This window comes from Theobroma cacao, chromosome 4, assembly GCF_053813885.1.
Source record: "Theobroma cacao isolate CCN51 chromosome 4, ASM5381388v1, whole genome shotgun sequence".
NCBI classification, from domain to species: domain Eukaryota; kingdom Viridiplantae; phylum Streptophyta; class Magnoliopsida; order Malvales; family Malvaceae; genus Theobroma; species Theobroma cacao.
In genome coordinates this window covers 27,744,582-27,810,497 of record NC_142642.1, presented here as the reverse complement: position 1 = coordinate 27,810,497, position 65,916 = coordinate 27,744,582, and the positions used below count along the sequence as shown (strand labels likewise).

Here is a 65,916-nt window from a genome sequence, read left to right as displayed (position 1 = left end):
TCTACAATGATAAAATTATGAAGTTCCAAGAAAATGCTTAATGGAACTAGGTCCATTATTTGTACTCAATGCTGGTTTGCATTAAAAAATTTTCAAAGTCCAAACTCTCAAAGATTGGGGAGAAAGGAAAAGCCTGCTTTTTTGATAATTAATGTCTTGGAAATCATTTCGAAACATGGAGTTGGTTCAAAGGAAACCACCACCAAGTAATAATGTCTTTAGTAATGACATGAGTTCAAATCAGAGCCAGAATCCGCAGCCCAAAGCAGAGGAAATGGTGAGTTAAAAAAAGAAAAAGAAAAATAAATGCAGAAAGATCGAAGATGGGGAACCTGTTGCCAAGTTGAGCATGCAGATCAATGACCATTTGCTCTTCATATTCAGATAAAAGGCCTCTTTTCAGGTCTGGCCTAAGATAGTTTGTCCATCTCAGTCTGCAACTCTTACCACACCTCAATAATCCTGCAATGACATATCCAACAAATTCATTTTCCAGTGAAAAGATTAATTCTTACTAATTTTAAAGGAATTTATACGTTTTCTTAGTGGTCAGCTTTTCTGACTCTTGCCTTCTTAATCATTATGCCAACCCCCACCATTTCCCTTTTTTTTTTTTTTTTTTTTTTATATCCACCACGAAGTAAAAGAAATATAAAGCTAAATAAATCACATAAACAAGCAAATGTCAAAACCAGCTTGAAAAAAATCCTTTTTGCTTCATCAAAAACTGAGAAAAGGAAGTAAGAAAGATATAGAATTCCATTTGAGAGGCAAAAAGATTCCCAAGACTATATAAAAAATTTTTCCAAATTCAAGTAAAAACAGAAGATACCCTTCTTCCTATCCAAAAACTAAAAAAAAGAAAAATCCAAATTGATATCCAAAGTTGTTATGATTCTCTCTTTCTCTGTTAAAATGTGGTGAGAGAAAGAAGCTGAAAACTGAAAAGAATGGGAGAGAGACCTGCAAGCTTAGGAACAGCTCTCCAACAGCATTGGCCATTGGTGAGGATGAAGTTGATAAGCTTCTTATCCTCCTCTGCAGTCCATGGCCCTTTCTTCAACCCGACTTTGTCACAGCATGGTTGCCGTCCCATCTTTCCAAAAACCCTCTCCCTCTCCTTCAAAAACTGAGTTCCAAGGCTCCACCAAAGATAATTATACGATCAACTCAAAATTATACCAAGCTCTGCCAGAGAAGAGAAGAGAAAAAATAACTTTAACAAATGAGACAGAGAGAGGGAAGGAGGAAAGCAACCGTGTCCAAATTTTTATGCACTGATAACAAGGCTCAACTAGGCACACAAACAAGTCTCCACCTTCTTATATAAATAAATCAACCCAAGGCCAGCCTTAATTTTTATTTTATAGAAACTTTTTAATATGACAAATATAAATATTATATATTTTTTCTTGTGTATTAGTCTGGGTTTGCAGTTGACACGTGTATATAATGATGCAACGCGTAACACACGTGCGATGTCACTTTCAGAAAGCTCTACTCCATCAAACTTCTCCTTTTTTGCTTCAGTTTCAAGCGTGAGATACTCTTAACACACACCTCAGCACAAAGAAAAGTAAAAGTAAAACAAAAACCAACATCTCTCCCCACGAGGATAGTTAATTTGTAAGTTCTTTTTATTTATGAGATTTCATTTACATTTATATATATATATTTTTTACATTTTCATTGCTTGTATACTAATATTTAAACATACAGGATTTGTATACTTTTGTCTGATGGTTCCATAGTCTTATGTACTAAGTAAAATGGTCCGGTTTCTACTCTTCCAAAAGTATTTTGTCTAATTTCTAAGGCTCTCCATTTTCTCTTCTGCCCCCTTCCTCATCAAGGAGAATCCAACAGGAGGGAGAAAATTTTTATTATGCTATAAACCAAATGGAGTTCTAATGGTTGTATACATAAAAGATTAGGTATACAATCCCAATTTACACTGGGACATTGTATCTAAACTAATTTATGCCGAAATACATGACTTTTATATTGTATGAATACTGGTCGAACTATCTTATTTTCAAAGCAAAATGAGCCAGAATATTCTAACTTGTATATACAATAATAAAAGGGGGAAAGTAGCTTCATTGAGCATGGGGGTCAAAATAATGGTGTAAATTATCCATGCCTATTCAAGGCTCATCAGCTTGCGACCCAGCTAAGGAGCTATCACTGTACAGGAGAGACTTGCCACCGTCTTCAAACTCATCTTTTTAGTTTTTTTTTTTTAATAATAATTGAGAAAAGGGAGATTCGAATCTTACTTTTTATGCAAGGGATTTATGCACCAATTAACGAGCCAAATGCTCGGATACTAAAAATAAAAATATTTTTTGAAAGTGTTAATTTAATTAAACTCATCTATTAGATTATTAATTTGAAAGGGCAAAAAAGAGGTCTCTGCTAATTAAAGGTGTCCCCCTTCCTTTCTGTTGCAATGTTACAACTGTTGGGGTCTTCTTAACCAGTACTCTAATTAATAACCCTGCCATGGTCTTAAAATCGATTTTAAAAGACATCTTTGATTCAAGCATCGATCGTCAAGCAACTTTTCAGATAATCCAACTATTCTGAAAGTTACCAAATATATGTGTATGGTTTCTTAAGATTTGGAAATGGATGCTTTCTCTGGCATGCATGCTGTAGTGGGATTGGTGAAACAGCATAACTAAAGAGCAAAAGGTAATTTGGTATAAATTTGTCAAAAGGCGAGATGGATCATCTGACATTTTAGATTGTCCACCAGACCAAATTTGTTCATCTAATTGTCTCTCCCCTTTTACTATTTTTGTTCTCAAATGATTTACATGTGTCGTGCGTGTACACATGTAGGTTTCTGAGCTCAAATTCTTTATAAAGAGAAAGAAACATTATTTATGAGATTTGATTTTGGTTTAAAAGATTGATGCCATTGTATTTATCTAAACAAAATTTCAGGTTGATTGGATCACCTGGAATTGCTTCGGCTGATAATGAATTCCTTTAAATTCTGCACAATGATATGAGACAACTAATTAAATCGTTTACCGAGATGTTGCCTCTGTCAACATCCTCAATACATTATATAAAATTCCAATTGCTTAGTGAAAGACCTTTCAAATCTATATTCTTAAGCACAAAAGGGCAAATGAAAGATATTCTACCCTTTTTTGGGAACTATAAGTGACCCTTTTATTTCTCGATATATATATATATTTGATTGTTCAACTGTTGACATCAAGCTTCCTGGAAGTGCAGTCTTTTGCTGTTATCAGAAAAAAGTTTAGTCAGCGTTCTCTATATATGTTTGAATTGAAGCTAAGTAAGCTACATGGCTTTAGTCAAAAAATTTTAAAACAATATGTAAAATGTCAAGTTCCTTTATGTTTTATGACTTTTTAAAAAGGGTGTATAAGAACTTGAATTGACCATGGAACAATTTATTTGTCCTAATGTCTCACGGAAATTATAATAATTATTTTTTTAATAGAGAAAAATGAATTCAAACTCGATTCTTTTTTTTTTTAATAACTAAGAAGATAAATATATATTTACTATTCATGAACTAAATACTTCGATACTTCATGAGAATTATTTATGAGAATATTGATACACTCTGAATGTATGATTTAACCATTGACAAAAATAAATACACATAAAATTATTACTAGTTATTATTTTTAAACCAATTATATATTCACTTTTTTGTGTCAACAATGTAAGGCTCCTCTTCTATTAGACTGGTCAACGGTTTGATACTTCTTATTTGTAACGTCAGGGCCCAAAAGGAAAAGTTGGGCCATGGTACACGATGGCCCGATGATGGGGTTTAATTGGACATTAGATTTACTTTAATAAATATAATATATTGTGCATAAACTTTTGACAGTACTTGCATACAAAGACGTACACAAGGGAGGGTCTCAAGATTGAAATCCTGACCTCTAACTCTCTTTTGACTGTTTAATTAAAAAAAAGAATACAGAGTAATTTTAGAAAACGAAAGATAAGATTTATGAGATAAAAGAAGATATCTTTTATTGTGTAACTCATTATCATATCTCAAAAGAAATGACAATGGAAATGCAAGTAAAATTCTTCACAGGACTTTCTTCCAAAATGGTGTCAAGAGCAAGGACATTTAAAGAGTGGGGGGCTATTTTATGTACTTGATCCTATTAGACGAAGAAAGTAAGTAGCTATATACATATATAGGAAAGGTCTTCGAAACTTATTAAATGATTCTGTTCAAACTAGAAAAAGAAAACGAAAAGCCAATGACTAGAATGCGAAAGGTGGGCTTGATTCGGTAAACCTGCCCAAGTTATACGAAAACATTATTGCAATGGTATCAAAAGTGATATCCGAATTATTGAAGCGGAAAAAGAAGAAATTTCGAAACACGGTTTCGCATTTTGTTTCTTTGATTTTCAAGCCATTATACATGAAAAGGAACAGCAGCTGATATTCCATATATAAAGAACGAAAAAATCGATGCATATAAAACAACGTTTGATCATATTAATTGTGAAAAATTCATACGTGGGGGCATTATTTGGTCGAACCCGTTGCACCATTGTCCTTATCAATTTAAATTTTTTCGCCATATCCGATTTTATTGACTAGATTTCATGTTTTTCATGTAAAATGTTGAATTACATAATGGAAATCCGAAACATATTTATAGAAACAAAAATTGAAGGATTAAAATTAAGAATAGAAAACCCAAAGCAAAATCCAAAATCTAGAAGGCAAAAAGAGAAAACAAAAACGCGGTATCTGACGTAGCAAAGGAAGAAAAATGGATTAATTAGTCGTACGAGAGAATCTTGTGATGATCACTTTATTTTTATTTCTAAAAATTTGCATGCAAATTGCACATGGCTGGCTTAGTGGGGTTTCCATGTCACAGCACCTTGTTCTAAATAAAACGACTTTTTCATTGATTTTAAGTGTTCATGACAGTTTATGTTTTGGCTTCTTCTTGCTTATATTCTGTCAAGGTAAACTCGATAAGTCTCAAGTCTTTCACTTTGTCTTTTCCCTGGGATTTTATCTGTCCCTACATTTTAAAGAATGGATGATTTTAAACGTCTAAGTCTACTCCTTCAGACTCTGCATTTCTACTTCTAGATGAACCAAATTTGGGTCCTTTGGCTTTTTGCTTCTACACTTGCTGACCTTTGACCAGTGTAATATAGCTACCTATTATTATTGCATTGATGGGGATTTCTACGGGTATCATGTTGGTGCAAATGGGGTTTCTATGGGATTCAAGGAACTGGTAAAATTGACTTCAAAGTGAGCCTTTCAATAAACTCTATTTTTAAAACTTATTTTGTCTTCACCACTCGATATGTAAAGGAGAATAATACGAATAGTTTTAGAAATACAATGAAACCAATGTCTAACTTCGTATTACACTTTATGAAAATAGATTGCTAGATACATCTAAGGGTTTATAAAGTTATTCGACTTTAGAGCTTACTTTTTACATCAAGTAGATTATAAAAAATTTGAAAGTTTTTGTGATTGATGGGAACTTAAGTGTTTATCTTAAAAGAACACACAACACTTTTCTTGCTCTTGATATATCTGCTCTTGTTGTGTGTTTAATTTTATTTGATATCTCAAAATGGTTAGTAACAAGCTCTTTATATAAACATGCAAGTGTCTCTTCTTCAAGAACACAACCCTTTCATTATGACACCATTTTGTCTAAAAGACATCTTTAGGTTTTACCAAACACAATTTTTGGATAAAGGTATTGTTTCAATAATCATCTTATGAAAAGACAATTATTCATTTAATAAGATATAATTTTTGAGTTATAATTTAAAACAATAATTTTTCATATTTAACTTTTGAACTATGGTGTCTTTTCAATTTGTCTCATAACATTTGGATGTAATTTTTTCAAGAGATATAACTATTTACGTGAAAACCTACCTATAATCTAATAGACACATTATATCACTTTATGTGATATAACCCTTTGAATTAAGATAGTTTTTCATCATGTGACATAACTTTTGATTTTGAAAATACACCAACATATCAGTTATTTAAACCTTTTAAAGAGTTTTTTTTTCTTTCCTTATATATGTTCACGTTTTTTATTTTTCAGTAAAATACCTTAAACTTTTCAATTTTTAATCATAATTTTTACATAGATATATTAGTTTTTAGCATGAACAATTCGTCTCAAATGCATAAATGACGTTAACAAATGAGTGTGAAAGGTCAAAAAGATCTTTCTTTTTTTACCTCTTTTTCAGGCTAATTGACGGTGCTCCTCACCGGCCACCCCCCGAACCTAAACAGAGGGAAGGAAGATCTAGCACTTCGGCCGCCGAAAAAGGTAAGAGATAAAATTTTTAAATAAGAAAAAAATTAAAAATAAAATTTATAATTTACATGGTACGATCATTTTAAAAATTAATGAAGAATAAAATTGTCCTTTCAATATTATTACATTATCAAATTAATGAAAACATTGATAGTTGACTAACATTTGAATTTATATATTTAGTAAAATATATTCTTTTGAGACGAATTGTCTATTTTAAAAATTAATAGATCCGTGTAAAATTATAGTTAAAATTAATTAAGGGATGAAGGTATTTTTCTTTTATTTTTGAATAATTGTATGTAGATTTTTGATGTCATTCAATCGTGGGCATGAAAGGAGAGAGAGAAGGTTTGGTAATGGGAGGGCGAATGGCCCCTGGGGACTAATGATTTTGGTTGAAAACAAAAGACTGTCGTCAAAGAAAGATGAATGGAATCAATTATTACATTGCACAATCATATTTAATTAATAATAGTAACAAGAATATGCAGATTTAGTACCCCTACTATTTGTTAAATTTTTTTTCTGCTTACTTGCCTATTTAAATCCCTAAGTTTGATTGATTTTACTTGTAATGATTACTTATGTGTAACCTTATAAAAAAGATAGTAAGAAGTAGATGAACAAGTACCATTTAGATTAGGTCATTATCTATTAGATCGTCGTTATGGTATTACTTACTAAAATATACTGTTCAATCCGTCTCATATATATTGTCTTATTTTGATTTATGTCAATTTTTTAATTTAATTTAATTTTTAATTGATTATTTATTAAAATTTTAAAAAATGTTGATTAAAAATTTTGAACAAATTAATTATCAAATGTATATTTTTTAAAATTTAAGGTTTTTTTAAATATACATTTAAAAATTAATTTGTTCGGTAGATAATCTTGACCAGAGTTGAAACTTTGGAACCTCATTCTGAGTTAAACTTGGATTGTCAAAACTAAAATGAGCCAAATAATATTGGTGGAGTAATGCAAAATTACCAAGAAAAAGTTGAGTATCTCAAGAGCTGGGAGCTGAGAAGGAATGGGCAACAATCTGAGGACACCATGCTTCGCTGAACTTGATAAATCAGACATGGAACGTCCGGAGTCCCCAAGCTGATAGTAAAACTTACCAAATTTAGATTATTTTCAATGCTGATATTTTCCAACCCCGTACCAACTTCTAGGTATTTAAGATTTGGTCCATGAGTTTTAAGATGCCTCAACTGGGCCAGTCTCTCAAGAGAAGGGCAGCTCAGAATGAAATTTTTGCTTTTATCTTCATTAACATGGTCGGCCATGAGGTAGGGGCAGGCATTGGCAAGGTGCCGAGACCTTTCAGAGCTGTTGTTTGTAGGCATGGAATCAGGTTCCACGGACTTGAGATTTGGCGCATCAATTTTAAGAAGATGCCCCAATAAGTTCCAAATTCGTAACAAGGGTAGTCTCTTAAGAGCAGCGGGACACTCGAGGATAAATGTTTGAAGTTTGTTTACATCAATCTCAAGTCTCAACATCCTTGAGGTGGAGGCTGGCAAGATCCCAAGTACTTTCTGCATGGATATTTGCACAAACAGAAGTAAGTTCCATGAGCTTAAGATTTTTTCCATGAATTTTGAGATGCTTCAACTTGATAATTCTGGACAAGGTCAATGTCTCAAGAGTAGCTAGGGCACGTGAAAATTAACTCTTCGAGCTCCTTAATTACAAATTTTAACAACAATGAGGTGGATGTTGAAGTTGAAATTACTTCAAGGACTCTTGGAGCGGAAACCAGAAACCAATTGAATACTGATAGCTACTGTTTGTTTTTGCTTGCGGCAGTGCTGAAAAATGGTGTTAGAAGGCCCATTGTGTAGTCATGCTTTCTTGTTTGATTTAAACCCTAGTTTATGTATTTATAGGGTTACAAGTTGTACTAAAGTATTTAGTTGTTTACCTTCCACTGGACATTGAACAAGAGTCCTTAACCTTTGTTTTTGGTATAAAATCCTTCTGTCTCACAATTGAAAATTTGACAAGCCGAGGATTGGTACACAATCATTGTTTTAGAGGATATTCTCCCACATGCGTCTTCAACATATATACACTTAAAGAGAGCTTCAAAGAAGATGGGCAAAATTCAGGAGAGACGAGATCTCTCTAGGTCTAGTTACTAAAAATTTTTAAAACGTGGAGTATTTTCAAGACCGAATCCACTTTTTGAAGAGGAACTAAACTTGAGGTATTTAAGGTTTGGTGCATGAATTTTAAGATGCCCCAACTTAGGAATGCTTAGCAGGGTCAATCTCTCAAGAGCAGCGCAGTCAAGGATTACCCTTTCAAGATCATTTTGAGATATTCGAACAGGATGGAGGTTGAGGGAGGCAAGAAACTTGAATCCTTGGAACATTTCAGGAAGCTTGATTTCACAATTGAAGAGCTGCAAGTGATTCAATTGTTGACAGGCAAACAGTGAACAAATCAACGTGAGAGTACAGAGACTGTACTGCATCTCAAAAACCAACTCCCTAACACCTTTCCTTGATAGAACGTCAATCCAATAAAAATATGTTCGATCCGAGTAGATATATCTGCTTCTGAAACTCAACTTGTCAATGTTCCCATCGTGGTTAAGTAGGTATTGATTGATAGTTGAGCTAATCAGATACCATATGCCTTTTCTACCATCCCAGTCAATTGTTAGCTGTGAAACTGAACACCAATTATATCTCCACTCTTTCGATAAGATGCTTGTCTTAATTGCATCCTTCATCGGTAATTTCTCAAGGATGAAGTCTAAAATCTCCGCTGAAAGATAGCTGAGTCTGTCCAAGTTTGTTTCTTGTAAATTTTCAGTATTTTGAGGCTGCTTCTCCTTCACTCGAATGTAATCCATAGAGCAAGAAAACCAATTCATCCTACATTAATTTCTCTAATAAAATTAAATAAATATTCTCATTCTCTCACCCATGCGTATGACTGTAACCAAACCACCTGTTTGTTTACTCCCTGGTTACCTGCAGTGGCCAAAATATTAAAAAAAAAAAAGAAAATAATTGTATTTGAGAACTGCTGGGAGAAGTAAACCTAATATTCCTTTCCATCAAACAATATTATTATTAAGACCTACGAATATAAAATCTTCTTTCATCTTATTATTTAGGAATAATAAATCTCTCCCCTGAGTTAAATCAGAAATTGTTTCTCTTCTCTCGACATAAAGGCATAACATGAACCTAATACGAAAACTGAAATCAACGAAAAGGAAAAAAAGTATAATTAATTTAATTACCAGAGTGATGGGCTATACAGAAATCAAGAAGCAGTAGTGGTAATTGATAGGGGGTTTCACGGAAGTCGACGTGGTCCTGGCATTGGCCAGCTAGGCTTCTTTTTCCTTGTGTACACAAAATTGCCCTTCGAAAACCCAACATAAATATATTATTGAATTTCTCACATTAGGCAATATATGCACCATATTTGATAAAAGCCATGTATTCAAAGTGAAAGTCTATTCCTTCTTTTACTATTATAGTCCCTTTATAAGTGAGGTTTAAAAATGATCAAAAGACTTTTCAGTTCATGTATTCTTTAATTTTGTTCAATTTAATTAATATACTAAAAATCGAAGTAATTTAATATCTTAATTTTAAAAATTACGTCAATTTAATCACTCTTTCCTAACGACATCTAATTTTACTGTTAAAAGATGACGTCAGTACTGATGTGTCACATTTTGATGACATGACGTGAGATGATGACATGCCATACCACGTGACACAAGAGTTATGACGTGACAATGCCATGTGGTACTATACGATGACGTGATAATATTGCCGTGACATTTACATGCTGACATGTTAGCAGATATCCTAAACATTATAGCCCCCATCTTGAATAAGACATTCACTCAATGCTTCCAACATAATCTCCATCTCTTATTAAGGAAAAAATATCATTTACACTGCAATGCCATTCATGTTCTTCTAGTTTTCTACAAAACAAGAAATACTCTATAGTAAAGAATGCTGAGATATAGGTCAACGCTTGACAGTTACAAGGTGCGCTAAAAGTCGCACCTGTTACATGTTGAACCCTTCTCACTTTGCAGTAACAACCATTGAGGATCCCTTTCACCTGCATGTCATAGCTGGCCTACAAAGATAAGCTCGTAATCTTCAACTTTTCAGAAGCTCTCTCAACATGCAGCAACAATGATTCAGGAACTCTCTCACTTCCATATTTTACTACAGTCAATGCCTCAAGGACAGGAGAATGAGCAAGTATGAGCTTTAAAAATTCCAATTCAGGTCTGGTGCCACAGAGGCCTCTGATCCTCACCACTTTAAGTTGGCTGAAGAAGAAATTATACAGGCACTGATCTTTCAGAAAATCAACAACAGGTCTGATGACCTCATTTGAATGGCCAACCTAAAAGGGCAACAACACATTAAGTCAATAAGTACAAATAATTTATCAAAAAAGAAAGAACAATGTAGTAAATTGAACTGGGGTATAATATACTCATATCAAATACTAGAGGATATTGGGAAATGACTAACCGATATAATGAGTTCCTCTAAATTTGGGGAGCTTCTAAGTATGGAAAAGAAAGCTGCAACATCCTTAAAACTATTAAATCTTACTTCTTTAAGGTCAAGAACCAAAAGATTAAGGAGTGGTCTTGGAAGTCTCACTGGTAAAATGCCATTAGCAAGAAACTGGAAACAAATGCAAAATTTCTATTACCTCAGTAACAGAAATATACCGGTAAGCTGCAAAAGGATGAAACGGAAAAGAAATATTTTACCTTAATAAAATAAGAGGACAAAGTGAGCTTCTTGATACCATATAGACAGCCCAAAACTCTGATTAGGTTGGAAGGATCCCTTTCCTCTGACCAAGGCATAGATCTTCCATCCACAGGGATCATGCGAATATCAACACTGGCCAAAAGTGGACTGCTTTGAAGAAAGATATCTTCAAATTCAGAATCTATTTTCAAGTACTTCAAGTTCTGATTGCGGATTCTAAGAATTGCTAAATGATCAATGTTCAATAGGGTCAGTCTCTCAAGAGCAGGGCAGCTAGTAATCAAATATTCTAGGGTCTCGCTAATAATGGAAACCTGAGCGAGCTGAAGACTTTTGAGACAATTAAAACCTCTGAATGTGGGTGGGAGCTTCAAAATGCAGCCATGAAGCTCTAAGCAGATTAGTCGAGGACAAGAAAAAAGGCACGAAGGCAATTTAAAACGCCTAATAAAACTGAAGTCCTGAAGAATTAATTCCTTGATACCTTTCACCGTCAAATAATTTATCCACTCATTTAAATCAGAATGGTCTGGATAGCAATAAGCAGCAAGCTTAAACTTCTCTATTGGGCCATTGTGATTTGATTGAACCAGGTGAAAGATTCTCCTAATCTCTCCCCACCTGGTTTTGTCTGGCAAAGAATAGGGGAAGCATTTATCGTCAATAACAAACTGCGAGAGGCTAGTCCACTTATATCTCCACTTTCTTGATAAGAGACTAGTCCTAGCCACATCTCTTAGTGGCAGGTGCACGAGGATGCTGTTCAATACATCCCATGGTAGATTGCTAATCCTATCTGACTTCACTGGCTTTTCCATTTCATTCCCTTTAAATTTCTGAAGCTAACTAATCTGCTTGCTTAATAATTCTTCAACTGAAATAAATTCGTTCAAAGTATTAACTATAAATTCAATGTGGAGGTAAAATGAAAACAAAGCTTTCAATTGACATGTCTCTAAGGTGACACCGAATAATAGATAAACAGATATGCTTATCAAAAAAAAAAAAAAAAGATAAACATATACATCATCAGATGGACAAACAAGCTCCAAACGATAACAAAACTAAAATGCATGTGTGTAGATTCATTATCACATATCACGAAGCATTTCTTCAGAACTTAAAGCATGAACTACATCCCCTTTGCCCATGAGTTGGCCAAGGATAAAAAACACACTCTTACAAAAACTTCCTCCCAGAGGAACATAACATACCCTTGAAACCTTAAACAATTACTTCTTTAGAATCAACAAGATGCCCAAGCTTAAATCCCAAATCATCAATTATCCAATACATGCTAACTTCCCAATGAAACAGAGCATAATATAACAATCTAGTCCAACTTACAGAACACATTATATGACTTGTTTACAACTAATTAACAAAATGTGCACAACAATTAGACTCCCCTAAAACTGGATGAAACTAATCACCTTATATGTCATAATAAATCCTGACTGAGATTTCTGATTGGAGTTCACCTAGGAGAGATTATCCGTACCGAGAATCAACATACTTGACCAATCTTTCTTATTCATTTCAACTAAAACTGTTTGTTATAAACTCCATCTTCTCTAATAAAGTATGTCTTCTTATACACAAAGTCATTAAATTGAATATACATACATTTCATCAAAGACAACAAACCAAAAAAGAATGACAATAAATGATGACGCACTAGCCAGATACAACCCTAAAATTCCACCGGGTCAAATGGAGAACCATCTAAGGACTCACCAATGCCTTTATGTTCCTCAATTCTAATCCTACAAAATTTCAAATGATGCAGTATTAGTATTTTTTTTTTCCTTTCATTTTTTGAGCACCAAAATCCTTAAAAAATTAATGCCCATAGCTTTGCTTGTCATCATGGTTTTACAAATTGCAGCCAGATGTAGATATCCTTAGTCATGGTTCTCTAGCTCCAACTAAGCTCATTTATGCCATCAAACTTAACAATATGCTAACTTACCATCTACCAATCCATTCTTCCTAGCCAAAATCTTACAAGAAAATGTCATGCCTCAACCTTGTGAGAAAAATACTCTGATTCATACTGTCATGGCATGATCCAAGAGGCGGGCACACACATGCACACACACAAACACGTATAAATATTCACAACCAATCAACTATATATCCCAACCATCCCTCTATAGCACAAGTTGCTTCCAGACATAATCGCCCCTACTTCCCAGTTAATTAGCACGGTTGTAACATTATCGAAGAGTTTTTTGCACAATCCACATATCTTCTACATTTCTATCACAATTTAAAAAAAAAAAAAAACACAAAAACAAAGATCTAGTAAGATTACTTCTTTTACAGGTATCTACACAAAAATAACCTTGACTTCATCTTTAAAGAGCATCATTATTTTTTTTTTAAAAAAACGTTGAATAATGAATGAAAATCTTCCCTTAAACTAAAATTTCATGAACTTTCTACCACTCCACTGCTAAATTCGTTAAATTTTGCAATCTCAGGGAAAACCAAATTTTTTCTAATTCCATTTACTGAAAGAAAAGAAAAAAAAACAAATTTTAACAAAATTCTCTACACCAATTTTTTTCCCATACACTTTCTCAGCAACCAAACAGAGATAAAACCTCATATGGAATATAAACACAATATAATTGATGAATAAAAAAAACAATCTCACCCGAAAATAGATGAAAAAAAAGAGACCCATTAATGGAGATAGATATAAATTGTTAAAGAGTGCGGCAGAAGTCTGAGAACAGTTACCAGAGCATCAGAGATCAACCACTGGACCCGCCTTGGGAGTAAATACTGAAAAACAGTTCAGTTCTTACTTTTTATAGATGGAAAACTTGGAAAGCTTCTCCCTTCCAGAAAGGAAAGCCCATGACCCTGACTCCCTGAGCCGTAAAGTTAGTTTAGGCCTTGCCCCGTGCCCGAAAACAAAGCATAGTTAGTTTCGTGATATGAATTGTTCCTTTCTCCTCCTTTTCGTCTATTGGGCTGCAAACATCGAAACTTCGAGCTTTCATGCCATTGCAATTGTCAGAGCCCAATAACAAAAATAAAATACCACTATTCGGAATCGAATTATGCAATTATCACCCATAAATGACATTGATCCAACTGACAATAATATATACAAATATGACACTTACAAACGTGACCAAAAATCAAGATGCAATGTACCGTTGATCACTGGCTTTTTTTTTTTTTAAATACCCTTATTTTTTTAAGTTTTAGTCGAGATTACAAAGAGATCTATTAGTTTTTAAAATAAATATTCCACTTAAAATTTTTTTTTCTCATTGAACACTTAAGTCTAGTTGTTAGTCAATTGTTAATGTTTTTATCAATTGGATGACGTGACAAAGATAAAAAGATAATTTTACCATTGATTAATTTTTAAAATTACTATTATATAATTTTATTAATTTAAAAAAACCTCCCCAGACGAGGAGCATTGAAGCTCCTTTGGAGAGCCCCAATCGAGCTCTTTAAGGAAGCACCGGTGCTACTCTCGGGTGCACATTGAGACTCCCAAGGGAACACCAGATCTAGTAAAACTTAGAGAGTGTGAGTATTTTACTTTTTTTTTAATATTTGTTTTATTTTTGTTTAAAAAATTTAATTTGAATTTATATACGAAATTTAGAGTTAATTTTTTTAAAAAAAGAAATAAACAAATAAGGTAGTCTGGCCTTTCCATTCATATTCCTACTTGCTATGGAAACAAAATCAAAGATTTGTAAGTATTTCCATATCTACACACATCTGGGTGCATTGTATGGTTTGACTAAAACAAACTAATTACTATCTATTTTCATCTTCTAAATTTTCATTATTTTATCAAACTCAATTCTAATAATTCAAAATTTTATTTTTATATTATTTTCATAATTATTTTATTTTTATATTCATTTTGAAAAATCGTGAGATAAATATTATAATTATTTTTTTTTATTTTTTATTTTATTTGTTCATATGATCATCCATTAATAGTCATGTCAACAAATGTCATGTTAATAGTTTTTGGCCTCGTTAATAAGTGTCATGTCAACATAAATTGTTACTAATCCAATCAATGCCATGTTAGTATGATAAATGCTATTTTAACACATAATCAATGCCATATCAGTAAAAAAATGTCACATCATAACTTGTGAGTCATGAAATTCAACTGTTTGACTTAAGAATTGTTGTCATTAATGTTTTTGGTTTAGGTGCGATTAACCACTAAGATATATCTGTCTTTTTGCTAATGAGGTCTTACATTTGATTTAAGTTCATTAAAAAGAATAGGTTCAATATATGGAAACATATTTAGATCCAGAAGTTCATTTATGTGTGAGGAAACACCCATTTGGTTGTTACCTAATTAGTTATGCGTCATCTTTTAACCTTACTAAATATATTTAGCTCAATATTCAATTTTATTTCCTTGACCTGTTTTCTACTTTATTATTTTATTGACTTTGTTAATTTATTTTACTTTGAAACAAATAAAAATTCTTTGGTAACCAAAATTTTCCAAAACCTCCAACTCTTATGACATAATTTTGAAAGATTTTCTCACCTATAAATTCCAAGAAGTCATCACTTTTGGCATCATTGATATTCTATCATTGAAATTTATTTATTTATTTGTGTCTTATATTTTTATCCATTTATTTAATTATCTCTGCTATTAATATTTATGTAAATCTTTTGTATGGAAAATTTCCAAAATCTCTAATCTTTTAGCATAATTTTGGAAAATTTCCTCACTTAGAAATTCCCAATGAGCCATCCCTTTTGGCATGATGATTTGCACAAATTAAATAGATATTTTATGACATAAACACATTTAGGTTGGCTTATTTACCATTATTATTAATTACAATTTATGTCTTCTATAATCCTAGAACAAAGATATTTAAAAATCTCTATAAATTAATACTCTTGAGATTATGAAATTTATTAATTAATCGAGAGATTATTTGATCAATAAATTAATAATTTATTAATTTATATATTAGTTAATAAAAAAATTAATTTATCAAGATATTTTTTATTTTTTTCAAAACATTGAACTTAATACATGTATTGTATATTATGATTATACGAATGTTACCAAATTATTGAATTACGAATTATTATTATTCGTGACGAGAAATTTATTGAAAACATTATAAGAAAAGAAGATGAAGTTGAAAATGATAGTTTTGTACTAGAGCTTGTCTCACGCAAAGATGCACTTAAAGCAATAATCATATTACATAATTTTCTCTTATAATACGAGAACACTACATCAGAACTTCTTAATGCATTAAGAAAAGTTATAGATGAGGTCCAATGAGACATCAATTTTAAGAAAAAACAAGTAACATTATAATCATATTGAGTCATACATATATATATATATATATATATATATATATATATATATATATATATAATTTTGATGTATAAGGAGATTATTAATTTATATATTAAGTGTTTTTTTAAATATATTCTCTTATAATTTAGCGAAATATTAATTTACTATGTTGATCCCTAGGCAGGACCAATTAAAAATATTATTTAATTGAAATTATTAATTTATCAAATGTTAAATCATAAATGTTTTACTATATATGACAAAGAAACTAAAATAATCTAAAATATAGAACAATAAAGATATCGTAACCAAAGAAATTATCAATTTATCATTAAGTTGATTAAAATATCAGAAGAAAACAAGTAAGTATCAAAAGGAAAACTAAAAAAAGGAAACTAAAGCTTACCTTAGGCTTAAAGATCCAAAAGAAAACAAAAAAAAAAAAAAAACTTTCTTTCACCTTGCCGATTGCTCTCTCTATTTTGCTTGATTTTTGTTTTTTATTTTGCTTGATAGTTTTATCAGTATCTTCTACTTGTAATCATGTATCCTTGGCTTTGATACTTGATGTGTGTTTTTTTATTATTGATGGATGGGTCTTTATGGAACCATTTTAGTCGAATTTGTTTAAAATTTTTTTCCTTAAATTTTCACTGAATTTAACTTGTTTTTTTTTTTTTAAAAGATGATCAGATAGGAACTCTTTTTAACATTATCTTGTTTTTATTTTTTTATTTTGTATTGTTTTCTTTTTTTCCCGTATAATTTTTTTTCTTTTTTTAAGAGGAAATTTTATTAAGATCAAACCATTCTAAGAAAACAAACCCTTATCATGTCATACACCTTTAATCTCCTAACTTCAACTGAAGGACGAGAATAAATTGATTTGACTTCTTCTAAGGTAAAACCTATGTTCGCCACATGATCAGCAATCATATTCCCTTCTTGATAAATGTGCAAAATTTTAACCTCCCATTGCCGTTGTAAGAAGGTTCTGATGACTTGGAGTAAATCTGAATTTGCATAAGGACGTGATGACGGTGTAGTGATAGCATTAACCACCATCCTATTATCAACTTGAAGCCAGATCCTTCTGAAGCCCAATTCCCATGCAAGTTTAAGACTGTGATATATATACTGCCACAGTTTTGCTTGATAGGCAGAATAGCTATCAAGCTTCACCGTAAATCCCCTTAACCAATGTCCATCGGAATCCGATATTGCACATCCCGCTGCAGCAGTGTGCCCCATCAGAGTTTAATGCAGACCAACCTATTATCGGTGGGTTCCAACCAATAAAAACCTCCTCCTTCTTGGAACTTAAAGAATTTATGCTCTCCGGCAAAGAAAAAGTAGCGGTAATGGAAACTACCATGGTAGGAATCACATTTAACTTGCTTTCCACAGGTTGTATCTTGCCTTCGAAAATATGTAATTTCTGCCACTTCCATGTATACCAACATATGGTCTTAAAAACAATTGACCAAGAGTTGTCAAAAGCTAATTGCTGCTGGTTTTTAAGTTCCTCACTTACCATGTTGACAATGGAAGAGTTAAGAAATGGTCCCACTTGCTCTGTGGGATGACTTTCATCCAAATTATGTTTGCAACTGAGCAATCCCTTAATAAGTGAAGAATTGATTCTTCCCCACAGCCACACTAGAAGCAATTCGGATTATTAATCATTCTTCTGTGTTGTTGTTCCTTATTAATGAGAATTTGTCCATGCAGGTAGTGGAGTAGAGACATTTTGATTCTTTGGGGACCATGCCATTTCCAAGTAATGTTTCACACTCCACTTGTTTGTACAGCTTCATTTGTTGACTGTGTTCGCAAATATTCATAGGCTGAAGCTACTGTATGGTCACCTGATGAAGTGAGGGCCCAATACAGTTCGTCAGGACTGGGAGTTAATGAAAGAGGTATGGACACCACGATCTTTCTGGCTACATCCTTTGGCACATGCTCCAGTAGCTTATCCTGATTATATTCTCCATTTGGTGCTGAGAATTCACGAACCTGGACAACTTTCACTTCATGCTTATTTAACTGATTTCCATTAGTTAGTAGTGTTGAATATCTGTCTAGAATCTGATAGTAACCCCATCTCTAAGTGCCCATTGTATGTTGACATTAAATGCCTAACAAAGCCTGCTTAGCGACACTTACAATGCCAAAGCACCTTGCCGATGAATATTCCTGGGATGCCTATCCACTTCAAAATTATATTTACCTTTTAACACCTATACCCATAAAGCTTCCGGCCTGGTTAACGGTTGCCAAATTATTTTCAGAAGGAAAGCGTCATTCATTAATTTAAGACGTCGAATGCCCATCCCTCCTTCTTGGTGAGGTTTGCATAAATCTAGCCAACAAATCAAACGGACTTTTCTGTTATCAACATCACCACCCCCCCCAAAGAAAGGTCTTACATAAGCCTTATATTTTCTTACAAATATCAATTGGCAAAGAGACCATTTGCATAGTATAGTAGGGGATGGTTGTCAAAACAGATTTTACCAAAGTAAGTCTACCAGCAAAAGGTAGAGAAGAAGCCTTCCAAGAGCTTAATCTACTCTGCACTTTATCTACCAAATAGCTGAAGTTATTTATCCCCTTTCTACTGTTAATCAGTGGCACCCCAAGGTATTGTCCCAAATCTTCTGAATAGATAAAGTTTGAGCACATTTTGATCTCATTGATACTTCTGCTATTGACATTCTTTGAACAACAAAAGGTAGCCTCTTCCATGCTTACCTTCTTGCCTAAGCAAGCATAAAAATATGCTAAAACACCTTTTATAACTTCCATTTGGGAGACAGAAGCTTCTGCAAACAAAATGAGAGTATCTACAAAAAACAAGTGGGTTAAAGGTGGACATCTTGGACTTAATTTGACTAGTTTCTAGTGCCCTTGAGAGACTGCAGATTTGATTCCATGCGAAAGTCTCTCCATACATAAGACAAATAAATATGGTAATAGTGGGTTACCTTGTTTGACACCTTGAAATGGTATGAAGGATGTTAAAGCTGAAGCATGCATTGACTTTATCATTTTGTCTGTTATGGCTTTGCTTCGTTGTACTGGTTGTTGAGTGTTTTGCACAGGTGTTTATGATGTGTCATTTTGCATGCTTAGCCTTTGATGCAGCTTAACACTTGTCTCTTGTGTTAACAGCGGTTAAGCTTATATAATTTGTATAAATATTTTGCTTATAGCTGAATGAAAGTAGTGTAGAACCTTCAGCTAATCCTTCTCTGTTTTATCAGTTTTTTACTCCATATGAGAGCATCATATGTCATCGTTTGCTCTGTTATAATTCAACAAATATTTGTCTTCTCTCAAAGTTTCCTTACATGGTATCGAAGCAGACAATCGGTCCTTGTGCCTGCTAAAGCCTCCTTTTATTTATCAAAAGTTCATTCTTTAGCACAATGTCAACCTCTACTGTCACACAACAAACAACACCCATTTTTGATGGTTTCAACTATCCTGTGTGGGCCATCAGAATGAAAGCATTCCTCAGGGGAGTAAATTTGTGAAATGCGGTTGAAAACGACATACCAAAACCAGTGCTAAGAGACAATGCTACACTCGCACAAGTGAAGCAATATGAAGAGGATATAGCAAAGAAATACAGGGCTTTGTCCTTTATACACTCAGCTGTTACTGAGTCTGTCTTCAGTCACATCATGAGTTGTGAGACAACAAAACAAGCTTGAGATAAGCTTGAAGAAGAATTTCTAGGATTTGCTAGAAACAAGGAGATTCGGCTTCAGAATCTGAGGAAGCAATATGAATTGTTGAGGATGAAAGATAGTCAAAATGTGCAAGAGTTTATTGATGCTGTGATGAAGGTGGTCAACCAAATTCGATTGCTGGGGGAGAACTTGTCTGATGCTAAAGTTGTAGAGAAGATACTTATAAGCTTACTTGAAAGATTTGATGCAACAGTGTCATCTCTTGCACAGGTAAGGGATATCTCTCAGCTTTCTATATCTGATTTGGTAAACATTCTTGAAGTTGATGAATAGAAGAGGATTGCAAGGAAGAATGATAAGTTTGATTTTGCCTTGACTGTCTGGATGAAAGGCAAGGCACATGCAGAGGCATCAACCAAGAAAAATTTAAGTGAAGTTAAAGAGAAGGGAAGTACTCACGGTAAAAGGGTTCAAAACAGGAAAACAAAATTTTCAGTTTGCTCTTTTTGTAAGAAAAGGAGTCACTTAGAATCATATTGCTGCTTTAGGCCAAATGTAAGGTGCAAGGCTTGCAAACTGCTTGGTCATGTCGAAAAGGTTTGTAAGAATAGACCTGAAAATAAAGAAGAAGTTTCAAATGTTGTTAAGAAGATTGAAACATCGAAAAATCAGCTGTTCATGGCTACCAAAGGCAAGCAAATTGATGATAAGCAGTGGCTTATGGACAGTGGAAGTTCAAACCATGTGACATCAAATCCAACCTTATTTACAGATCTGGATACAAATTACAAGTCTAAGGTAAAAATAGGGAATGGTGTTTATCTTGATGCTGTGGGGAGAGGCACAGTTGGCATTCACACATCTTCAGGCCTGAGGTATGTCCATGATGTTCTGTTAATACCAGGCATAGTACAAAACCTACTTAGTGTAGGACAAATGTTAGAAAACAATTATGAACTGGTATTTAAAAATGGTGTTTGCACTATTTATGACTCATCTGGTGATGAATGTTCAAATGAAAAATAGATGTTTTCATGTCAATCTAACTGAAGTTTGTATGCAAGTTAGCAGCACCAGTGTTGATTCTTCATCACTTTGGCATAGAAGATTAGGTCATTGTAATTATAATTACATGTCTCTGTTGCAATCTCAGAACCTTGTGGATAGTTTACCAAAGTTCAATCAGTCAACTTCAATTTGTGATGTTTGTAAACTTGGCAAACAAAGTAGAAAACCTTTCCCAATTGATACCCCACAGAGAGCAAGAAACAAGCTCGAATTGGTGCATTCTGATGTTGCGGGGCCTATGTTTCATCAATCACTGTCTGGTAACAGATATTTTATAATTTTTATTGATGATTATACCAGATATACTTGGATTTATTTTCTTAAATCCAAGTCAAATGCCTTTGATAAGTTTATGTTGTTTAAAGCCAAAGTTGAGAAAGAATTAGGCCATAAGCTGAAATGTCTCAGATCAAACAATGGTGGTGAGTATACTTCCCAACAGTTGGAAGGATTTCTCTAGGCAGAGGGCATTAATCATAAACTAACCGTACCCTACTCTCCTCAGCAGAATGGAGTGAGTGAGAGGAAAAATAGATCCATACTAGATATGGCAAGATGCCTTTTATTTGAGAAAAGCCTTTCAAAGAAGTTATGGGTAGAGGCATGCAATACTACAATGTATCTATTGAATAGATTACCAACTAAAGCTTTGACAAGATTGACCTCATATGAAGTCTGGTACAATAAACGACCTTCTATTAGTCACCTTAGAATTTTTGGGAGTTTGTGTTACCATCAAATTCTAGAGAATTTTAGAGGAAAGCTTGATCACAGGTCTGAACCTGCAGTATTTATAGGATACAGTGAGCAATCAAAAGGATACAAGCTGTATCTTGTGAATTCTGATAAAGTTATTGTATCTAGGAATGTTATTTTTGATGAAATTGCTAAATGGAGTTGGGATTCATCTGAGTCAGAGACATTAAAAGCTCCATTCAGAATTGAGCTGCTTGAACCAAATGAAGATAGAATAGATTCTTCAGAGTTTACTGCTGATGCAGATGATGATGATGAGCACTATGCTGTTAGAGGTACCTGTAGTTTTGTTGATGTTTATCATAGAAGTCTGCTAGCCATATCTGAGCCAGATTCATACCAAGCAGCAGCAGAGTCAGAAGAGTGGAAAGCTGCTATGCAAGAAGAGATTAATGCAATCAATCACAACAACACCTGGACAATTGTTGACAGACCTCAGAAGTAACATGTAATAGGAGTTAAGTGGATTTTCAGAAGTTTAATTCTGATGGAACTTTGAACAAATGCAAGGCAAGACTCGTTGCTAAGGGATATTCTCAGCTTCCAAGCATTGACTTCATGCATACCTTTGCTCCAGTAGCTCGATATGAGACTATTCGATTATCATTGGCTATTTCAGCTGCATTGGGTTGGAAGGTATACCACTTTGATGTGAAATCGGCTTTTCTGAATGGCACATTGAAGGAGGAGGTTTATGTTGAGCAGCCAGAAGGATTTAAGGATGAATCCAATCCTGATAAAGTTTACAGGCTGCACAAAGCCCTTTATGGCCTTAAACAAGTTCCTCGTACATGGAATTGTAAGATTGATTCTTATTTAATAAGCCTTGGATTTGAAAAGAGCTTTAATGAAGCTACTTTATATGTGCTCAAACACAAAAATCAAGCTCAAGTGATTGTCTCTCTTTATGGTGATGATTTGATGATCACAGGCTGTAATATAATAGCAATTAACAGATTCAAATCCAAGATGGAGAAGAAGTTTGAGATGTCTGACCTAGGCTTGATGAACTATTTCCTTGGAATGGAAATTTGTCAAATAGACAAAGGCATTTTTCTATCTCAAGGAAATTACATTCAAACCATTCTGAACAGGTTTCATTTGAGTAGCTGCAATCCTGTCTCAACACCATTAGTTGTGAATCAAAAGCTGATAGTAGGGGATGGTTCAAAACTTGAAGATGCCACCAGCTATAGAAGTCTGATTGGAAGCTTGCTCTATATTGGCTATACTCGACCTAAACCGATGTATTCCACTAGTTTACTGTCAAGATTTATGAAAGAACCTACCAATGTTCACCTTGCAGCTGCCAGACGTATACTTAAATACTTACGAGGCAGCGTACATCATGGCTTGTTCTTTAACAGAATGTGTGAAATCAAATTGGTTGGATATTTTGACAGTGACTGGGCAGGGAGTGTTGAAGATTCTAGAAGCACTTCAGGATATGTTTTCTCATTAGGCAATGGAGTTTTTTCCTGGAATTCACATAAGCAGCCTGTAGTTGCACAGTCATCAACAGAAGCTGAGTATATTGCTGCTAATGCAGCAATGAATCAGGCAGTCTGATTGAGAAAAGTTCTAAAGTATTTAACCTTTGAGCAAATAACTCCCACTAGTATTCTAATTGATAGTAAGTCTACAATTGCTGTCACTAAAAATCCAATGTTTCATGGGAAAACAAAGCATATAAAGGTGAAATTTCATGCAATCAGAGAAGCTGAAAATGGTGGTGAGATTGTTCTTGAACATTGTCCCTCAGTAAATCAGCTCGCAGATATTTTCACAAAGATTCTGCCTACATCCAGATTTGCAGACTTGAAGGCAAAGTTAAAAGTTGTCAATGCAAACTTCAAGGAGGAGTGTTGGAGCTGAAGCATGCGTTGACTTTATCATTTTATCTGTTATGGCTTTGCTTCGTTGTACTGGTTGTTGAGTGTTTTGCACAGGTGTTTATGATGTGTCATTTTGCATGCTTAGCCTTTGATGCAGCTTAACACTTGTCTCTTGTGTTAATAGTTGTTAAGCTTATATAATTTGTATAAATATTTTGCTTATAGCTGAATGAAAGTAGTGTAGCACCTTCAGCTAATCCTTCTCTGTTTTATCAGTTTTTTACTCCATATCAGAGCATCATATGTCATCGTTTGCTCTGTTATAATTCAACAAATATTTGTCTTCTCTCAAAGTTTCCTTATAAAAGATTCGGTTTGGGAACCATTCCATAAGAGTTTTGCACTGCTACACTTCCAACTGTGAATAAGAACATATACAATCTTGGTAGGAATGCTAGCATCTATTAATGTATCATAGATAAATTTCCATCTAAACTTGTCATAAGCCTTCTCTAGATCTATTTTTAACATCATCCACCCTTTGCTTCTTTGCTTTCGCCTAAAAGAATGCATCACTTTCTATGCTACAAGCATATTATTGTAATTTTCCATCCCAAGATGAAACTTGACAACGTTCTGTCTACAATGGAACTCATGATTGGCTTTAATCTATTAGTTATTACTTTCATCAGCACTTTAAAAATAATTGGAAGTAAATTGATTGGTCGAAATTGTGATATGAATTCTGGGGTTGGCACCTTTGGAATGAGAGTAACGAAAGATTGACACATCCTAGCCCTAATATTTCCTCCTTCAAAATATTCAATATGTATTTGATTAAATCTTGTCTAACTACAGACCACTGTGATTGAAAAAATAAAGCATGGAATCCATCAATTCCATGGGCCTTGAACGGCTTCATTTCAAATAAGGCAACATGAACTTCCTTTCTTTCAATTGGTTTGATTAAGTTTGAATAATTTGGAGCATGAAGAGCAGGAAACATATCTTTGATGGGATAAGCCAGAACCACATCATTTTCTTTAGAATATAGATTCTGGAAGAACACCACAGCTTGGGATTTTAGAGAATCTTGATTGTGACACCATTCACCATTGGAATTTTTGAGGTGTAGTATCTTTAATTTGTTCCTTTTTCGGGTTGCCTGAAGATGGAAGTATTTTATATTTCCATCTCCCATCATAATCCAATCCGTTTTTGCCTTTTGGCATCCAAACAATTTCTTCTTGATGGAGTTCATTTTCATATTCAACCTATAACCCATAATCCACCTCCTTGAGATGTCTATTTGGATGAGCTTCTAGAGCTTTCTCTACCTCTTGCAGTCTTGCTAATAATTTTTTCTTTTTGTGAAAGATGTTACCAGAAACCTCATTATTCTAGCAACTCGATTTCTCTGCAAAGGATCCCATTTCAGCTTCTAAATCACCAGAATTTCCCAACGCCTGCTGTACCAAATTACGAGATTCTTTATGTGCAAGCCATGCTGCTTAAAAATGAAAGCCTGTAGGGACCTGAACGTTACGATGTTCTGCAAGCGAAGTACTAGTGGCCTATGGTCAGAATGTATTCAGGGCATATGCTGGACAACCACTTCATTAAATAATAGGTGCCACTCCATATTACATAAAGTTCTGTCAAGACGTTCAAAAAGAAGACCTTTCCTCCATCTGAATTTCGAGCCTTTATAACTAAGATCAATCAAGTTAAATTGATTTATAAAATGTTGAAATTTGAAACAAGGTCTACTACCTTTTTGTGATCCCCCCTTGCTTTTCATGAGAAAAGAGGAATACGTTAAAGTCACCTACTACTAACCATGGCTTGTCAAAATTTCATGCAAAGTTGGAAAGCTCTTCCCACAATATTTGTCTAATAAATGGATTTGGATGTCCATATACTATTGTTAGGTACTAGATAGAGCTTGCAAAATACTCTACTGCCAAATGTATGCACTGTGAATGGTTTTAAATAACCAAGAGCTGAATACCTTATTGCCATAAGATCCAGATTCCTCTTGAGAAACCCAATGCCTCAACTTTATGAGACCTGTCATGACCCGGAACTTTCCTCGGGCTCATGACAACCGTCGCGACGTCCCGATTGATACTCATTATCCGAAATACCAATCGGAACCCCTCAAGGCTTACATATCAGTTTTAAATAATTTTCAGTTGTTTCTGGCTCAAATAAATTAAAAGACAAAAATATAGTATTTTTATATAAAACAATATTTATAGAAACACGTGTAAGTAATCTTTTGTAACTTAGAAGTAAAAGAAATTCATACATACAATAATTTACAAAGTTATAATGTACAATAATAATTACAATGACAAGTGGCCCATAAATACACCAAGTGTTGGTGATAGTAACCTACTGTCTGGGTGATAGAGGGGTCAACTAGAATCCTCAACAAAATCGGGTATCTACAAGCTACCACAGGCCTGAAATATTTGGAAAGGAGGTGGGTGAGATTTTACAATCCCAATGAGTAAATAGACATTATCATAAATATCTAAAGGCGAGTAACATGGAGGCAAGTTTAAACAACAAATCACAAACCATTTCATAAGGTTTTTAATTTATTTCTTAAATCATAAAATATTTGTAATTTACCAAAACAGTTGTTAAGGCTTATAACTTTTATTAAAAATAGGGCTCAAGACAAAACTAGTCCTCGAGGATACCTTGGCCGAGGTATCTAACCGAATCCGTCAAGGTTGTTAAGGTATTTATATGTTAAATACATGTTAGTTTTGAAAACAAGCCGTTCCTTGGCGTTGGCCGAGTTACACATTCACGTGGGGGTTCTACGTGAAGTGAGCTTTAACATTACTTGGGAGTTGCCCTCATCGCCTCTACAACCGGAGTAACTATGTAACTGGGTTTACTGTACTCCTCTAATAGGCAGTTCACGAAAACCCGTCACTGCAGTGACTAAACCCACCAATTTTAATAAAATTTCGACAGTATAACGTGATTTTTATTTATTTACCAAGCCTGCATAGTAAAAGACAGCTTACATAAATTCCCAATGTAATTATAAAATATAGCCACATATACTCATATATCATAAGCCATTCATAGGAAAATATATTTTTCAAAACAATTGGCAACCTCCAATTACTCAATTTTATGATCAAAAGTTTCTTATTTCAGAAAATCAAGACAATATATTTATTTGTCACATTTATTTCTAAAACATCAAAAATCTCATTTTAATCTCATTTTCGTTTCATAAAATACATACAGAGCATTTAAAAATAAACTCTAGATAATTTACAATAATAATAGGTTTACTCACCATTTGTACAAACTAAATGCTTTCTAGGTGCTCCGATCACTGTTCGTCAGGTACGACTTCCTTGCCTTTACCGGAAGGCTCTCTTCTTGGACACATTGCAAAAATTTCACAATTTACCACATTGATGCTAAATTACTATATAATTGACTTAAATCCTATACTAATGCATGGTATGAGATGCAATAGCCTAAAACGGCTTAAACGCGGTATTAACCTATTTTTGACACTTCACCCGATAAATTGCTAACGCGCTCCATTTTAGCTCTAAATTGTCCCATTTTCTCTCCAACATTTCTAACCATTAAATATCAGCCAATAACTCACTAAAATCACCAAAATTAGCTCACTTTCCTCCTTGGAAAATTCGGTCAAAAATGGGACATTAATTGGGTAAATCTTTCACTTTGTTTTTCTATCACATTTAACCATTTTTCATTATTTTCTCTTCATTTCTCTTAAAATAAAAATCAGTTCATCATCATTGTACATCATTGAACATTCAGCCAAGGGTGGATATTGTGAAAATTTCATGCTTTCTTGCCCAATTTGATTTCTATACACATTTAACTAACTAAAACTACCAATCAAAACCTAAAAATTCAAAAATCCTCCCCATTGAATTTCGGCCATCCCTTGGTTTCACTTTTTGATCTCTCTCCTCAAGCATGCTAAATGGAAATAAAGGCATAGAAAAGGTAGAAATCAAGTTAAAGTCGAAAAATCTTACCGTTAGACTCGTAAACGGACGAAAAACGCGATTTCTCCTTTGAATTTTCTAGTTTTCCTTTGGTTTTTCTCTTTTCTTCCTTTCCTCTTTATTTTCTCTATTGTTCTCTCCTTATGGCCGGCCATCACCTGATGTGGGGTTTAAATAGGCTGACTTTTCATTAAAATAATATTAAATCATTAAAAAGTGCCATGTGTCACTTTTCCATTGGCCATTTTTTTAAATTTCATCCTTTAAACTTCAATTTTTCACCACTTAAAATACCATAGTTATTCATACCAAAAATAAATAAATCCTATGATTTTGACAAGTTTTGGGTGGTGAAATTATGGTTTTTACCCCGGGGTGACAAAATTATCATTTTGCCCCTATGTTCCGAAAATTGCCAGAATTGAAAATTTTCACTTCCTATCATTAAATTATACTCCAAATAGTTAATCTTGGTCAAAAATTTCACTCCATGATCAAATTATTATCTTAGGTGGTAAAATGACGATTTTACCCCTAAATATCAAAATTTTTAATTTTTTCCCAAATGAACTCTCGAACTTCGAACAATCATTTTTAGTCATTCCTGGACTGTAAAATATTAAATTTCATCCAACGATTCCTATTTGAACTAGTTCGAGGTTAAATCAACTCAAGTGTACCGTTAGGTACAATACCGGATTTCGTCTATTCTTAGAAACTTTCTTAGCGTAATAACATGCTACTCAGTGCATGTATGTCATGACATATGTTTATAGGGTCGGGTTTTACAAGACCTATCGAAATTAAGGGTACGAATAACTGAATCTATCTCTACCCCACTTATTCTAGGTTCTACTAATACAATAATTAACAATTTATGTTGCTTTACAAAATCCTTTAACACCCGGACAAAATGCCTATCTTTTGCACCTTGACAATTCCACAACCAAAATATTTATATCCATTAAAATGATACAATAAATAATTTTATGGCTGCCGAGGATCATCATTCTCAATCTCCACCATTTCAACACTACTCGTGGGAAGATTAACGACAACCTCCATGGTTGTAGTAATATTGTTTCCATCAAACTGCTCTATCGTTGTTAACTTCATCCTTTCTGTCAAATGCAAAAGCACATTTGAATGCAAGGACATTGTCACATTCTTTGTTCGTGCGAAAAAATACGAAAAATTTAATTGACAAAACATGCAGGACAAAATGAGATGTCTATAATGTCAACTTGGTCAAAACACCACCTCAGCATACTTAATGGTGAAAAATTTAACGCGGTTAGTGTTTAGATTGAAATTAATAAATTAGAAAAGTATAGAGACTCAATTTACACAAATTATTATATAGGGACTAAATTCATATTTTTTTTATAGAGTATAGGGAATAATTGCATAATTTAGTTGATAAAATTTGTTTTAATTTTTAAAATTCCAAGCACGTGTGTCAAGATTAGATATGTTTATTTTACCTAAACTCGAAATTCGATTCTCCACCTTAACAAGGGGCGAGTTTAGATATTAAAATTAAAAGACATGGCCGAGGATGGAGGAAAATTAAATTCTCCGTTGAGATAGGGAACATAGCTACCACCCCGTCCCACATTCGATATATATAATTAATAATTTTTTATATATTATAATTTTATTAATTATTTTTTTTAGATTTTTTGTTTATGAAATGATAAAAATATCACATTGAAATTATGTAATATAAAAATAAAATAAGTATAATTTGGTAAAAATAAAATATTTCATGAGAAAATATTTCATACTCATACTTGAAGGTCTTTGGGTTTAAAGCATTCATGCATGTACCTAAAGAGTCTAGCTTGAAGCTTGATAGTGAAATCACTCTATGTGTGTTTGTTGGTTATGATGATAAAGGATTTGATTAGAGGTTATGAAAAGAAAAAGGTGGTTAGTAGCAAATATGTTATACCATAGCAAACTTTGATAAGAATGTGAAGTCTACACAGGTTGTTGTGAGCTTGATGACTAGATACCTAACAATGATTTCACTTGGGAGAGTCTCAAATGGTGGAAATGCATAAGAAATAGAACTTGGGAGTACAAATAAGCTAGTCATAGTTAGTGGTGAGTCAAATGCTAATAATGACATTGCACAACCAAATGTAATGGGTGTTGAGTCAAGGGGGCAACCTTGTTTGCAAGAGAACACAAAGTCTACCAAAGAGCATCAATTATCCACTAGGTATCCTAGTTTTAATTATATTTTAGTTACTAATGAGGGGGAGTTATAGAGCTTTCAAGAATTACAGTCTCATTAAAGAAAAGAATTGTCGGTTGGAAGCAATGCAACAAGAAATGGATTCTTGAAAAAAAAAATGGCACCAATGTGTTGATCGAGCTTCTAAAAGGTAAGAGACCATTGAAAAACAAATGAGCGTTCAAGTTAAAAAATGATGATGAAAAGCTAGTGAGGTACAAAGCTTATTTGGTGGTGTAAGGCTTGAGCCAAAAAAAAGGCATTGACTTTGATGAAATCTTTTCTTCAGTAGTGAATATAGGTTCCATTCGAGTTGTACAGAGATTAGTAACTAGTTTGAACCTTGAGATTGATCAAATTGATGTAAAAATTGTATTTTTGCATGATGACTTGTAATATGAGATTTATATGAATCAATTAGAGGGGTTTTAAAGTAAAAGAGAAAGAATACATGGTTTGCAAATTAAAGAAGAACTTGTATGACTTGAAACAAGCTTTAAGGTAGTGGTATAAGAAGTTTAATTTTATGGTGAGTCATTTCTATAATAGAACAACAGCAAAATTATTGTGTATGTTAGAAAATTTTATGATAGCAACTTTACTATTCTCTTGTTATATGTTGACAATAAATTGATTATGAGCCAAGATGCTGCTATGATTTGCAGATGCTTAAGAGATTCAAAATGCAACATGAGTCAGTTAGCACACCTCTTGTAAATCATTTTAAACTCGATAAGAGTTCTTTTTTAGTGACTAAAGAAGAAAAGTTTAAGATGTCAACTATTCCTTACTCTTTTATTGTTGATTCATTGGTGTATCTTATGGTTTGTACATGACTTACAATTGCTCATGCAATTGATATAATGAGTAGATTTCTTTCTAATCTAGGAAAAGTTCACTAAAATTCTGTTAACTGGATCTTTAAATGCTTGAGAGGTACTTCAAATATGTTCTTGAGTTTTGAGACTCTAGATCTAGTTCTAAAATGGGTCTTTGATACAAAAATGGTAAGTGATCTTGATGGTAGAAAATCTACTTCAAGGTATTTGTTCACTTTTGCAAGGGAAGTTGTGATAGTTTATATTGCAAAAGTGTGTTGCCTTGTTGACCATAGAAGTTGAATATATTGTAGTGATTGAAGTAGATAAAACGATGTTTTGGATGAAACATTTCCTTCTTAAATTAGGGTTAAGTAAAACGTAGTATTATGTGGTGTTTTGTGACAACCAAAGTGCTTTGGGTTTGAGTAAGAATGCCATATACTGTGCTAGGATGAAGCATATAGATGTGAGGTAGCATTGGTTGCAGTTAGTGATTGAGGATCACATGATGCATTTGCAATTAGTGTTTGAGAATCACATGATATATTTGAATAAGATTCACATAGATAATAATACTATTGATATGTTAACCAAGATGATTCCTAGGGAAAAGCTTGAGCTCTACACCAAGCAAGTCCAGATAGGCTCCGAGCTCTACATTAAGCAGGCCAAGATAGACTCCAAGTGAGGAGTGGAGTAATTAATCTCCTCTTAATGGGGTTAGAGGGGCAAATTGTTATTTTTATGAGGACTTAGTGACCCATAATGGGGTCTATTCCCATTTAGTTTGTTATCTAAAGTATAATGAATCCTACCTACATATCCCCCCTATACTTGATATTTGTCCTTGGTATTTTAACATGTTTAGAGGGTATTTCGGGCTTTTAGATATGATCTCGATATAGTTTGATAATTTGGACAAAAGGTAGGGGTGTTTTCAATTTTTTCTTTAAAACACGAGGGGGTGTTTTAAGGTGTTACTCTTCTTCTTTCTTTAGAAGCTTTCGTTCTCTTCTTCTCCTTTCTTCTTGATTTTTTTTTTCATTTTCCCCTCTTTTTAACTATTCACTAGAGACTTCTTGAATGTTCTTTTCTTCTACTTTCTTCCTAATCTCCCTTAACCTCTCATTAATGGATTCTGTAATTTTGTTCTTCAACATATTGCTAGGGTTTTGGAAGTTGACTACTTAGGTGTTTATTTAATAGATCCTCTTTTTGTTGATTTTCACTATCTTAATTTTTTAAATTGTCGTTTACTGTAGAAATATGGAAATTTCTTGCCTTTTCATCTGAATGTAGAAAATGAAATACTGCACTTTTCAAAATCGCTTCCCTATTTCTCTTTGGGTCTTTAATTGGCTCTAAGCAGAACAATGAGAAAGGAAGATGAATGCCGTAATTATTGGTAAGACGTCTTCTCTCTTTGTCATTTTCTGTCTTTTTTTCTTTTTGTTTATTTTAGATTTTTTGCTAATTAATGTGAAAAAAAATGAGTTTCTGGTAGAAGATCTATTGCAAAGAGATTTTCTAGAGGTGATAGAAAAGTATTTGGTGCATGGGTTATGAAATGCATTACCTTTAATGGTCGTGGTAACTCCCTCTCTTTTCCTTCCCTCTTTTACTTTTTAATTTGTTAAAAAGAATGCAACTATGAGTATAGTTTTGTTTAAACAATATTTTCATATTTTCTTTGATTCTATTATGTTTTCTATCATTTTGTAATATGCTTTCTATATTTAAGTTGATAAGTTTATTTATTTTTGAGTGCGGTAGGTGCAGACAACATTGAGTTAATGATTGTTGTGTTTTTATGCGCAGAATTGCAACTTTTCTCTTTCCATATTTTCTACCAACAAAAACGGATGGTTATGATGGCTATTGCAAGATTTTCATCCTTCAAATATTTATTGCATTGCAAGTTGTGGCATGGACAAGATTGTTAAGATGTGGCCAATCAAAGGTGTGATACTCATCATCATTTGTGGTTGTTGTTGTTTTGTTTAGTGGCAACAAATAAATTTACTTGTTGATGGCTGATTTCAGATATTATCAAAGATGATGATGGAATAGAAAAATGAGTTGCAATTTGATAGTTTGAAATAGAGTTATCAATATTTAAGAACCTGGAACAGTTTATATGCATTGGTTACATTTAACTATTTATTGGTAAATAAGCCTTTCCTATTAAGCTTTTCTCCTATGATCTTTATTTCATCCTTATAGAAGTTTAAAATAACTTACATAAGTGATAGGAACAGCACAAAAAGTAAAGATGTTACCTACAAAATTGAAATCAATAGATGAGAATTAAAACACTCTTCAAGACATCCTGGGTAGGAATAAATTTGACTATTTAATTTGGTGAAGAAATAACTCTTTAACTTGAATTATCAGTTGTTTTAATTGTTTCATGGGCGATGCACAATGGCAAAAAAGAAATGATCTTATAAGACATGCGTTTCAACAATGAAATTTAAACTTCCTATCGCCTTTTGCTGTTTTCTCAGCAATTAAAGAAGATTATGTTCCTTTGCAAAGTCTAAACAAGTGCTTTTTTCATTGTGTCACATGTAAAAGTTTTTTGAACAAGGTAATCTACGGCCTCATCATTTGTGTAGCACCAACCAATTTTGCAATTTTTCAGAAGTTCTAACATGATTCGAGGCTAATTCATGTCTTTCTCTACAGTTCCGCATAAATAGTTTGTACATATCAAAGTTCGTCCTGTTTTTTGGTTAGATGAGTGTTTAGTTGTTCATCACTGAACATAAAATAACTTTTTGTACATTTTGTAATGAATTATCTTTATAACTACATAAAATATTAATTGACAGCATGATATGTAGTGATAGCATATGTGATATTATTGTAGTAAACTCCTACTTAACCAATTTCATAGCTACTTCATAATCAAATAACTTTATCTGCAGATGACCAATTTGTTCCTTTCATACTAAAATATATTATCAAATTATTTAACTATTTAAAATAATCTACAAACAAAATAATTTTCAAACTATATGTTAATTAATAATTCGTGCAGTGTAGCGAAGGTCTATAACTAATTAGCCTTTAAAGTCATTTGATTAAAAAAAGGGATTTCTTTTTTTTCTTCCCAACTTTATATAAGCCAAAATTTGCAAGGCTTTGAGGGCCTAAAAGTCTGTATGGCTAGGTGATGAAAAAAAGAGGATTTTCTTACTCCATAGAAAGTGTAAATGAGAGATAAGCTTATTCAATAATTGGGTGGTTTTGAGAGTAAATTTGGAGATTTTTAACAAGATAAATTTATCGTATTATTTTAATTATTGTGAATCTTAAGTTTTTGGCAAAAAAATTTATGATATTCAATTTTGTAAGTTTGTTTATTTCTTGTATAATGGATTTTTATCCAGTTTGCCAAGTGATTTTTTTTCTCTCCATGTTGGAAGGTTTTTCATATATATATTTGATATTTTTAAAGTAAAATACCCTCACCCCCTTAAATTTTGATAATAATTTCACATAAGTCTATTAGTTTTTAAAATGGACACTTCGTCCCAAACGTGTAAACGACGTTAATGCTTAAATATGAAATATTTAAAATGCCTTTCTTCCTTTTCAACTCTTTTCCTTTCTCATACTGGCCAACGGTGCTCCCTTACATCGGTCGACCACCTCGTGGTGGGATCTAGCTGTGGAATACCAGATCCGTCGACTCCCCGAGAAAGCGTCGATCCTTTGGCTGGATTTGCGCTTCCCGGCTAGATCCGGCTATAGGATGGTTGGTTAGTAGAGAGAAAATTTTTTTGAATAAAAGAGAAAAAATTTTAAATATAAAAAAATATAATTTATATAGTGATAATATTTAAAATTAATAAAGTGTAAAATTATCTTAAAAATATTATCACGTTATCAAACTAATAAAAACATTAACACTTGACTAACAACTGGATATATGTGTTTAGCAAAAAATATTTTTTTGGACGTATTGTCTATTTTCAATACTAATGGATCTGTATAGAATTATGGTGAAAACTTAAAAAAGTTAGAGTATTTTATCTTATTTTTTTATGTTTTGTTAATACTTGCATTATCTCTCAATTTATTTTTCTTTTGGTTGATCAATAGCTTCGATTTACTATTTTGTGATTATGTTGATTTGATTTGTACTGTCTATTTACCAGGGGTATTATTTATTGGTTAAGTTGACATGCTGCTAGCATCCAAATTCAAATCTTAGCACTTTGCCTTGTAACACAAGAATATAAAATCAAAATGCAAATTACTTAACCATTAATGAGTAGAAGACATTGTTTTATTTATTATCCTTTTGCATCACAACAGTATTACCAAAGTGAAAATATCGTATGAGTCCCATTGCCCATCAAAATAAATGCTCATTTTTGTTATCTATTCTTGGATGCTGATTGTAAATAGTTGTGCTGACAGTCGGATAAAATAACAGCTTCCCATCATCAAATTCATACATTACAACCAAAACCCACTCATCATTACGTGATTATAGAGTAATGAAAGATCGTTGTAGTTTCGAGTTAAATGTCTTGAAGCCATTTACTACCAATCTCGCACGGCACTATGCTTGAAGCGACCGTCTAAAAAGTTTCCTTCACATTTCCAGAGAAATCGACAAAAAATTCCTTGTCAAAGTCTGGCTGACAGATTTTTCAAAGCTTATCCCTACCAAATACTGAACCCAAAAAAAAAATAAAATTGGGTACAATATTATAACATTAAAACGTTATGAACTTCTATCACCTTCAAGTTGGTTGGGGATATCTTCTAGTCCTCGTCCTCCAGCAACCTGACAAAGATAAAAGTCACATGCTAGAGAGATTTCCATTCCCTGGGACAATTTTGTTTGATAAGCTTAGACCTTATCCAAATTGGTTGGCAGAAAATTTTTTCCCATTTTTTTTGGATACCCAGAATTGCTTCTGAAAAACAGTTAGCTTTAGAGAAATCCTTGACTTCGTGGTTACTTTTCGTTCATGTAATATTACAAATATTTTTCAATGTTATACATATATATGTAGTAATAATCCTATATGGTATTGTGAGAATTTTAATTTATTTGTTAAGATTGAAATATTAAGCAATAGTGAGTACCAAATCATGACTTGCAAGGTTTAAATTATCGTCAATATATCTCGATTTGAGAGTATAATAATATATAAATGTATATATATAATATTGTTAAATATCAATATATGTATATATATTGTGTTACCTTGGTAATTAATTTTATTTTGTTTTTAATCTTTTCTCTACACGTATATTTAAATAAAATAAAATAAAAAGTTGAATCTTGAATCTTGATTCTCTTTGGAAGAGTAAACAACTAAATCTTGCATTATTTTCTATAATAATTTTGTTTGCAAAAGTGGTAAGTTAAGATTGAAGGCCACTCCAGGTTAATCTCCTATATATGACAAAATCATCCCTTGAAAAGAAGTATCTGGACATGCAACGTAAAGAACTATACTATGCAAAAATTTTGTTGATTACATACTACAGAAAGGAGTGATTTAGGGGGTAAAAAGGGGTGGTAGGGACTATTAATTAGGACCACATATTTTTATTTTGTTGAATATATATATATATATATATATATATATATATATATATATATATATATATATATATCATGATCAAAGTGATTAAGACAAGGCAAAAAAGCTGTATGCAATTTGAACTTTTAAGCACTGATGGTTGGGGGCTAAGGACACAGCCGCAGACTTGAGAGCGAGTTGTATGAACCTTTTGGTTTTACCCAAGAGGCCATTTGAGGGGATCAGTTCAGCAGTGTTTGTGTCCCGAATTTGTGGTGTAGCTGCATCCTCATCTGGTAGCCTCCCACATGGCTGTTGTCCATTGGTTGCATGAATTTCTCTAGGGTTTTCCGAGTCAGCATCTTTGTCATCAGGTGAAAGCTGCTCATTATGTCCAGGTAAGCGCTGGTCTGACTGTTCTGACGAGAGCCCAGATTGAAGTGATACAAATCAGCATGACATGTTGTCTTGTGGCTGGCCCACTTCAATGCTTGCAATTAGAGCAAAGTTAGTGTGAACAAAGCCATTGATTTGTAATCATTAATTGAATGATTAAGCATGTTTGAAAGCTTAATTAAAACCACTCATGAGAACCATCTAATTTTACTCTTTGGATTGTGTTAGCTGTCACTGTTGTGTACATTTTTTATAAGTATTATGCATAAAAAAGCTTAATTAAATCACTAAGATACGGGTGATTGTGTTAACAATATCTTTTTAATCACTCACTTTTGTTTTCTTTTTGCTTGACAAGAAGGCAGAGAGAGAGAGAGAGAGAGAGAGAGAGATATGGTGCTTCATTTCTCTACTCCCTTTCTTTGAGTAACCTCTGAATGCATGCATGTGGACGAGCTTCGTTCATATGGTTAAATGATAGCAACCAGTCATTAATGATCATCAGGCTAACACTGCTGATGCAGTTATATGTCTGTATCATCCCAAATATAATTAGTTAGTTTTAGATTGCAGCATTTAATATTCAGAAAATCTTAGCAAATTAAGGAGTTGAAAGAAACCATCCCAAATATGATGATTAAATGTACAGGTTGAACACTTGGAACTCCATTTTAGGACTTCTTTCTCGCTTACCAGATGAAATCAAACTTGTTCCACGCTAAGTTCAACCTGTCATGACAGATTTTGATCAAACAAAATGAACCAGAAGCACATCCGTCGAAGCCGAGCAGCAGAGATTCATCAATAGCAACATTGGAGAGGATGATTATCCAAACAAATAACCAAGAGCAAGATTGTTGAGAATAGCAGACTTGAGTAGTGTTCTTCCGTTGAAAAGCAAACGTGGTTACTGATCACGTACATAGCACAAACTGTTCCATGCAGCACCTCAGGAAGCCAAAAACCTGACATCAGACCACGTGGTGCTCACATGTCAGGAAGACACGTGTTATACAGAATCTTAGCAATGTACAGTGGACCAAGAATCCATGCTTGACTGCCAAGTGTCATCGCCTAATTTGGCAACTACAATCTTTTTATCTACTTGATGAAGCAGCTCCCTTCACATTAAATTATTCCAAAAGCCAAAGCGGAAGCTGTGGGTTCCCGGGCCACCCCAAAACTAAGCTAACCACAAGATAACGCAACAACTTTTTGCGGCCACTAACTTGTTGCCACGTGTCAGCCCCTGGATTCTCTCCTCCCCACTTGGGTCTCCCTACAGTTAGACCTCCCTTCCTCGCTTCTCTTCACTGTGCTCACACTCGAAATTAGTTGAGTTTTGAGAGCTTTGTGTGTGAGAGATGTTGAAAGAGGAGACTAGTGACGCTAGTGGTGGTGGTGGCAGCGGCAACAACTGGGCACGTGTATGTGACACATGCCGCTCTGCAGCTTGCACAGTGTACTGTCAAGCAGACTCAGCCTACCTCTGTGCTGGATGTGATGCCCGTGTGCATGCTGCAAACCGGGTGGCCTCGCGCCATGAACGTGTGTGGGTGTGTGAGGCATGTGAGCGTGCACCTGCTGCCTTCTTGTGCAAGGCAGACGCTGCATCCTTATGCACTACATGTGATGCTGAAATACACTCTGCGAATCCACTTGCACGTCGCCACCAACGTGTTCCAATTCTTCCAATTTCAGGGTGCCTTTATGGCCCCTCGGCCACTGAGCTACGTGGAAGAAAAATGGCATCAGCAGCTGAAACTGAAGACGGTTTTATGGACCCGGAAGGAGATGAGACAATTGCCGAGGATGAGGATGAGGCAGCTTCATGGTTACTGCTGAATCCTGGGAAGAATAGCACAAACCAGAGAAACGGGTACTTGTTCGGCGGGGAGGTTGATGACTATCTGGATCTTGTGGAGTACAATTCAAGTGTTGAGAATCACATCACAGATCAGTACAACCAGCAGCAGCAACATTATAGTGTTCCAAACAAGAGTTATGGGGGTGACAGTGTTGTGCCAATTCAGTCTGGAGAAGCCAAAGATCACTTGTTGCAGCAGCAACATCAACAGCAGACTCTTCAATTTGGCCTGGATTATGAGTCCTCAAAAGCTGCATACAGCTACAATGGTTCCGTTAGTCACAGTGTAAGGCTTCCTTTGCTACAAACAACTTGCTAGGAGGTGATTTAGTATTTTGAACATAGAAGTGATTTCAGTTTGAAGTTTCCGATACATGTAGTACTGTGCTAGTCTGGTCACAGTATTTAATTACTTCAGCCAACGTCAAAAAATTTTCATCCATAGCCTGTTTTTATCTGCTTAAACACGCAATTTTCACAAGCAGTAATTTTGGAAATATTGGAATTTGCCCTTTTTCAGGTTATTACCTTAGTTTCAATCATGCCACATTCTTTACAAATATGTAATTGCTTTAATGTCCGAGTTTCTGGCTTGTTCTGCAAGCGTTGAAGGTCTTTGTCCATTGCTATTCACTTGACTACAAGAAACATGAGTAACCCTGGCAAAGCTAGTTTTTCCCTATGTCATCTCTGTGTACGTTCTTAAGGAATTGTTCTTCACACTATTTATGTTAGCTCAAGTAGAGGATGCTAACTACTTTTCATTTAATCTACAAATTAAAATCTAAGGGGTATCTTCTTTTTTTTTTTTTTCTTCTGCACTTTATTAGTTTGCTTTTCTTCTTTACTTTACCTTTCTTCCATAAAGGCTAAAATCAAATGGAATAATATCTCCACACTTTTGTTTTTCTTTTCCCTTTTGTACCAGGTCAGATATACTTGACAAAATAATGGTTTATATTAACAGGAAAACTGCATCGGTTTAGCTTAATTAGTTCTAAATTAAGTTTTACTGACTAAAAACATATGATCTGCAATCATTTATTGCTTACTCAATACTTAAAAGTTCTGTTTTAAGCTCCTAACAATCAACAAATAACAAGTTTTACTTCTAAAGGAAGCCCTTTTCCTTCCCTTGTGGAGGCACGAAGGAAAGTCTGTTTTGAGTCTAAAAGTTTTGTTACCTACTATAGGGAAATAACTATATATGTAACTTTTCTTTTAAACGATATGGCATTCACCATATAGTTCTAGAGATCATATATGATCATTAAAATATAGAATTCATCTTCTCATGTTCACTTCTCAAACTAAGGTCCTCCTAGACTAGGAAATTTTCTAACTCAGAACTGTAATAATCCTTCTACGAAACTGCTTTTGATTTTCATTATGAAAAAACATAAAAATTGGACCTTGAACTAAGAAATAGATTGTAGAAGCTAATATCAAGTTTATGGTTGTATTTCCAGTATTTGTGAAAATATTAGAATGATAATTGGTTCTGTTTTTCAGACATGCATTGCTTTCTCCTTCAGCTTCATGTGCGAATTGCGCATTGCTTACACAATATATCCTATCTAGTCGGTATGTTAAATGATGTTTTTCTAACTTAACTTGAACCATATCAGGTTTCCCTTTCCTCTGTGGATGTTGGGATTGTGCCAGAATCAACTATGAGTGATATCTCAATCTCCCACAGAAGGCCCCCCAAAGGTACAATTGACCTCTTCTCTGGACCTTCCATTCAGATGCCAACCCAACTTACGCCAATGGACAGGGAGGCCAGGGTCTTGAGATACAGAGAGAAGAAGAAGACAAGAAAGTTTGAAAAAACAATAAGGTATGCTTCAAGGAAGGCATATGCAGAAACGAGACCTCGCATCAAGGGTCGGTTTGCAAAGAGAACAGATGTCGAAGTTGAAGTGGACCAGATGTTCTCCACAACACTAATGACAGAAACTGGATATGGCATTGTCCCTTCGTTCTAAATGCAGTGAGAAAATGAAAAAGGAAACAGAAACCTCTATAGATGAGAATTGTACGAGTTGATGGTAAAGCTCTAATGCTGATACTGTATCTTTTTCAATCTAATTGGTCTGAATCAATTAGATAGTATATGTTTAGTAATTTTGTTGATTGTCTAGATGATGCTATCTTGTAAATGCATGTATATCTATAATTTTGGAATTTAGTGCTTTGCAATTACAATTATCCTTTTCTTGGTGTTCCATCTTTTGTTTCAATTTCAAATATTTGGTTGATAGAGAAAGAAATAAAACATCAAAGGCTTCCATAGTAAATGGATGGCCTACTGTACTGACCTTTAAGAAAAGAGAATTCGCCATAAACCCGTTTCTGGGGGAAAAAAGAGCGAAGTCCAGCAAGAAGGCGGTGAATGATGAGAGGGATCCGATAACAAAACTGCCAGCTTCTTCTTGGAAGATTATTCGAACGCTCGAGGGGCCTTTTGGCTCGCCCCATTCTTTTTCTCTGGCTGAAGATTCCATATGCACCACCTTAGACAAGCAGAAAAGTGTCTATCCAAAAAAGAAAACGCAACTTGGATGTGGCCTTTTTTTTTTCCTTTTTCCTGATAATCACGTAATTCAGAAGTTATACCAAGGGTAAACAGAAATATTAAAGGGAACTCTGGCTATGAAAATGAGAGAGAATGAAAGGTACACAGATTAGAGAATAATCAGGTCCTTTGAACCGAATGCGGCATGTTCCACTGCTATTCCTACAAGGCATTGAGAATCCTCTTGCTCATATGATTGAACAATAATAATCTACTCATGTTAATCTACTGAACAATCAGTAACTGGTGCCTAATGCAACCTTGAATAATTTCATTTAATCCATCTATTAGGGTAAAGGAAATTGACGTAGCCATTAAAACAACATTAAAGACGGGTCAGTAACAGAAGTGTTTCAAAAAAAAAAAAGGGTTTAGCTTTAATATGCAAGAAGGGGGATCTTTGCTTTACAAGGAAAGTCCCACAGGCAATATCCTGTAAGTCCAGCCACATGTATTCCCCCACCAGATTGGACATAACGTGTAGATAATTTGCTTATCAGTAGGTATTAAGCTAAAGATTATAGGAATCTCATCTATTCTGCTTTTCAGTAATAAGAACAATCATCATATGGCTTTTACCTTACATTAGACAGAAATATAAAAGCATCTACTAATGCTTCTAATAGAATATTCAGAAAGCATTATTCTACACAAATGTATATCATCGATTGAGATTCCTTGGTTTCAGTAACCAATATCTCAGAACAATGTAAAGCATATGTGGCAATCCATCCTTTCTCAAGACCAGGAAATTTACATTAACAAAGCTTCAGGTTTGCTACATGCCCATTTGTACGATTAAAATTGCACAATTTGGAACTTGGATTAAAAGTTGAAAAAGCAACACTTGTGAGCACGCAACAGAAGCATATACTGAGCTCAATTGCCAATCTGACTCTGTTCGGTACAGTATTTAGAGAAAAATTGGACCGAGACAATCATTCTAGAAGAGGGTTATTGTATATACCATTGGTATCATCTTGGTGCCAATCTTCATGGTAATGATCATGTAGGCACCATTGTACGTAGTCAACAACTTCTCTGTCATGTAGCAGGGAAAACGGTGGAAAAGTTGCCTCCTGCTCCAAATAGCATATATACTCCTGAAACATTAAAAGCTCTAACAAAAGCATAATTCTCCTTTTTCTGTCATCTACAAATGACAAAAAGACAACATTACAACAGATAGGATATCAAAGGGTTATTGGAGGACCTTAATTCATGGCCGCAGTGGATCATACCTGTTGCATTCTGTGAATATCATCAGCCTTTGGTGAGCCTTTTTACTTTTAAAGTCGAGGTCCTCCTTGATCTTAGAGGCCTTGAAGTATCCATATCTGCAATGCCATTTGTCAAGTATCAGTGCTTTTTTCCATACAGTAAGCATTTCAATCAAGATTCTCATTTGTTAATGAGACCGTATGGTCACCCACTCTGACAGTGGATGGCTAGGATTATGATGTAGACAGGTTGACTCCTCAGCCTTTCATTGAAGGTGTCCAGAGTTTTTCGATTGAGTGGAATGAAAAGCCAAGTTCAAGGTGTTATTCAACAAAAGAAAGGTAGGCTCTCATTAACCTTTAATAAAGAATGCTGCGCTTTTTTCACTTTCTGAAGGATATGTGTAAAGGAAACAAAGTTCAGCCACATGTAAAGAAACACATAACATTGTCAAGGGAGCTATCACTTTACCCACAACAGTGGTACCCTCTTAACTTACAATCTGTAGTATTCTAACTTGAGCATGCTTGATTCTATTGGTTCATGTCACATGCATCTTTTGTCAATTTCTCTACTAGGCAAGCATTGGCTTTAGCTTCATGCTTTTAAATGTTCACAAATATTATGCCACCAAATATATCCACATGGTGAAATATATGCCAAAATATATGTCATCAACAAAAATGAAGTCTGAAGGATGTCTTAAAACTGCTAAATTTTCGCTAATATATCCCTCAAATAAACGTAAATTGACTCACAGGATGACTAAGAAAAGTAGCAAAACCTGGTAGGAGCAATTAAATTACCAAAGATATTTTTATGTTGAATCAATGTTACAGCCTCTCAACCAACAATAAATGATCTTCAGCCCTTGAACAGGAGGGACATTTATTCCATGTGTTCACACAAACAAAAAGAAGAAAAGAGAAAGGGGAAAATTCAGAAGTGAAGTGTGCACTGACAGTAGAACCCTATAGGAAAAGCAGATTGCACTTTGCGCTTTTTACAAAGCAAAAGATATGCGAGAACAAAGTCCAGCCATGGAAAGTGGAAAGGTTTGTGGAGGTCCTTGTTCACTAGCTCAAAAGTTTGGTGCCCAGTTAAAGCTTATTTTTACACAAGCTCCAACCTGATCCTCGGGCCCTCAAAATATCAAACTTCTGATATGTCAAATGTTCGTCATCATTGCTTCACCTTCACTCATTTACACAAAGATTCTTCATTGTTTCTTTTGAGGCCTCTAGTCCCTATAATTAACCAGAAGCAGTCAATGTTTTAATATATTTCACAAGCTTCTGCAATTAAGCTACTGAGTTAAGGTAATCGTAATACAGCAGATGTCTGTCAGTTTTGAGACTGATACTCCTCTGACAACACAGTCAATTATGACTGAGAAAATAAGTTCCAGGTTTAGTTTAGTGGAAATCTTGCCAACCAATAGGTTTTCTTGGTATTCACTTTAAAATTCACTTTCTAAGGGCTAAATTGGTTAACCTCTTTCTGTCTTCGTAATGCTACAGTTGCACCTATGTATTCAAATTTACACTTTAAATTCCTATATCAATTAACATTGGCAGATGTTCAACAAAGAAACTGAAGCTAAGTATCTTAAAATTAAAGGAATCAAGTGAGCCAGAAATTGTACTGTGAACATAGAAGCTTTCTCAAAATGTCAGATTAACTTCAGCTCATCACCATTTAGTATCAGTTAGTCTTGTAGCACAAAAGTGAAAAGCCTTTCTATTGCATTACTACGTCCCATACTAAAAATGGCCTTATTAGTTCTTAGGAAATAACACTAAATTGGACCTAGTTTAACATCAGTCAGTTATAATACGTTACATTTTAAGTACTAAATTATTTTTGTTAAATAAAGAAAAAGGCATGATTGTTTGGGATAATGAAGATGACCTCTGTGTATTCTATTCCTAGATAAATGATCTAAGAATGGGATGCCTAAACATCTTTAATATCTTATATGGTACCCGCTTACAAGATTCTTTGTAAATAAATGATTGTATTTCTCTGCCAAATTACAATTAACATGATCTTGACTAATTAAGGATATAGGTTAGCACCTTCTAAAGTGGGAATGAGATTCCCAATTGACGAAGGTGCATGAGATTACTAGATATTTGATATGTTGGGAAATTGCCTAAAAAACAACAAAGGAAAATAATAGAAAAATCAAGTAAACTAAAAACACAATTCGTGTGTCAATCCTTGCTTACATCCACATAATGAAATAATTTTTCTATTATTGAGAAATGGAAGTACAATAAAAACCTCTTTTCTTGATTTCTCAAATCAACCCAAAGCCCCATGGTACATACTCTCTCAATAGCCTCACTAGAACATTCACCCATACCCACTTTAGCTCCACCTAGAGTAAAGATATAGTTACAAGACGCTCATTCTCTATAATGCTTTTGAGAGCCAACAGCAGTGTTAGCTACCATTTCTTGTACACTGTTCCCATCCTTTTGAGGCATCACCTTCTATATGATACAAACCATTGCAAATTCCTTCTCATCAGGCATGATTTCTTGTGTGACTTTTATCACTCCACCTTCAGCAAAATATTCATACACTCAAGTGTCTATTAGGCACAAAGATATTAGATTCTTACACATCTTTGGAGCATAGGCCAAACCACCAAAGAGTGGACAGTCTCATCAAACATTTTGATTCTCACAACTCCGATGCCCTTAACATTCACAATTAACTTATGCTTAAAGTCAAATTCTCAACCAGATCAGCCGTTCTTAAACTAAATTAAAATCATTCCCTCAAGAACATATCTGACTAACACAAGTAGAAACTAAACACCAACCATCACTATAATTTCCATCCATACCTTTAAAAATCACGAGGATTATATCATAATCATCATTGATAACAAGAGTACACTAACTTTTGTTTCCATTACCTTCATTTGTAGGATAATCTAGATAAATATGTCCTTACCATTTGCATTGAAAAAACTAAACATTAACAGATCTAGACTTGCCACCTTTAGATCCCTTTTCAGTTGACTTGTTCTTTCGACTCTCAACCACCAATGCTAAGTCAACCGAATCTCTATCTTCTTTCTTATTTTTCTTTCAGATTTCACAAAACACCAACACTGCTTATGCTTGCTTTAACATTATTGTATCCTTCTTGCAAATCAAAGATTCCACAAATAACTTATAAGAGTTTGAAAACATTGCGAGGAATGATAATGCCTTCTCCTTTTCCTCCACTATATGTCAATCGTCTTCAACCAATCAATGATCCCGTCGAACTCATTCATAGGCTTCATGAGATCTCCACTCTCCTTCATGTTCTAGGATACAATTTTTGTCTAAGCTACAACTTGTTTTTACCAAATAAATTTTCTTTAACTTCGTCTATAACTCTAGAGCAGATTTCTCATCACTAGCATGATTAAACATGCTATCCTAGGTGCAAAGTCGAATAGTGCTAACACACCTTGCCTCCAACTCTATCCATTCAACATTCTTCATGTCATCTGGTTGTCCTTTCTCCCACCCTTACAAGAGACGCACCAAGGCTTGTTGCACAATAAATGGTTTTATCCTTCTCTACCACTATGTGAAACTAGTTTTGTTGTTAAACTTCTCAATAAAGGAATTCCTAAAACGAGTATCTTTCAACATCGTTTGTTAAATCTTGATTTACCAAACCTAAAACTCTACCACCAATTATTGGAAAATTCCCTGGAAACAATAAAAGAAAAATCATAAAGAAATCAAGTAAATAGAAAACATAAAAATTTACGTGGTTTCGACCACATGTCTATGTCCACGAAGTGATATAATTATTCTATTATTGAAAAATTAAAATACAATAAAATCTCACCCAAAGGATTCCCAAACCAACTCGAAGCTCCCTTGCACACCTTCTCTTAATAGTTTCATAAGAACTCTAACTCCACTTGGAGTAAACGACAGAGTTACAAATTATTCCCCTTTTAGGGCTCTTAAAAGCACTACACAACTTCTAAAGCCTAGAGAAGCACTTTTATAGTAAAACGTCCAAAGTAAAATACAAGTGGGGACTTGATGTGGGACAAGAAGTTTAAAACTATATAACTACTTAATGTTGTACACAAACTAGAATCCTAATCAGATGCGATCCTGAATTCTAATCAAATCAAAACTCAACATGATACTCGTGAGATTAATAGATATTAGATACTCATAATCAAATGTCCTCTTCAAAATAACATGCAAATCCTCTGACATCTCTCAAACCAAAAAGCATTGTCAAAAATTATCTTCATGCCATCAAGGATTAAAAATGCAAATAATTCAAAAAAAGAACCATGATATGCTAGGTCATAATAGACTTCTTAAGAATGAATGTTCCATAACTTACATCTTCCTAGATAGAGCTTTATTTAGATTCCTCATCCACTAGCAACATTGGTTCGCTGTATCCATGTAACCATATATATATATATAAATCTTGTGAAATCCTCCAAACATTTGACCATTGTATAAATATCTAGAATTCACTTTTGCTCCAAATAGTATGACTCTTATTACTATAATTTTCAAAAAGTATGAGATTATTTTGGAGCATAAAATGAAGTAGCTCACAAGAAGCTTGTTTTTACAAAGCAAACGATATGCCCAATCTGCCTTGCTAATGTACTCATGCCATGCCACAGTAAAAAGCAATTAATGTGCCTAAACTACCATGTATGCCGAAGTAATTCTAGGATTTGGCTCAACCTAAAGGATTCTTTTGGCTGTTTAACTAACAACAAGAATGATGAAACTTTATGACGGGTTCTTAAATTTGGTCCATCAACATATCTCATCTCAATCATTCATGGCAATTGTAGAGTCCCAACCTTCCATTCAGAGTATAATAAAATGTTATAAAGTAGCAAAATTATTTTGGTTTCCCCTCGTCAAATATTTCTCAAGTCCCCCTTGATAATAAAATTTCTCAAAGTATATCATACAGCCACCTATTATTAAGTTTGGTTCATCTCTCTTTGATGGTTTTAAAGTTATAATCCTATAAACTGGATAAGCAGCCTGTAATTTTTTTGCCATTAGGTTGCAGCCCTATAATTTGCTAACCCAAGCTATCATATTATTTTTAATGCTTAACAAAACTCATCTCTCCCTGATGTACTTATAATATCCTCTTTGTCTAGTCACTGGCTCCTTGATGTCATATCATTAGAAACTCCTTCCCTTGATTAATTTAATTCAAACTTCTAATAGATGCATATATTTCTTATGTTTAGATATTCTTGTATTTCCACATATTCATCCTATCATCCTCATTTACCTACTATAGCCTTGGCCTTTTTAGCATTTATAGCACTTATAAACTCTATAGCATTCCACCTATTGATTATAAACACTATGTTTACATACTCTTCAATCAATGATCAACCAAACTTTGATATACTAAATTTTGCCACTTTGGTATAACTTTTCATTTTTTTTGGTTACCTGCTCACATTAATCTCTGTTATAGAGGTCTATTTTCACTTAAAGAAGCAAGCTATTTTGCTCTTGCTGACTGAATAATTTATTGAAACTGAGATTTAGCAGCATTTATATCTAGCAGTGGCAAACCAATACAAGAGCGTAAGCAGAGGACAAGTAAAACAACAGTGAAGTATCATTAACAAAATCAAGCATTTTGGACATAGAAAAAACCAATAAGTTTCCTAAATACTTCAACAAAGAAAATTATTGATCTGAAAAGAAGTATTATCTCAGCATCGACTTACAGTAAAACCTCAGAAAGACATAGTGGTTATCAAGTGGTCATTAATAACAAAAGCTCACACCACATGGAGCCCAAATTCAGCGTCCTTGAACAACTGGAATGAAATAAGTGGAATTGAAAATCATGCTAATGACAAGGACGAAGCATTCTTGGAATATAAATTTGCATTCCATCAAAAGGAAGACTTTTCTTTACAGCACATGATTGGGGTGAAAAAAGAGAATGAAAGGAAGTTCAAATTTCTGTTGTATCTAATTAATTATTTAAAGAAGGCCGAACACAAAAAACCTCAATTAACATGACTACTATGTTTTTAAATTTCTTAACAAGGCTCATCCGCGTTTCTTATTTTCATTAGTAACAAGATTAGAGTGCATTATGTATCTAACAAGTAAAAGTTGTTGACTAGATAAATGTCAGGTCCAGTGAAAAATTTTTAGACCAAAAAGCAGTATGGCAAGGGATTAGCTCTTGCAGTGGTCATTCATGCAAAAATTCTAAAGGATGGAAACATATCTAAATCACCATGCTTGAATCTTGTTCCGCCAATTCAACATATGTAATGAGTCTCAAATAAAAGTATGGAAAATTTTCCCATTTTAGTATTTTGAAGTTTCTTTTAAATTCCAAGAGGATTTATGTTACTTATCAAATTTGCAGTAATTGAGCTCCTAAAGGTAGTTGACAAGCTTTAATGCCAGATAAGTTAGTGGAACTCTTTACAAGCTTTTATCAAAACTAGCTTGTTCAGCAATAATTTCATTGACTTTATCGTCAACAATACCTTTTTCTCAATGGGAATTTTATTTTCTTTTATCTAATTGGAACTTCATTAAGGCCATGAACAGAGTTTGAAGGTTCAACCATCATTATCAGCATAGATCCTCATTCTTGTCATTGAATCATTTCATTATACATGGAAGATCTCCCTGTTGCACTCTCATATAAAAATGAATGATGGCAAACACCATCCTTTTTAGCCCAAGCATTATAACCAGGGGAAAGCGTAACAGACTTAGAAACGTACAAGATTGGCTAATGATCAGCCTAAAAATCACCTACCATGCCACCATACTGCAGTAGCAATAATCTACATGGACTAGGTTGTGAATGTCCATCGGCTATGACACCATTAGAATAAGCAAAGCCCTTAGCAAAAAGAGGTTAGGCAAGTTATTGACAATTTCAGCATCCATATTTGTTGTGATTGCATCATGACATTTTCACCCACAGCCAGGCAAATTAAGACCACAATTTGCAACAGGTGAGGCAGAACCTCTTCCTATTTCATCTCCAGAAACCATCCTCTTCCATCACTAACTTTCATCACTTGACCCAATTTACACCTCGGCAGATTCCAACAAGCAAGAAAGTAAAGTATGATAAAAGCATTTTCCTCTATAATTAGTTCATTTAATCTAGAAGTCCAGTTTAAGGTTGAAATGCTCTAATTAGAGCACTACAAGTAAAATTTCAGAAATCAAAGAACATTATTAGACTTGAACTAACTTCAACATAAACTAATTAGAATGTAAACATAAGATGCGCTCTATAACACCTAAAAATTTTCCAGAAAAAGAGATCTGAAAAGAAATCTATCTTGAACGTGAAATTTATTTTCTGTGATAGATAATTACAGCATTGCATGTCAAAAAGAAAAAAAGGAATACCACATTGCCAATGAACTCACTGCTAAAATGGATAGTAAAATTGAAAATGGTTGTCTAAAAAGCTAAACCTGTCACTACATGCAAGAATTTTATAGAGAGCTTTTATAGAACATAAAAATTGAATAAAAAGGATGAAAAGTAATATTTTAAAATGCATATCTGCATAAAAAGCACTATGCAATTTGGAACTTAACCTCTAAAAATTTATCTATTGGTTGGTATGCCTAGCAATGTATACATTATCAGCAAGGCTGGCCTGAGCTGCCTAATGTTCTCCGCTTAGCTTCAGTGGGTTTGTACTGATATACAATATCACCAGCACAATAGATCATATTTCCAACTATCAGCTAAGTTTAATAACCTTAATTCTATAGTTTAGTTGTTAATCCATAACTTCCAAATGGATACAATAAAGACCATAAATTTTCTATACATGAAACATTAATTGGAACAAGAACTGCTAATCTTAGAGAGTTTCAATCTCGTACAACATAAAGTATGAGCTCAACAACCTTCTACTACAAAATCCTAATAATGAAACACTGAGAATTATTCTAAAAATTGTTCAAGCTATCAAAAGGCCCCTAATTCTATGGCCTCGCCGTTGCTGGTGTTAGTTGATCCTGTTCCATCACCACCACTGGTTTGTTCATTTGTTGTCCCTCAAGAATGTTGGAACTCACCAAACTTATATAAAAATATCAAACTTTACTTTACTTCATTAGTGCATTCTAGATTGTCAGCTTGATCCCAAAGTTGCACCCTATAATGTGCCATTTCAAGAGCTTTCCTCAAACAATTCCAACTCCTGTCTGGAAAGTTGGGAACTGCCGATTCTTAATTACCTTCAATTTAACAGTCAAAAACAATATTGTCCGCATGCTTAAGGACCTATACTTGCAACTTTGACTCTCCTTATATTGGCAAAGCATACATGTCTTTATATGAAACATAAGTTATGTTTCACACACATACATACATATGTGCATATAAGTTTTGATCAGTACTTGATTTAACTTTAAAAGCATTATGAAAAACTACCTAGAGTTACAATAAGTTTTACAACCATTGGGTTCCAGGAGGCCTATAACGTCTTCACCCTATAATCACAGATTATCGATAATTGCATTGATTAAGACAATAGCACTATAATATCAAAAAACGTAAGGATTTTAAGCAAAGGAACAGCATAGACAAACTAGCAGACAAACAAAAATGAATCTAGTTAAAGTTTTGAGAATCACCTCAACTTAGAATCTCCCTTTAACCCCCACAAATGCAGCATTCAACAGCAAGGGAAAACTTGGTGTAATCTGGCCCCAAAAGAAAAAGAGAAAACCTTAGATTCCTCGCTTTATAGCTAATGAATAACAACGAGAGTTCAAAAAGAAAACCCACATTGATTTTTCAAAAAAATGAATGAGTTCAACTAATGGGATCAAATTCAAGTATAAAGCTATGAAGATTAGATTTTGTTCAGACCCAAAAGGAAACAAAGAGTGGATATTTATTGTAGCAATAAAAAGAAAACAGAATAGAAATGAACTTAACATATATAATTTGTCAAAATAAAAAAGCAGAGAAAAGAAGAACAAAGCAGGGAAAACCTTTGAAGGAATGTAACAGAGACAACCAAAACCAAAATCTTTAAAGCATGCAACTGAAACAAACTGTCATGGTTTTCCGAGTCTCTAAATTCATGGGGGTTTTGTTTTTTTCTTTCCTTTTCCTTTTATTTTTGTGGTGATTTGGATAACGGATTCCCTGTTGGCCCATTATATTGGGGCTGGGTCTCAATTGGCCAGCCCAACTCCGCGGATTTTTCTCTTTAAAAAAAAAACAAAGAAAATTAGAGAAGATTCTTTTTTTTTTCTTTAGATTATTCTTAATCAAACAAATTCAGTAAGATTATGAAAAATCAATTAGGTTTGAAAGTCATATTTAGTTAACAAATTGTGAAAGCACGCTTATATCTATTGAAGAACATAAAAAAAATAATAATACAATTGTTTTTCCTTTTCTCTCATTTTCAGGAAAAAGTGTGATACATCACTAAGCTCCACTCTGTAATTGAACTAAAATATCCGTTCACCATTCAATATATGTAGTGGTTAATATGTTGATAAACATGTTCTTCCGAAACGGACCTCTTCTTCCCATGATGAACATGTTCTTCCTAAACATGCTCTTCGTAGGAAACTATTTCTAAGTCACCACTTCCACTTTGGTAATTCATTTGTGAGAGATTAGAAATTCAACAGACCCCTTGTCTAAGATATTCACTCTAAAAAGCGCTCTCTCTCTAAGCTCTTCCCAGATACTCCTTCTCATTTTCTAAAGTCTTTCCACCTTATCCTTTTCTGTACTTCACCACTACACTTTCTCTACCTTTTTTCTAATTTATATCGCTCATCTCTCATCACTTGTATCCCTAGTCTCTTATCACAAGAGTACTTAACATTTCAAGAACTACTCTAATTTTTTTCGTTGTCGTTTCTAGTACATTTTGCTTTACTTGTTGCAATGCTACATCTTTTCTTACTAGAAAAACCCTTCAACAATTTAAATTATTAAAATTAAAAATTCAAAACACTAATCATGATAAATCTTTAAAATTTTAAGTTTGAACATCTATTCATCTTAAATTTTTTCATTTGTTTCAAAAAAAATTATGTTAGTAATAAAATAATAACATGTGGTTTACAATAATACCTGGGCATATGATTAATTGGTCAGTACATGATCTTAAACAACTCAATTTTAATTTAAGGATTGTTATTCCTTTTAAAATTATAAAATTCAAGGTGATTAAGGTTTAAGATTTAAATCTTTCGAAGAAAAATTGCACCCACGAAACCGCCACTTATTCCGGCCATTAATGAATATGAATACAAGTAAATAAACCCAGCGGCCCAATTAATTCTAGAAAATGTCACTTCGGATTTGATCCTATAAAAACTGGATTTAATTATATGTAGGTGCGAATCTTACTTTATGTAAACTTCAAAGCAGCACTTCCATCATAATACTATATATTAATTTATTAAACAAAGCTTTTAGGAGCTTTCTTATTGGTGCACTCTTGGCTCTTTGTAATCCAAAAGAAGCCCTCCCACCCACCTTCTCCCACTACTGCCAAACCCCACCATTAGTTTTCTTTCCTCATCACGATTAATCCTAATCTGCTTAGATTAACCCTCCATCTTAATTATTTTAATCACAATTAAAAAAATTGTGTAAGCCAACAATTTTACCATGAAAACCACGCCTGGTTTAAGCATATTGGCTATGCCGACAATGATGGCTTAGGTTTATTTTTGCTGATATGGATCAAGCAACTTTTTACACTAAGCTTTGTGTATAATTGATGTCAGCTTTGTGTTTGACACTTTGTAGATAAGACCAGTTAGATAATTATTGAAATAGTGAATTGAAATAAAGAAGAAAATAAAATGAAATTCAAATCAAGTTATTCGACATTTATGATCTCATGTTCAAGATCCTCTACGTATGGATTTAGTCTAAATTTATACTGGTTTTGTTTGATTTGTTTATCAATTTCTTTTTTAAATATATTATTTGATATATAACGAAAGTGTTTTGATTGTCAATATAAAATTTTCATTTTAGAATTTAATCTATTATTTCTTTCAAATTAAAATGCAAAACTTTCAATTTTAATTATCCATATTAAATAAAATTGATAAAAAAGTTATTATTGTGTTAATCAACCATTAGTTATAAGTGTTTATATATTTGAGTAAAAATAAAATATAAGGACTTGATTTGAATATAATAAAAGAATAAAAAATTATTTAAATTTTTTATAAATAATTCAAAAACTTTTGTAAATATATATTATACCTATATTAATCAATCATTCTAAATGATATTGCGTGCATTTGAGTACAGCAAAGTTCCAGCCTGTTGTCATTATTGTGGGAATAGCTAGATATATCCCTATGTTTACTCTAAACAAGATGACTTTTAATGCTGCTTCTTTTTGGTACTAGAATTAGAAATCTTGTATTTAAATCACGAAGACAACAGGAATAAGGTAGCTAATACCATTATGAGAATCACAACATAAAGTTTTCATAAGATGTAAGGAAATCACAGAAATTAACTTACCTCCTCCTTTTACATTTTAAGTATTTTTAAATTTCTTTAACAAGCAGATATATAGCCAAGTACGAGGAGATCATTTACCATTTTTTCTTTAATAAAAGTGAAACTAATAAGAAGCTCCAAGCACAGTCTTATTAGCCATGTTAATGCACGAGAAACATTAATTAAAAATCTCTCCATCTATATATGATGTTGGTGGGAAAATGCATGGTCCTTAATTTTCACTCTAATAATACCAAAAGCAAATGCCTCACATTGAATAGCAGTAATACTTAGTTGAGTGTTTCACTATGGTACCAAAGTTGAGACCTTAGCTAACTGCAAACCAGTTAATTAAGCATGCTTTGTGATGAAGGTAGACCTTGTTCATCAACATGAAACTCACCAGCTACGTACTAAATTAAGGTTGCATATGGAATTATTTTGCTTTGGAAACAACCCATTCATTTGGTTTTTTAGCATTCATTATTTTAACTTTTTTTTTTCTTTGGGGCTTTTGGATAGAAATTAAGTAATATTGGGGTTTAGGGTTTACAAGATTTTTAACTTGTTTGTATTAAAAAAAAATTTATGTTTTAGGCAACAGATGTTTTAGGAAAGGGACTTAACTTTCGTTCCATATATAGCTAGACTAATCATTAATCTTAAAAGATTATGGAATAAGAAAGGGTCATGTCTGCTTATATAGCGATAATAAAAATTTTGAATTGTTTGATGAATTGCAATGAGGAAAATCACTTGGATTCCAAACAATTAATTATATCCCAACGAAGCTGTTATTGTGTAATTATAAAAGGATGATTTCTTGTTAAGGAGGTGATAGTATTTGGCATCTTGTTATGCTGCAAGCACATGGAAAATTGTCCCATTTTCAACAGGGAAGGAAGAGGTTGCTTAGCAAATTCATTCCTCGAGTCATGGACGGAAGGGGAAGATTAAGGCAATACGTGTGCCAAAAGGACACGTTTAATGGGGCCCCTATTAATAGATAAACGAAAAGCCTTTCACTGGACACACATTCACATTCATTTTCTCTTTTTTCTTTGTTGGTTGCTTCATCCTTGCAACATGAATTTCCACCCTAGCAAATTTACCCATCTATCCCTTTTTGCAATATGTGTGTCATTAGTTGATTACACTGCCTTACATCTTAATTAAGATTAACAGTGTTATAATTATATGCAGGCTTTGGATCTGAAAGTGATGTCTAATTGATTTGCTACCGCAAAACTTATCTATATATATAAAAAAAATTAATGGTATGTGGATTCTTGAATCAATTGTGGTTGGCACTCCATAATTTAAAAGACTCTTTTGAAATCCTCAATTTGGATAGTCCTAATTAAGTTGGCTTACACTACATTGCAAGAGCTATATAAATAAATTATCTACGGAATCATTATGTAATTTCAGATGATGACAGGGGGCATTTTGGCTGCCCAACTGACCAAGAAGCTTCTCAAATAATCAATACCCTAGTATCAGTAGAGCCCAAGAAAGAATCTCTTTTGAAAATTGGGGGCAATTTGGTACCTTACCAAAAGCAGCCTCAGTTTCCTTGTCCTAATCCAGGCACTGTGGACCTCAATTGGTTGGTACTATAAATTCAAAGCCCCCATTAACCCCCATTACACTGCACCATCAAAACCAGTTAGGAAAACAAGAAGTAAGAGATAAAGTTTTGCATATCAAAAGAGATGAGGCCTGCCAGCAACTCTACTGCATCTGCAACTGGAACCGGTTTCGGGCACTGGAACTCTCCCGTTCCTTACCTCTTTAGTGGCCTAGCACTCATGCTAGGACTCATTTCTTTTGCATTAGTCATTCTGGCTTGTTCGTACAAAAAATCTCCATCCAATTCCGCTCATGATGAAGCTGAAGAAAAGCCTGCCAAGCAAGTGAGCATGCAACTAGAAATGGAGCCTAAGATTGTTGTCATCATGGCTGGTGATGAAAATCCTACGTACCTGGCGAAGCCGGTCTCTTCCACTCGCCTTAGTGAACAAGTTTGAGAGAGTTACATGAAGCTTAAGGGGCAAAACTTAAAAGAGTATCTTTTATCTTTCAACCTTAATTCCTTCATCATGGTTTTTTTCCATATAATTCTTTTTGTTGTGTTTGTTTTCTTTTTCTAGTTCAGGTATAGTTGCGGTTTTGCGGGAATATGTAAATGTTGATGAGCATATGAAAGATGTTAAGCTCACCTTTTTTGTGGGTGTTTTACAAATAATCTTCATTTGTTTCCTTTTCTTTCTTGTTACTCTATTTTTTTTTCATTTTTTTTTCTGGTTTTGGGTTCAATTAAGGATATACACATTGAAATTTCGGAATTGATCCAATAAGCAAAGGGGAAAACTAAAAACAGAACAAAGTAAATGAAAATGAAAAAAAAATATTGTTCTGTTTTAAGTTTATAGCATCCTTAATTTTGAGGATTCCTTAAGCTAACCTCACATAAATATCATCGCATTGCTTGCAAAACTTGGCAAACATTAAAGCTGAAAAAGAAGAAGAGGAAAGAGTGGTGCTAATTGGAAATGGACCCCAAAGTTCAATGATTATAATTAAAGAGCAAAAAAAAAAAAAAAAACCTAGAGTTCTTGAAGATGGATCCAAAGTGTCAAAAATGTGTTCTGGCAAATTTGAAGCAAAGAATGGGAGAGGGAAAGGAGAGCAACAACCAACACATTCAATGGCGTCTTTGTTGGGGAAAGGAGACAAAGACTTTATTTTGTTATAGGCAGGGCCACTAGCTTTGCTGTCCAATAAGCTTAATATATGCACGATTCTGTTGAGTCGAGTCATTAATAGGTTTTTTTCGGGTATCATTTTTCAGTACTTTAGAATTCCATAATTGTTTTATATTCTATATATAAGCTTCGCAGAACTAGTTGAATTAACAGTTGATGTGAAATGCCAACAAGGCCTTTACTTAACTGTCTAATGGCCTGTAATTGTGCACAACTTATGTAATGTTTTTTTTTTTAAAAAAAAAAACAAATTTACTAACCTCATCATTGTAATATCATTTCAAGTCTCCTGTTTGAATTGTAGAAGACTCTCATGACATAAGTGTATTCGGTTTGAACAAAAGAAGCCTATACATGGTCAGAAGTACCTGCCATTAAAATAGATAATGGCCTGAGAACAGAAAAGTCCTAAAAAAAACTCAACAGGAGAGAAGCAACCCATGGACAAAAATGAGCATATCTATACATCAAAAGCCACCCTAATCGATGTTAGACAAATACAAAAATTTCGGTGATCGAAGAGATGATTTACCCTAAATAAAACTAATTAAATAACTCATGGAACATTGTCATATTTTATAATCTCCTCCCAATTATGAGATAGTGATTTCTCTAAGAGAATTGACCTTTTATGTATATATGGACTGAATTTTGATAAAATTGATTAAAGAAGTTTCATTTTCATTAACAGTCGAAAGGACCGATATCGTATATATTTAGCTCTTGCACTTCAAAAAAAAAAAAAAACTAATGTGACATTTATGTTAAAAAAATTGTGATATTTCAACTTTTATTTCAGATTTATCTCATTATTATAACTCTCTTAACTAAAGTTAATGACGTAATTATCAATCAACCAAATTGTGACATGTGACAAAATATATACTATGTCACCCATTAAACCCTTTCCATTTGTACATGTGACGCCCACATGGCTATCACATGTCAAAATAATTGGAGCATCCTTTTGGAGGAACTTGGCATAATACTCAAATAAGCCTTTAAATTATTCAAGAAAATTAAAATAAATTCTTATTCTTATATTGGAGTCAATCAAGCCTTTATACTTTTATTTTGAGTCAAATAAACCTTAATGATCAATTATTGACTAATTATCATTAGTCAATATACTATTTATTATTTTATATCCACATGAGACTGACATGACATTAATGTAGAAGGTAAAAAATATCATATAATCATGTTATCATATCAAATTAATATATCATATCATTATTAGTTATGATATATCAGTATGTTATATTATCATCAATTATGATTTTGTAGCATGTCACATCAGTCATATATGACATACAATAACAAATAATATTTTGACTAAATCAATCATTAATTAGTTATAAAGACTTATTTGACTCAAAATAAAAAAAAATAAAAATTTATTTGACTGAAAATAAAAATACAAAGACTTATTTAACGCAAAAAAGTATAAAAGTTTAATTAAACGTAATACAAATATAATAATTTATTTAAATTTTCTTAAATAATTTTTTTTAAAAAAATCAAGGGTTATATGCATCAATTGCAAGAAAAGGGGAGCAGTGTTTAACAAAAAAGGATACCACTGGCCTCCACAATTTACATTATCATGATATGCTCAAGAGTGCAAGAGGTCAATGGCTTTTTTAGATATTATGCCAAGTGAATTTTTGTGACACATGATAGCCATGCGGTGCCATATGTGTGCCACGTGTACAAATGAAAAGAATTTCAATTGGTAATATGGTATTTAATGGGTCATGTGTCAAACTTTGATTGATTGATAGACATATCATCAACTTCTATTAATAATGTTAAAGGGTCGGGGATAGATGGATACATGAAAAGAAATTTGAACTATCATATTAAACATTTTCTTAATACAAGTACCATATTAGAATTTTTTTTTTTCAAATATAAGAGCTAAATAGGACATTATTCCTAGTCCAAGTTGTAATAGTACAATTTGTTCTTGAAAGTGGTCTTATCAATTTCTCTAATTTGGTCACAATTGTCAATGAGTGAAACTTATCTCATGATAGATGGCAATTTAAAATAGACGTCCTTAGTGGAAAAAATACCCAAAGCACAAAATGAATTGACTTACCTTTTTAATTAGACTCCTTATCCATTAAATTAATGGCTATAAAAAATTACTTTGTGAGTCATTAGCTACCATGGTTGATTAGAAGTAAGAAAAAAAAGGTTCAAAGTTAGTAATGGATTAGGTTGAAAGACGTGGTGGCTCGAAAATGTACTTGGGTGCTGTTAATACTGGAAGACTTAGAAAAGAAAAAAGTTAGGAGGGTTAGTGTAGAATTGGGCAGGACTAGAGCAAGTAAAAAGAAAAGGTTGTTTTCTTAAAAAATGGCAAATCAATGTGAGGCAAAGTGCATTTCCAAATCAGCTTTTTCTTTAGTGGGAGACATTCGAAATGATAGTTTCCACCAGAAACTGCTTAGTTATTTCCACATTTTTGTTGAGTTTCCCCATTGGAGTTGATTGGAATTGACCCAATTCTTCAATTGAATGCATAGTTTTGGCCATGATATTCGTAGCCTCTGCCGTCAATTGAAATGCAAAATTGTTGGCAATGGACGGCCTCAACAAGGGAATCACATGGCTATGCATCAATAGCATAGTGGGGGAAAATTGTTTGTGGAAGCACAGAAAGTTAGAAACTTATAAAAAGATGTTTAGGTGAATCAAATCAAATCTAACATGTCCCCCTTGAAGCCGTCAAGTATACTGAATCCTTCAAATATCATGTTACTATTCTTAAATTCTCTTCGAAGTTCTTGATTTGATTAATTAGTTAATTTAATTACAAGTTTGGAATAACAAATGTTCTTGTACTAATTATTGGGGCCTCTAGTGTCCAAGCAACCTAGAGATTAGAGAATCTTGCATAGCTGCTTAATTTGCGTTATCCTATTAATCCACTTTTTTATAATGGGTTTATATTTTTAATTTTACCAATTAATTATTAAGTGGAAAAGAATGTAAGAAAACCTTATTTATCTAACACTAAACACTCTTAATTTTTTAGATTAAAGAAAATTATGGAGAGTTATTTGATCTGAAGCTTATAGCAGGAGATAGGATCTTTTCCCTCTCCGAAACTTGCAAGATAAAATTTCAATTTTTAATTCTTGTAATGTGCTCTTAAAGAACGAAAAATTTTCTAATTGTTACACTTCCTTCCAAGAAAAAATTAAGATTCATGAATGAACAAGCGGGAGCTGTTCTTTATAGGACTTCGTATACCTTTTTGCCTACTAATTTAAGAAAATTAAGAATACAATTGGATGATGCAGCTTTAAATACGGCCTCCTTTTTATTAAGGCATTTTCCTTATTAATTTCTAGGACGAGACAGTGAAAAATATCTAATCAGAATCCCTGGACATCCTAGCCAATTTCTAAAACAAGGCTTGAGTGGGTGTAATGTTTTTCAGTCAATTGCTAGACAATGGGCTAAGAATCAAAATGATGTCACCTTATTTCATTCTAGTTTAAAGATCCAATTGGCGACTTGATTCTTGGCTAATTAAGTTGCTTGAATCTGAAAGGTGCCTTCAAAGAATTGGTGGCTTCTCAATAATACTTAAGTCCAAATTCTGTTAAATTTAAGGCACACAAATGAGGGAATGTCAACCCTTATCTTTCGAATGAGTTGCATATGGGCTGCAAAAGAGTATATAATTCATTCTTAATTTGCATTGGGGTTTTGAATTAATTCTATCTAGCTTAATCTACTAAATGAGCATTAGGAAAAGAAAAGGCGTCAATCCACTAAATTATCTAGAAGTGGCCTTTGCATAAATATTGAAGTAATATCAAATTATCGATGTTCTTTTAGATTTTTCGAGCTAGCTTGTCCTTTTGTGTAATAGATACATTAGAGTCCTTGATTCCAATCGGCCCATAAAATAATCCCAAGACTGCTTCAGCATGATTTCTCGATACACCCTCGTAATCCATTGGTCTCCATTTGTCTCTAGTCGAACCATTCATATTCAATTTAAGAATATATTTTTGTATAAATTAATAAAAAGAACATATTTTATATAGTTAACCGAGATAGAGTTTAGATTGTTAAAATGTCATTGTATGCATCGGAGGTTACATATTCTAATTTTAAGATACATGGCATGTGATTAAATTTAAATGATTTATCAATTTTTTTATTTTAAATAGAGTATTTATTTTTAATGGTATAAAATTTTAAAAGTAAGGTATTTTGCTTTTTATTTTATAATTATTTTCTTTAAAAATTATACAAATTAGAGAGATCCACCGAAAATATTTATTTCGACAAAATGTAACATTAAAAAAGTATTTTTCATTTTGAAATAATTAATATTATTTCAAAACATTTTAAAACAATAAGATTAATATTTAATTTGAAACCAAAAAAAAAGTATATGATATATAGAGAAGAATATTGAGACAATTGAGTAAGTAATTATGAGATTTTAATTTCATTTTTAGCTAGAAATATGACTTCAACTTGAGTAAACAAACGGTCAGTGTCTTGATAAAGTCTTTTTGACAAACTCTGCTCAAAGTTGTGATTTCATCACTTGACATGATTGATGAAAATACAGTCCATGAAGAATAAAATCAGTAAAAAACAGTCCAGCGGCACACAGAATTATGGGAAGGTGAAATTAACGCCTTTTAAGCTTTGTACCGTTTGGCACACGAAGAACCAGTCAGCGGAAAATCCAAGGGAAAGAAGTTTTTCAACTTCAACTTGTTTTAGTGGGAGACAATCTAGATTTTGTCCAAATTAGCTTAATCTATATAATGAACAGTGAAATCGCAGATATTCTTTAGTCTTTGCTCAGCAGAAAAAATTCATGGAAAATTCAGAGAAAGAAAGAGAATAACAGGAAACAAATAAAAGGTTTTACTAGTGGTTTTGGGGCCCTTATGTTCCCTTGTTTTCCAATATATTGGACCCATGGCCTTATCTATGGAAAGCATTAACAAGATAGGATCAAGAGTTACAGCTTAGCCGTGGTGGGCGGACATTCGTATATGTGAATGCCCATGCAGCATGTAGATGACAATGAATTTTTAATATATATGCAGGAAATCAAGACATATTACGTAAGGCTTTCTCAGTCAATTTGTAAGTCTAACAAAGTAGAATGAAAATTAAAATTGACATGTCTATGCACATGAACTTATCTAATAATTAATCTCATCTCAGAGAACTGTTACCATTAAGCTACAACGTATAAACAATGACATATTTTGATTTGTTGAATTTTTAATAAGCATTTAATTTATAAGATCAATTAGTAATAGGTGAAATGATCTTTAATATATTTAAGCCTCCAAAATATTTTTAATTTAACGATACAAGATTTTTTTTTTGTCATCACTGTAATATATTTAAATCTCTAAACAGAGATCTCATTTTTCTCTTTTTTGTACGCTTTATTCTTTATATTCTCTTCGACTCTTACTCTACATTGACTATACCATCAAAGAGATTGACTCCGGCCTCATTTACCATCTCTTGCAGATATTTGACTAAAAACTGATGTTGATCTTGAAAAAAAATTTTAGCAGCAACAACAGCTGTTGATGTGATAGGAATCACCTATGGCATATAAATCTCTCACTTGTATAGCACTATATTATGTGATTTTAAAAGTGATAATTTGAGAGGCAATGTTGAATAATATGCATGTCTTGAGTTCCATTTTGTGATTTTAATCCAGGTCGCCGCGTAGAGTGCTATTAATTATTTTAAACTAAAATGCCTAAGTGGAAACAAGGCTTGTGTAAATGCAAGGAAGGACGGTCTAATAAGCTCCATTAGTGTTGTCACCACTTCGTACTTGACCAAAATATATGCAAGCTCATAACTTTTTGTATCACACCATTATCTTTTCCAGCACATCCTCTCCTCTCTGCCGTAGCAAACCCTTCAATTGGGAGAGGAATATGATGGGAAAAAAATGGCATTAATTCAACTTATTTGATTTGGGTTGGTGGTTGGATGTGACGGCTGGGAGACGTAAACAGAAAAATTTTCAAAATCAATCATAGCGTTGAAATAATGAATATTTTAATGACAAGGCAAATTATAAGTTCCTTTTTTTTCTACTCGCTTATGGTCGGTGATGAATGAACAATACCATGATTTCGTCACTAGAAACTGTTGGGAGGGTATAAATTAAAACGGTTCAATTGACATGGCTTTTATATATATTAGAATTTGACCTGACAATATTTATTAATTGTGGTTCACTACTCACAAGTCACTAATGATGCGGCCAGTTCAAAATTAAATTTTATAACAGTTCTTCTTTGATGGCTCAATGTGAAAAATTTGATTTTTTTTTATCTATAGAATTCACGTGATATTATTTGGAAGCCCCATCGAAATTTGTTTATATATATATAGCACATAGGAAGTAACTTAAAGCATATGTAAAATATGCAAAATTGGGATTTTTAAAAGGGAACTTTATCAATTCGATTTAATTAATGGGAAGGGTTTCATAGGTTAAAAATAACAGAGAAGAAATGGGCAATTTCCATGGTTTCATGGAACATTTGCAGAAGGCTATTGTATGTCCTTTTGTTAACATCATTTGCTTGATTTTCTACGTGGGATTTTATTTATTTTGAAAACAACTCAACAACGTTTGAGGATATGCCAAATATCATCAAAACCATTATATAGTTGATGAAGACTACTTGTTATGAATTTGATTTCAACCTCTATGCCTTTATCTTAACAACTTTAAAAGTCCAGAAAGTTATGCAAGACCCTTCTAGATCGTTTTGTTGAACAAGCAACCAGATGTAGCCACACAATTACAACATCTTAATACAAGCCACTAGATTGAATTTTGAGTATTCATTGAAATGAGCCTGAATAGCCCACAAGTAACTTGATCCGTTTACACTAGTCGTGCTTCTCCTTATCTTAAATATGGAAAAAAAAAAAAAGAGAGCCTATTATAAAGCTTAAATAGGGTGCTTTGCTGCTAGGGGAGGCTTGGAGCTTTGTTTGAGGCATATATAGCTATCCAACGTACCTCATCAGCCCATAAAATCATATGGAAAATGTTACATTCGAAATTGTAAATTATTCTTTATTAAGCTGACCAAAGCATGAAAAAACTGGCATTCACTAATCATATGAAAATGGGTCATTGACGGAAATGCATTTATTTGCTTCACAAACCGTGTTTATTCTTATTTTAATTTTTGTATGGCTGTGAAAAGAGAATTTTTGAAGCTAGTGGGATAAGATCTAGCCACTATGTAGTTAGGAACATGCAAATTACACTTTGATAACTTCATTTTCTTGTTTTTGTTGACGATTTGACAATATGACAAAGATGACTAATGGAAAATGTGTTCAACTGTTGATCTGGATTGCTGGCTGGATGCTACGGCTCGGAGACATACGGAGGAATGTTTCCATAATCATAGAGTTGAGTGAGTTGAGAAAGTCGTTGAAAACATAAGAAAGCAAACTATTCATATTCTGTTTGGGAAAGAAAATTATTGGTGGGAGGTTGATAAGGTTTTTGGTATGTGCAAAAACAAGCCACCTAAAACATGTGGTTTTAAGGGGCAAAAGGAAACGAGAGACCCCCAAAAAAAGCATGTGGTTTTGAGAATATGGCACATTGGAATTAGAGTAAGAAATTAGTATTTGATTTTGTTTTCTTTATTAGTGGAAGACATTGTTTTGCAAAATTATGATATCCAAATTCACTTGTCCCTTCCTCTATGATATCTCTCTGTATCTCTTGAACATGAATGCTAGGTATAGTGCTTTCAATTCCAATACTGTTATCATGGTATCCTTGATTTTTTTTGGGTTTTGCACAAATAATAGAAGAAGAAAAATTAGAAGAAGAATGAAATGAAAATTTGACACAATTTGTTTTATCTTTTTATTTTTTTAATGATTTTGGGTGGAAAAGGATTCATACTTGACATTTTGAGGTGCAGATGCATTCCCTTTTTGTTCAGTCAAATGTTCATATGCTTTTCTTTATTTTTTTTGTAATGTTAAAAGAATGGATAAAAAGACTATTATTTATTGTTTGTAGCCAAAAAAAAGGTTCATATAATTATCCATTTGTTCTCATTTTCTTCCACCGATCGATTTGATGTTAACAACTATTACTTTTCAATGAGCAAGTACATACTGTTGTGGTTGTCAACTGAGTATGACTATGAATCACCATCCTCCAAATTAACACCATATAATTTGTCAATGAGTTAATGCCCTTGAAAAGAATACATAATAAACTCTACAATAATGTTATTGACATCAATATAAGCATGATATGATAAAATTTAGCTAGGGTGTGTTGACAAAATAACCACTACATAAAATTATTGTCAATGGAGGCTGATTTTGATTCCAAGTTCTAAATCGGTGTTCATATTATTTTTAGAGTCCTAACTTTACAAGTCATATTTGGTGGTTTTCCCTTCTCCTTTTAGAGCTTTCAACAAAATTTTGATTGAATTAATTGTGTTAGACAAGCAAGAAACAAGCATTTCCACAGAATCACAAATGCCATTAACATCTAGCTACTTTGATTTGAAGCAAAACAAGTCATCAGATTTTGTGAATAAAGACTAAGGAAAAAGTTAAGAAATCAGATTGCTCACAATTTCACCAAAATTCCAATAATATGGGATTTTTAAGAGGTCATATTTGTGCTTCTGAATTTACTAGAAGCTAGCAGAATCACCCTTCAAGCCAACATATAGCAAAATGTTTTGCTACCTTTCTCTAAGCTAGAAAAAACTCGGGGCACTGGTACTAACATGGAAATAGGACATCTTTCTTTCTTCAGCTAATACTCAATTTACTCAATACTTTGTATGTGATTAAAATTCCTTTGAGAGATCAACAAATTATGTCATATGGTACCAGACACTATGTTTAGTTTCTGTCGCATTGAAGTACAAGCAAGCATGGCTAGCAACTATACCGGCGTGAATCCTTTGCTGCCCACAATTCCACTCTTTTAAGGCAATGGCTACGAAATATGGCGCACAAAAATGAATA

General features: G+C 33.3%; 6 protein-coding genes across 13 annotated transcripts in view; 2 read left to right on the top strand and 4 right to left on the bottom strand.

The window, feature by feature from the left end:
- The window catches only part of MYB43 (myb domain protein 43), a 2,421-nt gene extending 1,114 nt beyond the window's left edge, over positions 1 to 1,307 (bottom strand). Inside the window, exons 1-2 of the mRNA XM_007032910.3 lie at positions 964 to 1,307; positions 333 to 462 (exon numbers count right to left, since the gene is read on the bottom strand). Of these exons, the coding sequence (XP_007032972.2) occupies positions 333 to 462; positions 964 to 1,096 (263 nt within the window). The 5' untranslated portion in view covers positions 1,097 to 1,307. The remainder of the gene's footprint in view (positions 1 to 332; positions 463 to 963) is intronic.
- A 6,028-nt stretch (positions 1,308 to 7,335) lies between these two features.
- On the bottom strand, positions 7,336 to 9,218 carry LOC108661593 (putative FBD-associated F-box protein At5g56560). Its single transcript, XM_088805755.1, has 2 exons — positions 8,658 to 9,218; positions 7,336 to 7,893 (listed from the first exon to the last, which is right to left on the bottom strand). The coding sequence occupies exons 1-2, from the start codon at positions 9,216 to 9,218 to the stop codon at positions 7,336 to 7,338; spliced, it is 1,119 nt and encodes a 372-aa protein (XP_088661881.1).
- LOC18601836 (F-box/FBD/LRR-repeat protein At1g13570-like) lies at positions 8,652 to 14,041 on the bottom strand. 4 transcript variants are annotated; one of them, XR_016025999.1, is made up of 5 exons: positions 11,133 to 13,864; positions 10,885 to 11,043; positions 10,402 to 10,753; positions 9,615 to 9,739; positions 8,652 to 9,339 (listed from the first exon to the last, which is right to left on the bottom strand). XR_016025999.1 is itself a non-coding variant. In XM_088805943.1 (5 exons), exons 3-5 carry the CDS (start codon positions 11,952 to 11,954, stop codon positions 10,478 to 10,480), a joined length of 1,257 nt encoding a protein of 418 aa, XP_088662069.1. In that variant the 5' UTR covers positions 11,955 to 12,012; positions 12,832 to 12,902; positions 13,885 to 14,041; the 3' UTR covers positions 10,233 to 10,477. The 4 variants fall into 4 exon arrangements, 3 of the variants coding, with proteins under 3 accessions (XP_088662069.1, XP_017975854.1, XP_017975855.1); XM_088805943.1 differs by lacking the exons at positions 8,652 to 9,339; positions 9,615 to 9,739 and adding an exon at positions 13,885 to 14,041 and having other exon boundaries at positions 10,233 to 10,753; positions 11,133 to 12,012; positions 12,832 to 12,902; XM_018120365.2 differs by lacking the exons at positions 8,652 to 9,339; positions 9,615 to 9,739 and adding an exon at positions 13,885 to 14,040 and having other exon boundaries at positions 10,233 to 10,753; positions 11,133 to 12,010.
- A 23,978-nt stretch (positions 14,042 to 38,019) lies between these two features.
- LOC18601831 (zinc finger protein CONSTANS-LIKE 2-like) lies at positions 38,020 to 40,968 on the top strand. The gene is made up of 2 exons (XM_007032903.3): positions 38,020 to 39,026; positions 40,369 to 40,968. The coding sequence occupies exons 1-2, from the start codon at positions 38,238 to 38,240 to the stop codon at positions 40,726 to 40,728; spliced, it is 1,149 nt and encodes a 382-aa protein (XP_007032965.2). The 5' UTR covers positions 38,020 to 38,237; the 3' UTR covers positions 40,729 to 40,968.
- An 83-nt stretch (positions 40,969 to 41,051) lies between these two features.
- LOC18601830 (uncharacterized) lies at positions 41,052 to 51,696 on the bottom strand. Of its 5 annotated transcripts, XM_088805275.1 has the most exons (6): positions 51,580 to 51,696; positions 51,217 to 51,285; positions 48,290 to 48,396; positions 42,560 to 42,657; positions 42,286 to 42,421; positions 41,052 to 41,330 (listed from the first exon to the last, which is right to left on the bottom strand). In XM_088805275.1, the coding sequence occupies exons 3-6, from the start codon at positions 48,293 to 48,295 to the stop codon at positions 41,184 to 41,186; spliced, it is 387 nt and encodes a 128-aa protein (XP_088661401.1). In that variant the 5' UTR covers positions 48,296 to 48,396; positions 51,217 to 51,285; positions 51,580 to 51,696; the 3' UTR covers positions 41,052 to 41,183. The 5 variants fall into 5 exon arrangements, 3 of the variants coding, with proteins under 3 accessions (XP_088661401.1, XP_017975365.1, XP_017975367.1); XM_018119876.2 differs by lacking the exon at positions 48,290 to 48,396 and having other exon boundaries at positions 41,053 to 41,330; positions 42,560 to 42,655; XM_018119878.2 differs by lacking the exons at positions 41,052 to 41,330; positions 48,290 to 48,396 and adding an exon at positions 41,422 to 41,480 and having other exon boundaries at positions 42,560 to 42,655.
- A 4,021-nt stretch (positions 51,697 to 55,717) lies between these two features.
- Positions 55,718 to 56,330, top strand: LOC18601829 (protein GLUTAMINE DUMPER 5-like). The gene has a single exon (XM_007032901.3). The coding sequence runs from the start codon at positions 55,798 to 55,800 to the stop codon at positions 56,110 to 56,112; it is 315 nt and encodes a 104-aa protein (XP_007032963.1). The 5' UTR covers positions 55,718 to 55,797; the 3' UTR covers positions 56,113 to 56,330.
- Positions 56,331 to 65,916: the final 9,586 nt, after the last annotated feature.

Coding starts and splice junctions, on each gene's coding strand:
- LOC18601829 (XM_007032901.3), top strand. CDS start 55,798: ATGAGGCCTGCCAGCAACTCTACTGCATCTGCAACTGGAACCGGTTTC.
- LOC18601831 (XM_007032903.3), top strand. CDS start 38,238: ATGTTGAAAGAGGAGACTAGTGACGCTAGTGGTGGTGGTGGCAGCGGC. Junction 39,027..40,368: donor ATGGTTCCGTTAGTCACAGT/GTAAGGCTTCCT, acceptor GAACCATATCAG/GTTTCCCTTTCCTCTGTGGA.
- LOC18601830 (XM_018119876.2), bottom strand. CDS start 51,257: ATGCTGCATTTGTGGGGGTTAAAGGGAGATTCTAAGTTGAG. Junction 42,656..51,216: donor AAGGGAGATTCTAAGTTGAG/GTGATTCTCAAA, acceptor ATGGCATTGCAG/ATATGGATACTTCAAGGCCT. Junction 41,331..42,285: donor GCACCAAGATGATACCAATG/GTATATACAATA, acceptor CGTGATTATCAG/GAAAAAGGAAAAAAAAAAGG.
- LOC18601836 (XM_088805943.1), bottom strand. CDS start 11,954: ATGGAAAAGCCAGTGAAGTCAGATAGGATTAGCAATCTACCATGGGAT. Junction 11,044..11,132: donor TGTCCTCTTATTTTATTAAG/GTAAAATATTTC, acceptor ATTTGTTTCCAG/TTTCTTGCTAATGGCATTTT. Junction 10,754..10,884: donor TAGAGGAACTCATTATATCG/GTTAGTCATTTC, acceptor TTGCCCTTTTAG/GTTGGCCATTCAAATGAGGT.
- LOC108661593 (XM_088805755.1), bottom strand. CDS start 9,218: ATGGATTACATTCGAGTGAAGGAGAAGCAGCCTCAAAATACTGAAAAT. Junction 7,894..8,657: donor CTCAAAATGATCTTGAAAGG/GTAATCCTTGAC, acceptor ATATCCATGCAG/AAAGTACTTGGGATCTTGCC.